The sequence below is a fragment of the Rhinatrema bivittatum genome, chromosome 6 (genome assembly GCF_901001135.1).
Source record: "Rhinatrema bivittatum chromosome 6, aRhiBiv1.1, whole genome shotgun sequence".
Taxonomy (NCBI): Eukaryota; Metazoa; Chordata; class Amphibia; order Gymnophiona; family Rhinatrematidae; genus Rhinatrema; species Rhinatrema bivittatum.
In genome coordinates, this window is record NC_042620.1 from 21,550,902 (window position 1) to 21,622,990 (window position 72,089).

Genomic DNA, 72,089 nt, shown 5'->3' on the forward strand with positions numbered 1-72,089 from the left:
CCAGCAAGCAATCCAGGCTTCAAACTCCACAGCTTCAGCTTCTAGAAATCCCGCACCACTTGCAGCAGAAGAGCACTGGAAAGTTCATTTGCATATTTTACCCAGGAGCCCATGGGAGAGCACGATGGCTGTTTTGCTAGGAAACATGGCAGACAGCACCTGGGCAGGCACGGTTGGTGTCAATTGAGATCAGTTGGCTCGGGTAGGGAATTTATGTTAAGTATGTTTACAATAAAGCTGTAGCCTCTTCATCCACTTTTAGACTTGCTCTCCTTTTGCTGCAAGCGTACGACCCTCAAGTGGACAGGGTGGGTACCGACAATTATAGCGGATGTGGATGTTATTGTGAGGGCTCGTGCCAAGTGCACTACGGCCCTCTTTTAACATCGCGGCCACGGGATCAGGACAGCAACCCATCAATACTGATGGGGGCATGTCATCGGGGTCTGCTTCTGCATTTACAATCCCTCCCCCTGCACGGTGTAGTCCAATGTCATCAACATCCCTGAGGACTCACCTGAACTTGGTCTCGCCAGTTCACCCATGCTGAGGCCAGGAGCTGTGCCGGGTGATGCCACTGCTGCCTCAGGTTGTGTGTCTCCCCCTTCATGTGATGTTCACTTTGGGCTTGCCACCGATGTTGATGGCGGTGATGCCAATGCATGTGCTGCCATGTCTTGTGTGCTTGCCGCTGCTTGCTTGCTCTGAGAACTTGCTGACCGGCCATGCAGACCTCCACTTGCAGCACATTCTGCTATTGACTGGCTTACTCCCACATCCGGTGATAGGCAGGGGACCCCGTGCCTGTGCCGCTGTAACATAGCTATCATGACCAGTATAACTCAGGTAGAAGTTTGGATCCCATGGCAGAGGCTGTCCTGGGAGCCCCTGAGCTCAAGGGTGACTTGGCATTTGCAGCTGCATGCAAGGGTTCGGCAGGACCCAGCTTTGTATAGGATTCCAGTAAGGGCTTATTGTGGGGAAGCTACTACAAGGCCCTGACCATGCTGAGCTACCCCCATGGAAATTGCTTGCGGAGTGGTGACTTTGCTGACTGTCCTACTCCCTGCAGCCCTGATATTGCTGGATGCCGGGCTTTTCACTTGGCTATCTGACTCAGCGCCCAGGAGAAGCTCCTCTGAATCCCATACAGAATCTTCTTAATGACCGTGTCGAGTGCGGTCGATCTCCTCCGCTCGAATGCCAGTTTACCTGCAGATTCTTCTTTGCTTTTAAAAGCACGTGTTCTCAGCCTGAGGTTGTGCTGGTAGAGGAAAGACCTCGCATAAAGGGGGACCAGATCATGGGTGTTGTACTGCCTGGGTGTGCCTGAGAAGGCCCCGCCAAAACGAGCTGTTGAGCTGTGCGCACACGGTATCCCCAACGCGGAGGCCAAGAAAGAGGGTTTGATGGTCGGGTAAGCGATTTAAATCTTACCCATGACGAAACCATCATGTGCCCAGGCCCCGTTTGATGATGTCAGACCACGCTGTGCAGGAGGAGTGATGGGAAATGTGGAAGCAGGCCCCGATGTGCATGCTCCCATATCCATGGGCTGCTATCTCAACCCTGCGGCCTCGATGTTAAAAGAGAGTCATGTACACTTGGCATGAGCCCTCACAAAACTGCCCTAACCACAACCTCTGGCAACAAATTCCAGAACTTAAGTGTGTTGAGTGAAAAAGGATTTTCTACGAATAGTTTTAAATGTGCTAAAGGGCGACCAAGATGATAAAGAGGATGGAGCAATTCCCCTTTGAAGAAATCTAAAGAGGTTAGGACTCTTCAGCTTGGAGAAGAGACGGCTGAGGGGAAATATGATATAGGTCTATAACATAATGAGTGGAATGGATTGAGTAAACGTTAATCAGTTGTTTACTCTTTTGAAAAGTACAAAAACCAGGGGACACACAAGGAAGTTATTGGGTAATACATTTAAAACTAATAAGAGAAAATATTTTTTTACTCAATACATTATTTGTTACCCGAGGATGTGGTGAAAGCTATTTAAAAGGTTGGGACAAATTCCTGGAGTAAAAGTCCATTAACAATTATGAAGGGAGAGTTGAAGAAATCTATGCTTATTCTTGGGATAAGCAGCTTGGAATCTGTCTACCCCTTGGGATCCTGCCAAATACTTGTGACCTGGTTTGGCTTCTGTTGGAAACAGGATACTGGGCTTGATGGACCCTTGGTCTGACCCAATACGACAATCCTTATAATCTTATGAGGCTGAGTAAACAGCAAATAAGTGTGAGGGCTTCTATGTCTTATACCCTTCAATACAGCTTTCAAAGATAATTTTATTTATCTTGTACTATTTTGGCTCAAACTTCATTTGAATAAAGGACTATCATAAAAAGAACATAAGGTATTTAGTATTTCTGCCTTATAATGATGAATATTGTATAATTATTGATCCCAGATAGTTCTTATACTCTATTTTAATTTTTCAAATTGCATGGAAAAGTTAGAAACTCAAATACTTCCCTTTTTAAATCTTAATTGCTGCCTGACATGTCATGATATCACATTTCGAGATCCAGATTCTCTGCTTCAGGGACATTTATTCTTTCCTAGCCATTCTTATGTTTAAGACATAGACTAATTCTTCCATCTTGTCTGGCAACTATGAAACCCAAATGGGAAAGTTTAAATTTGCATTTCCACTAATCACATTGATACCTGCATAGACATAGCTGCATCTCATTGGATATAAAATATTGCTGCTCATTTCAAATAACTACCAAGCCAATCTGTGTCAGGCAGGTGTAAACTAAACATGTTTATCAGGGATAAAAATGTACAAAATAGAAATGTTCAGAATAAAATATTCCACTAAGTCTCTACATTTAGACCGAGCAGATGTACTGTTTGCATATGAAAAATCCACTCCTATTCATGTTGGTTCAAACATTTCAATCTATCACTGTCATGCCAAGATAGTCTATTTTATGTCTTGGAAAACATATCCATAGTGAATAAAATGGACCGGTAATGGCGCTTCTTGTTTTTGTGTACTTATGCATTAAATACTAAATGCCCAATGCTCTTTGTCTGACAGTATTTTTTTCCAAATGTAGTTTGAGCCGTAGTAGTAAAAGAGAAAGAAAATGATATATTGAATGTTGTGTTGCATTCATATTTGACTTTTCCTGTTGTACTGGTTATTATGACTTTGCCATGTTGTATAACTTCTAGCTCTGGGAGTGTACATGGGGGTGTGAGTTTGTCAGGGATCCACCCCCCCCCACAGGGTGGGTGTCCTTTGTCTATAATCAATGGTCCGTAACTTTCAGAACGGTGCGCGGGTGCACTTGGGCACACGTTCACCGGCCTGCACCCAGGGAAGCGGCTATTTTATAACTTGTGTACGTATATGTGTGCACTTTTTGAAAGAGCCTTGCCGCGTGCACGTGCGTGCCAAATTTTAAGTGGCTGTGCGCACGTGCACGGAATTTCTGTTTCTACTGCGAAAATCGAGGGATTTTACAAGTGGTGCACGCCAACGCCATTTCTAGATTTACCAGTTCATCCCCAGTTTGCCCAGTTAAGAGAAAGGTCTTTCATAACCCCTGGTTTAATATCCTTCACTTCCCCAGTTATCCTCAGCCCTTAGAACCCTACAGATCTGCCTATTTATCTTTATTTTATAACTTCCACGGATTCCATAGCAGAAGTAAAGTTACACGGCAAGGAGCCACGGACACACACGGGATCGTGTAAGCATTTATGCCCACATATCAACTTCATGCCCCGAAATGCCCATGCCTCACCCAGACTCTGCCCATGCTCCGCCCCTTTTCAAAAAATCCCATGATGCGCGTGCTGTGGCATTTACGCACGCATCTGTGCGGCTTTTTGAAATCTGCTCAGCGCACACGAGCCCGATGTGTTCGCACATCCCCTAATTAATGTGTGCATTGGGCTTTTAAAATTCACCTTTAACTGTTTGGTAAGCACTAGAGTGAATTAGGAGTCATTGATGGAGAGGCAAACATGATCTGCAGCTCGTTCCTAATTCCAAGTTAGGAAACCTAGAGACCTAGCTATGCTGTTTACTCAGGAAGATGGCTATTCTTGGGTCACAGGGATAGAGAAATTGATCCAGGAGGCTGTGCTCATCAACCAGGTACTGTGTTACCCATGAAAAGAGGGAGAAGAGGATTTTGTAATAAAGAGAAGGAAACCTGTTAGGAACGAGAGAAAGTCTCAGTCTCCTGCATCTATGCTTACAATATATAACAAAAAGAACTGTATCTTTTTTGTCCGGTCTACAGAACTTTTAGAGACCTGTTTTCTTATGTTTTTTATACATCTGTACTGTTCCTTCAGTTTGATTTTTTTGGGGGGAATTCAGTAAAATCAATCGGAACAATTCCTATTGTGAGGCTTTTATTGAGAGACTGTTTGTGCAATCCCCTTGTGCCTAGGAGCAGTTCTCCCATCCAGTCGAGAGCCTTATTCCAGGACTGAAGTGAGTCTTCCAGTACTCTGCAGCACCTGAAGGTGGCCCTTGATTTTTACAGGTCACCTTCAGGTGCCCTGTGAAAAGACAGGTACATAAGCAATTCTCCTCCTGTTGGCTGACTCTGAGGGGGCATGAGAAATGGTTTGGGGGTAGAGTTTGGGTGCCAGAACAAAGGGGTGATGGGGTTTGGAGTTTTGTTCTAAGGGGGGGATTTGAAAGGCATAGGGTGTAATGGGGAATTTTGTAGTATGAAAAGGGGGAGACTGATAGGGAGGGAAGCTATTGGAAACTGTAAGTAAGCAGACATGCCTTTCATGAAGTTAGAAACATGATGGCAGAAAAAGACCATATGGCCTATCCAATCTTTCCATCCATCCAATTCATTTAGTGTTATAATTCTCATCACTTCCTTATAGGCCTCTTATTTACTCATGCTTTCTTGAATTCAGATACACCATCTCCACTGGGTGACTATTCCATGCATCACCACGCTCTCTATAAAGAAATATTTCCTAGGATTACTCCTGAATCTACCCCCTTTCACTCTCATCTCATGACCCCTCATTCTAGAGCCTCCTTTCTATTGAAAAAGGCTCACCTCCTGTGCATGGAAACCTTTGAGATATTTGAATGTCTCTATCATATTTCCCTTATCTCACTTTTCCTCTAGGGTGTACATGTGTAGTCTATTCCCCATATGCTTTAGAACGAAGACCACTGACCATTATAGTAGCCCCCTCTGAACTGATTCTACCCTGTTTATAACCTTTTGAAGGTGTGGCCTCCAGAACTATACCCAGTATTCCAAGTGAGGTCTCACCAGGGTCCCATACAGGGGCAATATCACCTCCCTTTTTATGCTGACCATTTCTCTCCCTATGTAGTCAAGCATTTTTCTAGCTTTTACTGTCATTTTATCTGTCTTTTTGGCCACCTTAATATTATCAAATACAATTATCCCCAAATCCTGCTCTTCCTTTATGCTTAGAAGAATTTCACCTCCAATACTGTACCTTTCCCTTGGGTTTTTGTACCCTAAATGAATTACTCTGCATTTTTTAGCATTAATCTTAGCTTCTAGACCTTAGACCATTTCTCGAGCTTTGCTGGATCCCCCTCATGTTTTCCACTCCTTCCTGGCAGTCTACCCTGTTACAGATTTTGGTATAATTGGCAAAAAGAAAAAGCTTTCCCAATAATCCTTCCATTATGTCGCTCACAAAAATGTTAAGAACCCATTCAAGGACTGATCCCTGAGGCACACCACTAGTAACTAGGGATGTGCATTTGTTCAGGATGAATTAGGCAATTTCAACGAAATTGCCTAATTCATCCTGGTTTGGGGACCCTGAAACCCAATTAAATTTTTCCCGAAATTTCGGGAAAAATTTGTTTTCGGGTTAGTGCGCACTAATGGGAGTTAGTGCGCACTAACTCCTGTTAGTGTGTGCTAACGTTAAAATGTTAGCGCGCACTAATGGGAGTTAGTGCGCACTAACCCAAAATTCGAATTTCAAAGGCTCGAAGCGCGGGAAATACGATATTTCCGTTGTGGACTGAAACGAAGCCTGAACCAAAAGGTTCGGGATTTGCACATCCCTACTAGTAACAGCACCCTCCTCAGAGAAAACTCCATTTACCACTACCTTTTGTCGCCTCCCACTCAGTCAATTTCTAACCCAGTCACTCTAGTCCATACAGAGGGTGAACAATTTATTTATAAGTCTTCTTTGTGGAACTGTGCCAAAGGCCTTGCTGAAATCCAAGTACACTCCCTTGATCCAACTCTCTGGTCTCCCAAGCAAAGAAATTGATCAGATTCGTCTGACAAGATATACCCCTGGTAAATCCGACGCCTCGGATCTTCTAATCCATTGGATTCCAAAAATGCACTCTCCTCTATTTTAGTTGTGATTCCATTAATTTGCTCACCACAGATGTCAGACTAACCCACCAGTAGTTCCCAGCCTCCTCCTTACTTCTACTTTTATGAACAGGAACCACATCTGCCATTTTCCGGTCCTCCAGAACTACTACATAATCTAAGGAAGCATTGAAAAGGTCAGCCAATGGACCTGCCAGGACATTTCTAAGTTCCCTTAATACCCTTGGATGTATCCCACATGGCCTCATCGCCTTATCTAAACAAAGTAAACTTAGCTCCTCTCGAACACACTATTCTGAAAATCTTATTTGTGTTTATTTTAGGTGGTCCTGCTCCAGGCCCTTCCACAGTGAACACTGAACAGAAATATTTGTTAAGCAGTTTTGATTTTTGCTCATCACAGAAACATAATCATAGAAATGAAAGCAGGAAAGGAGCAAACAGTCCATCCAGTCTGCCCAACAAGCTTATGATAGTATCTGCCGCGTCGTACAGGTCACCATGAAAGTCAGGGTACCTGTTGGTTGCTGTCTGAGCCCAATTTCCCGTTTCCTCTTGCCATTGAAGCAGAGAGCAATGTTGGAGTTGTATCAAAAGTATTAGACTTACTAGTTAAGTGTAGTAACAGCCGCATCAGCAAGTTATCCTCATGCTTATTTGTTTTTCCAGACCATAAAATTCAATGTCCTCGTTGGTTGCTGTCTGAAGCCAATTCCTCTTTCCCCCTGCCGTTGAAGCAGACAGGAATGATGGTCTTGCATTAACAGTATGCAGGCTTATTAGTTAAGGGTAGTAACCGCCACACCAGCAAGTTACTCCCATGCCCCTTTGAATTCTTTCACTATTTTCATCTTCACCACCTCCTCTGGAAGGGCATTCCAGGCACCCACCACCCTCTCTGTGAAGAAATATTTCCTGACATTGGTTCAGAGTTGTCCTCCCTGGAGCTTCATTTTGTGACCCCTAGATCTACTGATTTTTTTCTATTGAAAAAGGTTTGTTGATTGTGCATCATTAAATACTTTCAGGTATCTGAAGGTCGGTATTAGCCTTGGCATATTCCCCCCTTCACATTTGAGTCTCACAAGGCCACTTTTGTACTTCCTTCTACCACTTACATATTTAAAAAAAAAAAAAAAAGGCTTGTCCCCCTGTTTACCGGATTTGCTATTTTTTCTTCTAGCATTTCCGACTTTTCCCAGCTTCTCTTAATTTTTCCAGATGTTATCACCTGTCTTCTTTCTGCGATCTCTTGTGGTTTATGAATGCTAACCTGTTCTCCCTTACCTTTTCAGCTACTTCTTTTGAAATCCGTAATGGTCTCTTTTTCCTCTTCCCTTTCTTTACATTTTCCTAACAAAAAGATGAGTTAACCCTTATGATATCTCCTTTTAGTTTTGCCCATTACCCTTCTACTTCCCCTAGATTTTCCCACCCAGCTAACGACTCCCCATTTTGAGTTTGGACAGCAGAACTACCAGGTGGAGCTCTACAAAGCAGAGGGCTGTGGTTATCATTCTGGGTCATGTAGTTTTGGAGATGAGTGACCTGGGGAGTCAGGTGGGGGTAATTTAGAATTGGAAAGCAAAGAGAAAAAAAGGCAGATAGTAAGCAGAGATGGGAGGAAGAAGCAGAGGCTAGGATGGCACTGAAGAGAGACATCAGCTCCTGAAGTGGATAGCCTGAGAGTAGATATGCAAGTAGGGCATTAGCATTTACATACCAGGACATTAAAGAGTTTAAACAATTTGCCAGGTCATAGAAGCAGGGCTTGCTATGTAATTACATGTCTTTATATAGACGCTGTTTAAATCCTTGTGTATTTGCCTGGAGTGCCCTGATGATGCCAGATATAATAGGGGTTGTCAGGTGTACATAATGAACAGTTTGAGTGTAAATAAAGAAACCATACCTATGGTTCTCACCTTTCCCTAACAGCAAAGACAAGATGGTTCACAGTCAGCATAGGAAAAAACTGGTAAAAATGGATAAATGCAGACTCTGCAGAGCAGAACTGGAAACGGTTACACATCTCATCACTGAACGTGAGGTGCTGATGTCAGAAGGCCTCTGTACAGAAAGGCACAACAAGGTGACACGGCTGATTCATTGGAACCGGCGTAAGCATTATAACATGGATGTACCAGACAAACCCTGGGAGCACAACCTTAACAGAACACAAGAGAATAAAGAGGTTGTGAATCAGCTGGGACATTCCTATTCTCAGGGACAGGAAGTCTGATGGTAGAAAACCAGATATTGTGGTGAAGGATGAAAACACAAGAACGGCATTGCTGATAGAGGTGTTACTAGCTAGGGACAATTCTGTGGATCGTATGGAGAAAGCAAAGATCCTTAAATACCAAAAGATGCAATCAGAGATCAAGAAAATGTGGCAGAAAGATACAGAAATAGTGCCAATGATATAGGGACTAGTGCTGACCTTATTAAGAAGAATTTCCAGGCACACCTTGATAGGTTGCCTTTAAAAATTACACCCTAGGAACTCCAGAGCAGAAGAAGGCTCTCTCTGGCCCAGTGCAAGTACCAAGAAGGGTATTAGCAGTAACCTTGAAAGTTTGGTATCATTCCCAACATGCCCTGGTTTATGAACAAGGTTCATTCTTGTCAAGGGATGTGCAAAACAAACCCGTTTGGAGAAACTGCCCCCAGAAAGCTTATTGTGAAGCTACCGCACAGGTAGCCTCGTGGTATCATGAAGAATTGGAAGGGGGGATCGGATGTCTTTGTAATAGCAGAGGGGCCTTGGGGCTACCAAGGTTAGCGACCTCAAAATACCAGGATTAGTGACCTCGAAGGGGGTCCTGGACATGGATAGCAGTTCTTGTGCATGACTTTTATATGATACGTTATTATAAATTGATATGATACGTTATTATACATTTTAAAATGCTACACAGTATTTTATTTTGTATACCTGTGTACAGATTTATTATGGTTTGTATGATTTGGTTTATTGTAAACTACTTGGATCTACTGTGGAAAGATGGCACAGGAAGATGGTAAGTAAACTAAACTAAACTAAGTGAGAGCGTGAGAACTGTGCCGTGCAGCCTTGGAGCTCTAGCACTTAACTACAGCCCGGAAACATTTCACATTCCAAGAGAGCGAGCTGACTTTAGATTCTCCTACCGCTTGCTTAGTAAACAGCATGGGAAAGGATACTTTGGAGGGTATAATTCTGAAATGAGCTGGAGGGCACCCATGCTTCGGAAAATCTCCCTTTTAAAATTTGGGTTAAGCCAAAACCTTTTAGTGCCAAAATACCGCACGGACTCGCAAAGGACTTGCGGGTAAGAGAGCATGGGGGGGGAGGTCTCAAAATGAAATCCCCACGCATGCTTCCCTTTCCCCATGTCCCATCTTTTATCCAGATAGTCAAAAGTCTGCACCTTGTAATGCGCACTCATGGGGGGGGGAGGTAATTTTCAAATGTGGCCATCTCGCGCATTCTGTATATGCAAGCACGTTACATTCTGCTTATGTACTAAATACCAATCAATTTTAATCGCATTAGGAGCTTAGTAAATCCCACCTTAATTAATGCACATACTAATGATTAATATATAGGCGCCTGTGATATCAGCTAAGATTTTGGAATGCTAGCGTGCATCAGAAACATCAGCTGGAAAACAAATTCTGACCTTCTAAACCTCATATAATTGTCGGACGATGCATGTAATCATACGTGAAGCTGTCTGCGATGCCATCATAATGAGGGATTATCCCTGAAATGACTGTGCATGTGTTCCTTTTGAGGACTTTCCCTCAGTGCCTTTGTCTGGGCTGATCTCAACCTGATAAAGTCCCACCTGCAGGCAAATAACGTGCACACAAGAGGTGAGGATGATGACGATCACGACCGTTGATTGCTGCCGTGCAATCTTCTAGCTGCTGGCGGTGGTGGTGATCGGAGTGACTGCTTCTGCCTATTCAAAAGCAACACGCAAACCTCATCATCAGCGTTACCAGCCGAACTCACACAGGGTCCCTATGTATCTGCCATGAGGGCACCTTCCCAGATCCAGCACCACTCGAAGTGGAAAGAGTGGCGGAGAAATTGAGGCAGAGGAGAACTGGGTTTTTTTTATACTTCTCAATTAAGAATTTTAGAGCTTATGAAAGATGTTGGACCTTCACCACAAAAGCAATCTTTTTAAATTCCGAGGCCAATCTCCAGGGTAGAGCAGAGCAGCAGAGATAGCCGGCTATGTTTTAGCCTCTATCTCAGGCTAACTTTCAGCTGCAACCTAGCTGGCAAGACGGCAACTGGAAACAGGCTGAACGCTAGCCAGCTAAAGCATAGTTTTGAGTGGCGTGGCCTTGCAGTTAGAGCAGCAGGCTATAATAAACCAGGGGTCAAATCCCACTGCCATTCCTGGTGACCTTTGCCAGATCACTTCACCCTCTATTGCCTAAGGTATAAACTTAGAGGTGAATTTTAAAAGCTGGGCATGCAGCACAATTGGGAGATACGCATGCACGCAGGACATGTGCGGTGTCCACCTGACTGTAAAAGCCGCCTGCATGCATGCGCATCTCCCGATACGGGAATACCACACTTGGGCATGGTGCACGCAGGACATGTGCGGTGTCCACCTGACTGTAAAAGCCTGCCTGCATGCATGTGCATCTCCCGATACGGGAATACCACACTTGGGCATGGTGCACGCAGGACATGTGCGGTGTCCACCTGACTGTAAAAGCCTTCCTGCATGCATGCGCATCTCCCGATACGGGAATACCACACTTGGGCATGGTGCACGCAGGACATGTGCGGTGTCCACCTGACTGTAAAAGCCTGCCTGCATGCATGCGCATCTCCCGATACGGGAATACCACACTTGGGCATGGTGCACGCAGGACATGTGCGTGTCCACCTGACTGTAAAAGCCGCCTGCATGCATGCGCATCTCCCGATACGGGAATACCACACTTGGGCATGGTGCACGCAGGACATGTGCGTGTCCACCTGACTGTAAAAGCCGCCTGCATGCATGCGCATCTCCCGATACGGGAATACCACACTTGGGCATGGTGCAGGCAGGACATGTGCGTGTCCACCTGACTGTAAAAGCCTGCCTGCATGCATGCGCATCTCCCGATACGGGAATACCACACTTGGGCATGGTGCAGGCAGGACATGTGCGTGTCCACCTGACTGTAAAAGCCGCCTGCATGCATGCGCATCTCCCGATACGGGAATACCACACTTGGGCATGGTGCAGGCAGGACATGTGCGTGTCCACCTGACTGTAAAAGCCTGCCTGCATGCATGCGCATCTCCCGATACGGGAATACCACACTTGGGCATGGTGCACGCAGGACATGTGCGTGTCCACCTGACTGTAAAGCCTGCCTGCATGCATGCGCATCTCCCGATACGGGAATACCACACTTGGGCATGGCGCAGGCAGGACATGTGCGGTGTCCACCTGACTGTAAAAGCCTGCCTGCATGCATGCGCATCTCCCGATACGGGAATACCACACTTGGGCATGGCGCAGGCAGGACATGTGCGTGTCCACCTGACTGTAAAAGCCTGCCTGCATGCATGCGCATCTCCCGATACGGGAATACCACACTTGGGCATGGTGCAGGCTGGACATGTGCGGTGTCCACCTGACTGTAAAAGCCTGCCTGCATGCATGCGCATCTCCCGATACGGGAATACCACACTTGGGCATGGTGCACGCAGGACATGTGCGTGTCCACCTGACTGTAAAAGCCTGCCTGCATGCATGCGCATCTCCCGATACGGGAATACCACACTTGGGCATGGCGCAGGCAGGACATGTGCGTGTCCACCTGACTGTAAAAGCCTGCCTGCATGCATGCGCATCTCCCGATACGGGAATACCACACTTGGGCATGGTGCAGGCAGGACATGTGCGGTGTCCACCTGACTGTAAAAGCCTGCCTGCATGCATGCGCATCTCCCGATACGGGAATACCACACTTGGGCATGGTGCACGCAGGACATGTGCGTGTCCACCTGACTGTAAAAGCCTGCCTGCATGCATGCGCAGCTCCCGATACGGGAATACCACACTTGGGCATGGCGCAGGCAGGACATGTGCGTGTCCACCTGACTGTAAAAGCCTGCCTGCATGCATGCGCATCTCCCGATACGGGAATACCACACTTGGGCATGGTGCAGGCAGGACATGTGCGGTGTCCACCTGACTGTAAAAGCCTGCCTGCATGCATGCGCATCTCCCGATACGGGAATACCACACTTGGGCATGGTGCACGCAGGACATGTGCGTGTCCACCTGACTGTAAAAGCCTGCCTGCATGCATGCGCATCTCCCGATACGGGAATACCACACTTGGGCATGGCGCAGGCAGGGCATGTGCGTGTCCACCTGACTGTAAAAGCCTGCCTGCATGCATGCGCATCTCCCGATACGAGAATACCACACTTGGGCATGGTGCAGGCAGGACATGTGCGGTGTCCACCTGACTGTAAAAGCCTGCCTGCATGCATGCGCATCTCCCGATACGGGAATACCACACTTGGGCATGGTGCACGCAGGACATGTGCGTGTCCACCTGACTGTAAAAGCCTGCCTGCATGCATGCGCATCTCCCGATACGGGAATACCACACTTGGGCATGGTGCACGCAGGACATGTGCGTGTCCACCTGACTGTAAAAGCCTGCCTGCATGCATGCGCATCTCCCGATACGGGAATACCACACTTGGGCATGGTGCAGGCAGGACATGTGCGGTGTCCACCTGACTGTAAAAGCCTGCCTGCATGCATGCGCATCTCCCGATACGGGAATACCACACTTGGGCATGGTGCACGCAGGACATGTGCGTGTCCACCTGACTGTAAAAGCCTGCCTGCATGCATGCGCATCTCCCGATACGGGAATACCACACTTGGGCATGGCGCAGGCAGGACATGTGCGTGTCCACCTGACTGTAAAAGCCTGCCTGCATGCATGCGCATCTCCCGATACGGGAATACCACACTTGGGCATGGTGCAGGCAGGACATGTGCGGTGTCCACCTGACTGTAAAAGCCTGCCTGCATGCATGCGCATCTCCGATACGGGAATACCACACTTGGGCATGGTGCACGCAGGACATGTGCGTTGTCCACCTGACTGTAAAAGCCTGCCTGCATGCATGCGCATCTCCCGATACGGGAATACCACACTTGGGCATGGTGCACGCAGGACATGTGCGTGTCCACCTGACTGTAAAAGCCTGCCTGCATGCATGCGCATCTCCCGATACGGGAATACCACACTTGGGCATGGTGCAGGCAGGACATGTGCGGTGTCCACCTGACTGTAAAAGCCTGCCTGCATGCATGCGCATCTCCCGATACGGGAATACCACACTTGGGCATGGTGCACGCAGGACATGTGCGTGTCCACCTGACTGTAAAAGCCGCCTGCATGCATGCGCATCTCCCGATACGGGAATACCACACTTGGGCATGGTGCAGGCAGGACATGTGCGGTGTCCACCTGACTGTAAAAGCCTGCCTGCATGCATGCGCATCTCCCGATACGGGAATACCACACTTGGGCATGGCGCAGGCAGGGCATGGGTGTTTCAGGATGGGGGCCAAGAGAAGTGCACACCAGTGCTTATGCACCTGGGCGTGCACCCAGGTCCAGTGCCATCTCCCTGAATGGTTTAAGGGGTCTGATGTAACTGGGGAGAGTGCAAGCTAATGAGCCAAATGGGGTTTGGAGAGCCTAGCTCTAGAGTGGGTGAACTGGTGTACGAACATCGTGCATGGATGTGCGCCTGTTATAAACCCCCCACCACTTGCGAGGCTCGTATGCAAGCCTTATGCAGCTGTGCACGCTCGCGTGCAAAGCCGGGTGCTCACGTACTCACGCCCAGGCTATTCCATAACATAAAAGTGCCAAGTCTCTGAGCTAAAGCAGACATTCAGGTGTATATGTATGTCCTTTGAAAGTTAGCATCCCTGACTATAAGCCATCTGGGGATTGGGAAATATCTATAGTTCCTGAATGCAATCCACTTTGATGTGCCTGAGAATAAAGCAGAAAATGAAAAATAAATAGTTAAGTCTGCAATAGCTGTACCTAGTTTTGGCCAGCTAACTCGCAACCCCAACCTAATCAGACCTCCGCTAATGAAGATTTTTCAGTTGCTAAGTGTAACTTCCTAATGGAACTAGGAACATTTTCACCCCAGGGCTTTACAGGTTAATTTTCAAAAGTTGTGCATGTAAAAAAATAGCAAATATGCGACTGTATCATATTTTAGAAACCTCAAAATAAGTGCATAAACCAGGGTCCATGAGAAAATTTGTGCCTATGAAAAGGGGAGTGGGCCAGGGGCATTCAAGGGAGGGAACAACATTTTGTACAGGTAAGCTGCTATTTTAAAAGAAATTTTAATGCATATAAATTTGGCAGCTTCCTTGCATATATTTACTCCTGCTCAATATCTGGATTGATCGTTAAAAGGGAAAAAAAAAAATGGCTGGGTGAGGGGTCTGGGTGAAATGGGGGGACTAAGGGTTGAAGAGCCAGGAGGGTCTTTATGAGCTGCAGATGGACTGGGCGAACTGGTAGGCTGATTGGTAAAACTGGTTGGTTCATTGCCACGCACAGGTTGAAAAAAATCCTCTGACCTTCACGTGTAAAAACCGGTTTACGAGGGGTAAAGATGGAAATATATGCGTGCATATCATATCTGCACACTTAAGTGGCTAAATTCCAGTTTATTCTGCTCGGCTTTTGCCACTACTTAAGACAAATTCAGATTTATCTGGATAAACAGTGGCACTTATAGGGCTAAGTAGCAGCAGGTACTACTTACTTACAGATCGATACTGTAACGTGCGGTTGAAGATTTCCCGTCCGTAACTCGCTGTGGGCGCACAATTCGGACGCGTAAGGCGATCCTGCGATACAGTCTCCAGTTTCCAGTCTGAAAAAGTCAGCTAAGGCCTAGATTCATCATTTTGCTATAAAATTTGCCCGTCATAAAAAAAAACAACCCAAAAAACCGCATGTTAAACTTATTGCTGTCATGATATGCATTCTTGCCCAGCAGAGACAAGGTCCCTCTGGCTATATTCGTATCCATGCGCCTTGCAGTTAATTTTCAAAGGGAAACGACTCGTAACACGGGCAAGTGAAAAACCATCCCCTTAAGGCACCTGGATTACTTTTAAAGTAGGCAGAACATCTTCAAGTGTTTCTTCTGAATACAGCCAGGGAGAACATTAGCGTAACCTGGCTGCCGTCTTTATGCGTTCTCGTTGGACAAATAGTGAAAGCAGCCCCTGATTTGTACAGTCTAACAAAGTTCGGGGTTGCTGAGTAAAACTTCGGCTTGTTTGGTTTTTTTTTATGGCCACGTCAGCAGTGCCTGAGGATCCTTTTTTTTGCTTATTTATTTATTTAATTTTATTGAGAAGATAACGAGGAGTCCAAAGCCAACGTGACTAGCTGTGGAGCTGGGAGGACCCCCGCAAGGGGCGCCTCGCACTGGCAGACGGGAAGGAGCTGACGCAGGGCCACCTCTGACCTCAAGGTCACCATTTAGAATTGGAGCCAGTGTGGAGGGTCAGCTCTCTCCATTATTCTTCCTTAGCGCACTGTCTCAGGCACTTTCCTGTCCTCGATAAGATTTGTTCTTTTTCTTCTCAGTTCCTCTTCTCCTTCCCCTTTCTTGAGGACTTTGCATTATTAATGTTTTTAATTAATAGCTTTCTTTTTAGCTTATTTCCCCTGTAATTGGCAGATAAGAAGAGGGGGAGGGGTTTGCTTTTCTTTTTTCCAGCTGGTTTTTTTTTTTTTAATGTATAACTCTCTGAATATAATGTAACTCGGTTCGGTAGTGCCAGGAAGCCCTGAGAGCCCGTGTGAAATGAGTCGGCCGTCCCAGTGGACCCCCAGGGCACACTGCTGTAAGCCCAGTCTCGCGAGCCCGGGACTGGCTGGCACCCTTGCTGGCCACCTCAAGCAGCAGAGAAGCTAAGGTGCCCGGTGCAGACAGAGGGGCTGATTTTTTTTACCCTTTCGCCCTCGCTGGCGGTCCCTCCGGAACGGAGCTGGAGGCACGGTTAGCTGGATGCCAGCATCCCATGCTGTGTGAAAATGGGGGGACTCTGCCTTCCCTTACGCTCAACTCTGGCAACTTTTGCTAGCACAAATTCACTAGAAAAATACTACAAAATGACAGGATAGATGGAATGTTGTTGGGCAATGTTGCTTTTCTGTTCTTCTATCATCCTGCTTGGGAGTCTGCACATGAGACTTGTAAAGTCCTTGCTAATGCAAATGTTCCATCTCGGATGAAGTCAAACTGCTCAGGGTAGTAATAAATATCACATTTTGAATGCAGCAGCACTAATCATTAACAGTGTACTTTGAAAGTTGCAGGCGTAGCAATTCAGAATCGCACCGTTCTTTCACCTCCAGGCTTCCTCGACTGTTCTGCTTTTCTCTGCCTCTTAACATGCTGTACAATGGCTTCAGAGCTAGGAAGAGAAGAGAAAGACCTTCTAATTGGAGGGGGTAGGGTTGCCCCCTGGCTCCAGAGTTTCAGGGCAGGTTGATCCAGACCTGGCTTTACTCCACTGCATTGTTCTGATTTCCCTAAGAAAAGCAAGACTATAAGTACCTGCATGCAGGGGGGGGGGGGGGGGTAAAACCAGGACTGGATCAAACTGTCCTGAAAATCTGGAGCCATCTGGCAACCTTGGCGAGGAGGCCATTGAAAGTGACTTACTCCGGGGAAACGAGGAGGGTGGACCGGGGTGGGGGAACACTAGAACCTGGGAGCTCTGAAGCACGAGCCCATTCCTCGATACATCTCCCAATGCCGGTTTTTCTTTCTCTCTCTCTCTCTCTACCACCATCATGTTTCATCAAAGCATTGTGGAGCAGCCTTTAAAAAAAGGGAAACTTGATCTTTCTTATCCTAGATTAGAACATCATTGGGAAGGTCACTCCGCAGGCTTTAGCCCACCTTCACTTTCCATTAAAACGAGCTTACTGGCTCTTTCTAGCTGCAAAAAGCCAGGGCTTTCTTTTCTTTCGCTGCTGCCTGCTGTCCATTCTGGCAAAGGTCTCCGCAGAGCACCGTGCATGACGCGGACAGACTGGAAAAGCTCTGCCTGTTCAGGCACCTGATGCTTTTGCGGGGAAAACATACTAGAAATATTTTTGTATAAATTGGTCGAGCTATGCTGCTAATTCCTCTCTACAGGCAACAACCCTTCAAGAAAAAAAATTGCGACCCTGCCAATGCGCGTTTGGATTTCAAGGAAATAAGCTCCGCGCTGTGATGCACGCACGGAGACAATTTTCATGGCCATTGGCCCTCCTCTTGTCTTGCAATAAGGGGTGAGCTGGCTTCCACTGCAGGCCGACTTTTGGCCATGGGAAAGAAAGAGGCATTCCTGAGGGCAAGTTTGGGTCAAGAGAGTACAACAGCCCACGTTCATTTGATTTTCTAGTGTCCAAATGCTATTTTGCCTAAGGGGGTGTGTGCGGGAAAAAAAAATGTTCGTTTTTTAAAATGTTTTCCTTTTCATAGAAATGACGGCAGAAGAAGACCAAACGGCCCATCCAGTCTGCCCAGCAAGCCACGCAGTTCATACATTTTTTTTATTTTTTCCCACCCTTTTTCTCCCTCCCACCCATCACTATTGGCTTCCACCATGCAGAGAGCAGCGCCGTATCCGCATCCCAGTGAACGTCCAGCTCAATCAGGGGTAGCAACTGCCGCAACAAGTGGCCACACCCCTGCCCCATACTCTTACCCACCCCTGCTTTGTTTGTTTGTTTCTTTTTTTTGTTTTTTGGGGGTTTTTTTTGGAGATGGCAGCCCTCCGTGAAGGTGGAACACCAACTACTGGCCACTGGCATCCCGCTCCGTGAAGGTGGAACACCAACTACTGGCCACTGGCATCCCGCTCCGTGAATGCCTCTGTGGCTACTGCCGCTCCGTGCAGTGTTTTGCTGCCTCCTCTTTATTCACGTCCTCTAGACTTGATGGATCCACAGTGTTTATCCCACGCCCCTTTGAAGTCCTTCACAGTTTTAGACTTCACCACTTCCTCCGGAAGGGCATTCCAGGCATCCACCACCCTTTCCGTGAAGAAATACTTCCTGACATTGGTTCTTAGTCTTCCTCCCTGGAGCCTCAGCTCGTGACCTCTGGTTCTGCTGATTTTTTTCCAACGGAAAAAGTTTGTCGTTGTCTTTGGATCATTAAAGTTTTTTAAGTATCTGAAAGTCTGAATCATATCACCCCTGCTCCTCCTTTCCTCCAGGGTGTACATATTTAGATTCTTCAATCTCTCGTTCGGTGTTTCTTTCATTTCTTGGAAAGAAAATAAGCAACAACGATTGAAAAAAACAAAAACAAAGCAAAAAGAAACAAATGGCCTTCCCTCCTCTCAACACCAAAAATTTCGCACCACCTCGAACTTTTAAAAACTGAACACCCCCAGGCCTTCCCTACCCCCATCCCTGAATGTTTCTCATCCCACCTGTGGGAGTTTAGTAGTCCAGTTCAAGCAGGAGTGAGCCGCAGTTGCTGGTGCCCTGCCGGGTCCGGTTGCAAAATGCCATCAGTCTCGGGGCCCGCCGAGGCAGGGAAAGGGCCGTGAGTGGGGAAGGCCGATTTTAAAATACCGGACAGCGAAGATGTTTTTTTTTTTTTTCTTTTCCGAAATGAAAGCACACAAAAATGAACTTGCATCCCAAATGTTGCCTCTGCCTCGCCTCCCTCACAAATATATCGGGGCTAATTAAGATGGGCAACTTTTAAACCGGTGCACATTGGCGCGTGTGTTGGCCCGCTCCCAGGGACGCGGCCATCTCATAACTTGCATGCACATGGGCACACGTTATAAAATAGGCTGCCCGCGTGCACATGTGAGCCCGATTTTAAGTGAGCGCGCGCCTGTGCGTGCAAATGCTGCCTTCTAACACCTACCGCAAAAGTGAGGGGATTTGAAAAGGGACGTGTGCCAAGGCCATTGCAGTAAAACCAGTTCGTCCCCGGTTTTGCCCAGTTAGCAGCGGAGTTTGCCAAACTCCCCTAGTTTAAATGTCTTTCCTCACACCCCCCCCCCCCCCCCCCCCAATTAGCCCTACCTGTTTAAAAGCAGAAATAAAGTTACCTGGCAGGGGATCTGGGGGTGCGCCCAGGCGTGTATTTTTCATGTACATCTCTGGTTCCCGACCCATACCCCAACCCTTTCTGAAAACGTTTGAGATGTGCACGCTACGGGTCATACGCGTGTATCCATGCGGCTTTTATAATCCTCTCCATGCGCTCAAGCTCGACTTGTGTGCGTTTCTCCCGGTTTTGGCATGTGCCAGGCTTTTAAAATTCAACTTTAAATGCACAAGCAGTTTTAGTGGATAGAGAGGGCCATTTTCAAAAGCTTTTATGTGGATAACTCAGATGTTATCCGGCTAAATGAAGATTTAGGGACTTACCAGGCTAAATTCTAGCTGGCTTATAAAAGCTACCTGGCTAGAACTTAGGGGCATTCTGGGGGTGTAGCTGGGAGGAGTTGAGTTAAACCGGCTAAATTACAGCTGGATTTACTGAGCCTCAATAGGTAAGGTGATATCGCAAGTTAAACACCATGTAATGTGTGTTAAATAATGAGAGTAGTATAATGGGTACACACTTTTTGCCTTAACCACTACTTTTGACATTTTGACCTTCAACTCTGCTTTGCCGCTTCTACTCACCAGCATGGCTGCTTCTATAACACACAAATTTGACCTTCCTCTCTGCTCAATTGCCTCTATTCACCACCTACATTCTTTCTGCCTTAACCTCTACTTTCGACCTTTTGACCTTCGACTCTGCTCTGCTGCTCCTACTCAACAACATGGCTGCTTTCATCACATAAATTTGACCTTCATCTCTGCTCTATTACCTTTATTCACCATCATAGAAACTGCCTTGACCTAGTCCTTTAACTGCTGTCTCTGAGTTCTCCATCTCAGTTCTTTCCTTTTAGGGCAATCATCTGATAACTTTCACACTTAAATACCCTTCCCCACAGCCTCCTCCAATCACCATATCAAATCAGTCAAATCACTCAAATCAGTCAAATCACTCAAATCAGCTCATAGCTGGGTAACGGAGACTGACCTTGTGCAAAACCCTCCTTTACCAAGCTGTGAGCATTTTTTTGAAAGACAGCAAAGAAGGTTTAATTTGTGAAAAGTATAAAATATAATGTAATTCAGTGATAAAGTATTTGATTTTAACTTAAATGTATTCAATTGTTTATTTATTTTAATGATACCAGATGCATTACCTCCCAGTTTTTCTTAGGGATTGTAGTTAAAGCTAATTTTATAGATACATTTCTTGGGCTATTTTAAATTTAGAGATTCAGAACTACAAATTATTCATAGCTTCATTCATTACCGTTAAGTTTTTTTTATTTCAAATACGGATATATATTTTGGATTTTGATACCCAAAATATAGAATTCCTAGACTGTCTTTTGGTCTAGTTTCAAAGTGGAGATTATTCTCAAATTGTCTTTATAGATGTTACTTTTTGCAAATCACATTTAAGTATTGCAATTATTTTGATTTTTTTTTTTCTGTTTTTGTGCTTTTTCACTGATGACAGATGGGGCGAAAAAGAGCTAAAAATAATTACTTTTTGTATCTAATTTTTCCTTAAAATTGAGAATGTTTTTGAAAGAAAATGAGACTGGCTTTTGAAGGTGTTTTCTGAGAAAACCAGACTAAAGAATAGTTACAGTAATAAGATCAGATTGTGTAGATAGTCACTGTATGAATTGTAATTACTACTCCAGATTCAGTCTAATACACTTTTAAAATAAGAATCATTGCTAAATCAAACATTTAAAACGTATACATTTGTAGAAGCAATCCATACTGAAGAAAAAAACGAAGGGGTAGATGTTTAAAAAGAACGCGCGCACGTGTCCATGTGCGCACACTATTATAACATGCACATGCTGGTGCACGCATGTTATCCCGGTCAGCGCGCACAAGGGGGGGGGGTTATAATTTAGCAAAATTTGTGCGGCGACGCATCTTCGGGCTTCCCGACTTCCCTCCTTTCCTCCCAGTCTGCTCCAATTAAGGAGCGGACTGGGAGGGAACTTCCCTACCCCCTACACTAACTTCCCTTCCCCTTCCCCTATCCTACACTCCCCCTATTCTAGCCCCACCCCCATTTTTTTTAACTTACGTTTTGCTCCTGCAAAGGAGCAAGATCAAGTGCGCGCCGGCGCAGCGGCAAATGGCCGCTGTTACGGGCACCTCTAGCCCCGCCCCTGGACCATCCCCACTGCCAAGGCCCGGCTCTTGTGCGCGTAACAGGGGATACGCGTGTGGCTGGGCCCCTTTTAAAATGCACGCAGCACGCGTGTAACCCCTGTCTTTTATGCGTACAAGCCATTAAAAATCCGGCCTTAAGTGTGCACACCATCACACAAATAAACACTAGTCTAGCTAGCTAAAAAAGACATAAAATATACAGAAGAGGAGAGATACACAAGAACAAATTTACTCAGCATAAAATAAAGAGAAAATGCTATACTTACCTCTGAGTATTACACACTGAGGGTAAAGTATATACTAAGTTCTCTCTGTATATGTAATCACATCGACATAAGAGAACTCATGAATCTATACACATCATATTTATATAATTATCATTCTTTATTTATTATTATTCATTTATTATTCATTCTTTATTCTTTATTAATCGTATGAATAAAGAATGATAATTATATAAATATGATGTGTATAGATTCATGAGTTCTCTTATGTCGATGTGAATACTTACCTCTGAACCATTCTCTGAAGAAAATTGAAACACCTATAAGAAAACACAAAGAATCAGTTTCTACAAATAAAACTTAGTATGCTTACCAACATAGTTTTATAGATAAAAAAAGAAAAAATATGTACTTACCTGATGGTACACTTTTTCAGTCTTTTTAAAATAAAATTGAAATTGAATCTTGCTTTAATTTGTTATAGTTTACTGTTTCAATGCTAATTTATAGTATTTTACACTTGTTACCAGCTTATAATTAATTAATACATTTTAAATCAGAAAATCTTTAAAAATCACTTCATCTCATTTATTCTTTTAACCCTGCCTTCCCGCTCAACCCCCTGGGAGATTAAATCAAGTGACTTTTGGAATCCTCTCTTATTTTATACTCTGGGATCCATGAGCGTCCATGTGCGCTCGCTTCCTGGCGCGCACATGGACGCACCAATTTTATAAACATGCGCGCACATGAGCACAGGATTTTATTATCCACACATGCATGTGCGGGCAGCGCGCGCAAGGGGGGGGGGGGCTATTTTATAAGATTATATATGATACGGTGATGCAATCGGGCCTCCCCAAGTTCCCTCCAAATAAGGAGCAGACTGAGAGGGAACTTCCTACCCTCCTACCCAAACTCCCTCCCTCTTCCCCTCTTCCCTCCTCTCCTCCCTGCCCCCTAAACCGTTTCTCCTACATTTCGTTATTTTTGTTTTGTTGCTTACTGCTCCGTTGGAGCAGAAGCAACTTGCGCATGCGGCCAACTGCCGGCGCACGCTTCCCCGGCACAGTGGCAAATGGCCCGCTATATCGGCTGCCTACCTTTTGCCTGCCCTGACCTTGGCCTGATCGTGGCTTTCTACGCGACTTCATCTGACTGCTCCTTATAGGACCCTCGCCTAAGACCTGCCAGTCCCTAGAACCCAAGGACTCAACCTGCGAGGAATAGGGCTAGTATAGGTGAAGTCCTAGTCTTAGTCCTTGTAAGAGTGCATCCACCAGCTGTCAGTGTGGACCTAGTGGGTTCACCTATTAGGCTATGTCAACCATGCCACAGCCCAAGGGCTCACATCCGTATCACAAGGCAATAGAAATAAGGCTCCCAGTAGGGAATGGGGTCCCCCTAATCAGCAATGGTTCTCCCTTCCCAAGATTAGAAAAATACCCGAGGTCAGAGACTCTCTCCCAGTTCTTTAGGTTTCAGGGCAGAGACCCCTATGAGGGTCTCTAAATGGAATCCTTTGCAGTTATGTACTCTGTACTGAGATGTTAACTAAATCTTTCTGGGTAAAAGGCCCAAAAATAAACACTACAGGGAAAACTCCTGTCTCCCTACCCACAGGCAGAAGGAATGAGCAAAACCAAAAAGGCAAAATACACTCAAAAAATACACAAACAGCTTCACTGGCACAGAGTCACTACTCTCCAACCACAGGGCCTCATTTGGAATCAGCAGGTCTTCTCTCTTCCAACCCATCCCAGGGCAGGGGATTTCCCACCGTGAGCCAGGATTAGGGGTTCTAGAAAAATCTCAAAATTAAAAGCTAAAAAATCTTTAAACAATCCAAAAAACACTTTGAGACACCTTACTAGCCAGGGTTTGGACTAGAGAGGTGCAGTCTCACTTCCTATAGGTGTGTAAGGCCCAGCCACGCTGGAAACAGGGAAACCAACAAAAGATCTTTCTCCTTCAAAAGCTGAACTAAAATGCCATACTGATCTCTAATCCCACCTGCCCTTGAACAGGCAGGAGCCCTCCACTGCAGGAACCACACAGAGAGGTGCTGTTGTAAAATGATAATCTCCAGTTCTAACATACATACAAGCCTTCAACTAGAGCACCTACTTGTGGAGATCCCAAGGGGGTCTCTACTCACTATTAACGCTCGTTAATCACCATCTTTGGCATTTAATATCCGTTATTGCATTAAGGCTTTACCCTAGACTCCAAACTAATCCTAAAAAAAACACATCAACGCAGTAATAAAAGAGGACCCAGCTCTAGACTGGGTGGTGGACGAATTGGTGAAACTGGACATGATGCGAACGCGTGCCTGTTATAAAATCCCCTCCATCACACAGCTCAAACCCGACTTACACTCCTGGGTGTGCACAAGCTTAAAATTGGGCGCGAATATACGCATGCCTAGACTATTTTATAACATGCACATATATATATATATATATGTGCCTGCGAGCCCATTTTAAAGTTACCCTCCCTGTGTGTTTGTCCGGATCGGTTTGGCACTTTGAAAATCCTGTCAGTCTGACCACCCTCTGACATGACCGGATAACTTTTTAGCCGGCTGGAAAATGATCCAGCTCTATGAAGGACAGTTAGAGGGCATTCCAGGGAGGGTTGGTCTGTTAACCAGATAACGCCGATTTTTTTTTTTTTTTTTCATCGTTACCCAGCTAATGTAGCTGAATATCTTTTGGACAGCCGGATAGACTTTAAAAATAGCCAGGAATATTCAGCTGCACTGCTGAACATCCCAGCTAAATTAGCCAACATCTGAATGTGGACCCCATTATGGATATTCGGAAAGCCAGGCAGGATAGTGATGCCTCCAGGAATAGGATTAAGGACAGGTTAATTTTCAGGAAGCCAGCCAGTGGCAGAGATATTCAAGTACAATTATCCGAGTAACTTTAGTCAAATATTCAGCGAGACAAGTCTAAAACTGAATATACTGTGATTTTTTTCTAGTTTACTAATGCCAGTTCACAATAAATTTCTGACAGAAGTATTTCAAAGCCCCTAATTCTGGCAATTCAATTCCTAACTAGCGTAATTTTATGCAAGCAGAGCCCTAGGGCCCAATTCAAAGGGATCCCATGAAACGCCATCAATGTATATCAGACAGGTGGGAGCAGACACTTTCAGAAATATGAGTGAAAGAGAAATTGAGCAAGATCAAATGGCATGAAATGAAGGGAGTGCAGATGAATTTTTATCACCTCTATCTCACTTTGTGATGGAATTACAAATTGCATTCCTTTCCTTTTGAACATTTAATTATCCTGCGAAACAGAGAAACAACATTAGCTAAAATGATGAAACCAAAAGAATAATCTGGGTGGCCAGGATATGATTCATTATATGTAAAGGGAGAGCTGTGTCATTCATTATTACAGTTCTGATCCACTAAAGGACATTGAGAAGAGTCTGGTACTGAGGAAAGAATGCACTACAGCTTGCATGAAATTTCTAATTATAATAACATTCATTTCTTACACGCTTCACCACCAAAGGTGTCTAAGGTGTGCAACAAATTATAATACATAGAAATATAATACATAATACATAGAAATATAATACATAATACATAGAAATATAATACATAATACATAGAAATATAATACATAGCAAACCCTCCATCCTTCTATATGCAATAGAAACCAGGATTCTCAAAATAATGTGCTCACTCTGTTGCGCCAGGAGGTGGACCATTGGCCTAGTGCTGGATTGGTAGGCTCCCTGTCGGACCCAGAGAGCGCCTGCCTCCAGGAGGCGGAGCAAAGGAGGAGACAGAGGCTAATTGGAGCTTCGCCACTAGCAACTCTAGGTACCCCCGGGTTGAGCCCTTGGGTACCCGGGCAGCCTGGTCTTAGGTGGGCCTCGCAGGATCTCCTTGATAAGAAGTTCAGGGGTGTGCCCACCATGATCAAGGATGCACGGTTAATACTAGGCCGGAAGTCCTGGATGCCTGAGAAGGCCAGAAGAGAGTCTCTGAATGTATAGCAAGGATCAAGGCCAGATTCAAGGAAGCCTGGTCAGCCAATGCAAGGGTCAGAGCCAGTAATCAGTCTGTGGATAGTCAGGCAAAGCAGAGGTCAGTTACAAGTAGTTAGTCCATGGGTAGTCAGCCAACGCAGAGGTCAAGTTTCAGGAGGCAGTCAGACGTGGTCGAGTTCAGGCAGAGGTCAGTTCCAGGCAGCGTGCAGACGAGGTCGTAGAGGCAGGCAGCGATCAAACATAGTCAAGGGAAGCCAAGGTCAGTTCCGAGAAGACAGTTCGAAAGGTACTACCTGGGGAGGAGACAGAAGGACGCTGAAACAGGAGGACGCTGGGATAGAAAGATGCTGGAACAGGACTGGAACGAGACTGGAACACAGACTGGAACGCAGAGGCAAACTAGAAATCACAAGGATCGACCCGATTGCCAAGGCAAGGAAGTCAGTGCAGGAGCTTCCTGATATAGGTCCCTCAATCAGGGCGCTCCGCAGAGCTCGGACCCTGGCCATGCTTGCCACCACTGCAGGAGAGGATGACCCAGGAACCCCGGAGGAGCTGGAGAGGTGAGCAGGTCCATGCACGGGCCGAGTGCGGACGGGACGCGCAACACACTCTACCCTCAACTTCACCCGAAAATACAATAAAACCAAACGAATCATCCCAAAAGGTAAACCCACCCCGCCTCAAACTAAAGGCTAACTACAATTACTAAATGACACATTATCCAATCCAATTATGCTATGCATAATAGGGATGTGAATTGTTTTTCAACGATTAAAATTATCGTCCGATAATTTTAATATCGTCTTAAATCGTTATAGAACACAATACAATAGAAATTCTAACGATTTATCGTTAAAAATCGTTAAATCGTGTTAGTGCGCACTAACAGAAAATGATACAAATTGACACTTTCCAGGTCAGTAAAGGTCAGTTAGGAATGAATATGTATTCCTATTGGCTGGCTGCCCTCTTATCTATTGATGTTACCAAGGTTCCCACTGAGGTGATGGTTGGGGGGGATGGGAAATGGAAATGGAAACTCAGGAACACAACAGAAAATGATACAAATTATTGACACTATCCAGGTCAGTAAAGGTCAGTTAGGAATGAATATGTATTCCTATTGGCTGGCTGCCCTCTTATCTATTGATGTTACCAAGGTTCCAACTGAGGTGATGGTTGGGGGGATGGGAAATGGAAACTGTTTGTAGTTGACAAAAAAAGTAATGTGATCAGTCAATATGACTAGAACTTGTGCCCTATTCCTGATACCAGGGGTGTTGTGATCTTCCTGCACTCAGTGCCCTATCCCTGATACCAGGGGTGTTGTGATCTTCCTGCACTCAGTGCCCTATCCCTGATACCAGGGGTGTTGTGACCTTCCTGCACACAGTGCCCTAACCCTGACACCAGGGGTGTTGTGATCTTCCTGCACACAGTGCCCTATCCCTATTAATACCAGGAGTGTTGTGATCCTCCTGCACACAGTGCCCTAACCCTGATACCAGGGGGTGTTGTGATCTTCCTGCACACAGTGCCCTACCCTGATACCAGGGGTGTTGTGATCTTCCTGCACACAGTGCCCTAACCCTGATACCAGGGGTGTTGTGATCTTCCTGCACACAGTGCCCTAACCCTGACACCAGGGGTGTTGTGATCTTCCTGCACACAGTGCCCTATCCCTATTAATACCAGGAGTGTTGTGATCTTCCTGCACACAGTGCCCTAACCCTGATACCAGGGGTGTTGTGATCTTCCTGCATGCAGTGCCCTATCCCGCCTGCATTACTAGTGAGAGGCTGGCTTCACAGACAGGAGGGAGCTGCCTGACCCTCACTCCTGACTTCCCCCAAGTACCAGCCAGTGAATGGTGTGTGGGTGAGGGGGGGGGGGAGGATGGTGAAGTCTGAGACAGCTCCCTCCCTGCATTACTAGTGAGAGGCTGACTTCACAGACAGGGGGAAGCTTCCTGACCCTCACTCCTCCCCTCCCCCATGTCCCAGCCAGTGAATGGTGTGTGGGTGAGGGGGGGGGGAGGGTGGTGAAGGCTGAGACAGCTCCCTCCCTGCATTACTAGTGAGAGGCTGGCTTCACAGACAGGGGGAGCTGCCTGACCCTCACTCCTCCGGGGTGTTGTGATCTTCCTGCACACAGTGCCCTATCCCTGATACCAGGGGTGTTGTGATCTTCCTGCACGCAGTGCCCTATCTCTTAATACCAGGAGTGTTGTGATCTTCCTGCACACAGTGCCCTATCCCTAATACCAGGGGTGATGTGATCTTCCTGCACACAGTGCCCTATTCCTGATACCGGGATGTGTGCAAGAAGATCACAACACCCCCGGTATCAGGAATAGGGCACTGTGTGCAGGAAGATCACAACACTCCTGGTATTAATAGGGATAGGGCACTGTGTGCAAGAAGATCACAACACCCCCGGTAACCGGGATAGGGCACTGCATGCAGGAAGATCACAACACCCCCAGTATCAGGAATAGGGCACAGTGTGCAGGAAGATCACAACACTCCTGGTATCAGGGATAGGGCACTGTGTGCAGGAAGATCACAACACCCCTGGTATTAGGGATAGGGCACTGTGTGCAGGAAGATCACAACACCCCTGGTATCAGGGATAGGGCACTGTGTGCAGGAAGATCACAACACCCCGGAGGAGTGAGGGTCAGGCAGCTCCCCCCTGTCTGTGAAGCCAGCCTCTCACTAGTAATGCAGGGAAGGAGCTGTTTCAGCCTCACCATCCTCCCCCCTCCCCTCACCCACACACCATTCACTGGCTGGGACATGGGGGGAAGTCAGGAGTGAGGGTCAGGCAGCTCCCCCTGTCTGTGAAGCCAGCCTCTCACTAGTAATGCAGGCGGGATAGGGCACTGCATGCAGGAAGATCACAACACCCCTGGTGTCAGGGTTAGGGCACTGTATGCAGGAAGATTACAACACTCCTGGTATTAATAGGGATAGGGCACTGTGTGCAGGAAGATCACAACACTCCTGGTATTAATAGGGATAGGGCACTGTGTGCAGGAAGATCACAACACCCCTGGTATCAGGGTTAGGGCACTATGTGCAGGAAGATCACAACACTCCTGGTATTAATAGGGATAGGGCACTATGTGCAGGAAGATCACAACACTCCTGGTATTAATAGGGATAGGGCACTGTGTGCAGGAAGATCACAACACCCCTGGTATCAGGGTTAGGGCACTGTGTGCAGGAAGATCACAACACTCCTGGTATTAATAGGGATAGGGCACTGTGTGCAGGAAGATCACAACACCCCTGGTGTCAGGGTTAGGGCACTGTGTGCAGGAAGATCACAACACCCCTGGTGTCAGGGTTAGGGCACTGTGTGCAGGAAGATCACAACACTCCTGGTATTAATAGGGATAGGGCACTGTGTGCAGGAAGATCTCAACACCCCTGGTGTCAGGGTTAGGGCACTGTGTGCAGGAAGATCACAACACTCCTGGTATTAATAGGGATAGGGCACTGTGTGCAGGAAGATCACAACACTCCTGGTATTAATAGGGATAGGGCACTGTGTACAGGAAGATCACAACACTCCTGGTATTAATAGGGATAGGGCACTGTGTACAGGAAGATCACAACACCCCTGGTATCAGGGTTAGGGCACAAGTTCTAGTCACATTGACTGATCACATTACTTTTTTTGTCAAGCTACCAACTGTTTCCATTTCCCATCCCCCATATATTGTCAGTGAGAACCTTGGTAACATGAATAAATAAGAGGGCAGCCAATAGGAATACATATTCATTCCTAAACTGACCTTAACTGACCTGAAAAGTGTCAAATTGTTTCATTTTCTGTTAGTGCGCACTAATTGGAAAAAACGATTTTTAACGATTTTTTAACTAAAAAATCGTGCCAAACACGATTTTCTTCTCCTGCCAGATGATTTCAATCGTTAAGACGATAGGGGTCACGATTCACATCCCTAATGCATAATTCTCTGTTTAACTTTATCATCACCTGGGCCTATACATTGTTCTATTAACTCACCTTAATCACAGTTGGGCAAGATTTGCCAAATGACTATGTTAGAAAGCCACCGTTAAAAATGTCATACTCTCGTCTGGAATGCAGATCTTTAGGCAACATTACCCAAACATGGTGCCACGCAGGAGAATACTCTGTTTCAGGTACTGCATAATCTCTCTTCTTTAATTGAAGAGATTTCTAATCGTGTCTCAACACAAAACCTCAAGAGTCCTCTCAAGGGCATATCTAGTCAATTGTTTGTAGAGGTATGTTGAATGTAAGAACCAAAATATGCATTTTCAAAATGTTACATACGTAAAAATGAGCATATACACATACAAGTATCCTCTTCATGAGTATTCTGTATTTTGAAAATTTCATACATTCACATGTATATCCACTTTCATGCTAAACTACGCATACAAAAAACAGGGGTGAGATGGGGATTTCCGGGGCGGTGTCAACCTTTACATGCAAAAGATGCTATTTTACAAGACCCTTATCTAAGTACATTTGTGCACGCGCTCATGTAAGTTTTAACTTGCTAATTATCTGGGGTAAGTAATACTAAATGGGTTTATTGTGTACTAGTGGTTGAGCGGGAGGTCTGGATGAATTAGGTTGAGTTCAGTGGCCAGGGTGTGAGTGAAATTACCAGTTTTACCAATTTAGTCAACCCGTACACCCAGTCCTTCTCCAGATCATCAGGACGCCTCCTTGTTCTTCAGCCTGAACTCCTCCAGTTCACCCAGACCTCCCACCCAGTCAGCACCTTGCCAGAAAATTAGCAGCTGTAAAAATATACCACTAAGTTGGAAAATCTGCGTGCATAAGTGTTGGTCCTGTCCTACCTTTTGTGCATGCATTTATGTGCATATGAATGTGAGAATACACACATATTTTTACTTTTATAAAACCCAAAGTATGTGAGTAGAGGTAAAAGTACATGCAGGGAACGATACGTTTAAAATGAGCACGTGGGCGTCCATACATACATGTATGCGCGCGTGAGCGGACTTAACGCTGAAATTTTAAGTTGCACGTGGATGATTTAAAATACACCTACCGCGCATAGGTTCGCTGCTAACTTTAAGCCATTACTAGAGCAAACATATTTCACGAATCTTCCTTGGGACTTTGTCACCTTTAATGCGCGCATGCAAGTGAATTTTAAAACATGCTCACGTGAAAGACATTCCCTGTTTTACCAATTAGTCCAGCAGTTTGCCCAGTCCATCTCGAGGTCTTCCAGACTCCTCTGCCTCTTCAGCTCCTCTCACTCCTCCCAGTTCACCCAGGCCTATACAGAGATTTATGCAGGCTTACGCCACATCAAGAGCCGAAGTAAACAAGCACGGCTAACATGCCGCAGGATTTAAAATATGGATTTAAGCATGTAACTGCTGGGCCTGCCTGACACGCCCTAACGTCGCCCCTTCATTTTTACTCGCGCCCACGTATATACCTGCGTAATTTGCGGCTTTTAAAATACGCATTGCTCACATGTGGCTCATATAATCCAGTGCATGGGCCTTTTAACGTGACCGGCATTTTTAAAATTCATCCCATAGCGTTTTGAAAATTCACCTTTTAAAATATACTTGCGTGCCGTAAAACCTATCGACAATTCAGTGGCATATATTGTAGCAATTTTCAAAAGCTCACTTAAACATTTACGTGCATAAAACCCAATTTTCGGACGGTAACTTTGAAATAGGCGTGCGGACAAACATATACGCATGTGCTTCGGCGCAAGCCCCGAGAGGCGGCAGTTTTACAACATACGCACACATATGCATGCTTGTTATAAAATAGCCTGGGAGCGTGTGTGTCTGTGTGTGCGCAGCCAGTTTTGGAAGTGGGGGAGCACAGCTGCGCAAAGCTGGCTAGGAGGCACGCAAGCGGGGGAATCTTATAACAGGAGCGCGTCCATGCCTTGACCAGTTTCACCAGTTCTCCCAGTCTAGCGCTCAGTCCTCCAAACCTCCCTGGTTCTTTAGCCTGCACGCCCACCAGTTATCCCAGACCCCTTAAACCCCTCAGGGATGCCAGTATATATAGATATAGATATAGATAGATAGATAGATAAATAGATAGATATAAACATGTTTTTTTTAACTTACACCTTCTCCATAGAAGAAGTAAGGATCCACGGCACTGGACCTGGCCATTCCTAGATATGTGCATGCACATCTCTTGTCCCCGCCCTGGAATGTCCATGGCCTGCCCACACTACACCCACATCATGTCCCTTTCTTCTCTGATTCAAAAAGTGTGCACAGCGGCAGATGCGTGCGCAACCCCCCACGCTCGTGCCCCACGTGCATGCATATCGCCCCAGTATGGGGTGCACATCACTTTTAAAGTTCACCTTGAAGTGCACACATCCTTTGAAAAGTACCCCATGTGTCCTATGTACAAAGGTTTCCTCCCGTTTTGCACCCATAAGAAAGCTGCTTAATACATAGGGCCCCTGGGCTCTTTGGAAAGGCTCATTGTAAGCTCCGAATTTCAATAAGAAGCTGAAATGATTCCCTGCGACTTTGCCACAAATTGAATTTGTGTGCACTCTGGAGTTCTGGCTTTATCAAACCATTTCCTTCCATAAGCTTTGATTTAGTAATAAAAGTTGAAGAATAAAAGTTGAACCCACAAATTTAGCTAATAAAATGTCATCTCTTTTAAATAACACATTTATGGTATTTCTAAGGCTGGTTAAGCTTAACTTCAATAATAATAATTTAAAAAAAAAAGATGTTATTTAGAAGCTGAAGATATTAGTTGGATTAAACCAAAAGGTTCTTTTAAATTACTTTTCTAGAGAGAAAATCCACACGTTAAGGTTCTTGGAGTGCCCTGTGTGTGACTGCTCTGTAGCATCCATTTCATTTCTGCTTGAATTCTTAAGGGGAAACAGAATACAAAGCATAGGACGGCTTCCTGTTTTGAGGCTGATAGGACCATAGCCAGAGAGAATATTAGTGGGGTGAGGGGAATATTTTTTCCCATTTTGCTATTTGCTTTAATTTGGTGGTGGGGGGTTTTCATTTTCTTTCATTTATTTTTTTCATTTCAGTGATAATCACCAGCCAAATCGACTATTGCAGCTCTCTGCTTATTAACGGGCATCTCACGATTCCCTCTCTACAGCACCCGCAGCTTCTACGGAATACGGCTGCTAGGATCTTGGAAGGGGCCAAAGCGAACGAGCACATAACCCCCATACTATACCAGATGAACCGTCTCCCAGTCGAAAGCAGGATGCAATTCCAGACCCTCCGCTTCCTCTACAAGCGCCTGAGTAAACCAGCCTCAAATTGTTTCCCCCTACAATCCCTCTAGAGAACTCTGATCCCCCCCCCAAATGGTTCCACTTTTCCTCCCTTCCTCCAGGTTTGGCTAGAGCTAGACTATCCTGCCTGAGACTTTGGGCCTTCAGTGGTTGTGCTCCAATAAATCTGGAACCTAGCTCCTGCTACCCCTGTGCCTCGAGTCATCAGCTGACGACTCTATGTTATACACCCTGGCCTCCATTGTAAATGTGGTTCAACTGTGATTGTAAAGGAGCTTCAACCAAGGTACTGTAACTGATAGTTAAAACTGGTTTTGTAGTCTACCTTGAGGCCACTCATGAAAAAAGGCGGAATATCAAATGTCCATGAATAGATAGCAATGTATGTTGAATATTAGCATTCATTTAGCATGCGCTAAATGAGGTGAATTTTAAGACCCGCATGCATGCATGTTATAAAATTGGCTGTACGCAGGTACATGTGCGCTCGATTTAATATAGATGCGCACATGTGCAGCATCAGCCGCATAAGTGTGGGGGAAGGAGTTTTCTCCTTGTTATCTGTTATATGTTATATGTACGGGCACTGCCCAATGGTTTTTTGTTCACTGTGAACCGATACGATGTGCGAACGGATATCGGTATAAAAGAAATGTTAAATAAATAAATAAATAAATAAATAAATAAATAAAAATAAAGCGTGCGCACCGTGGCTACTTACCCTTTTCCCAGTTCGTTCCCAGTTCGCCCAGTGTAGGGCCAGGACTTCCTAACTCCCCCCACTAGTTTTAAAGTCTCCCTTTAGCCCTGTTATACCCGACCCTTAAAACCTCGCTGACTAGTCCTGATTTTTTTTATTTTTTGACTTACACGCCAGCGACAGCAGAAGTAAAGTTGCGCGTTGGGGACCCCTGCAGGCACTTCTGCATGTTAAGTATTTACCTGCACATCTCCTGGTCTTTCCCCAGCATTCCCACGCCCTGCCTAGACCATGCCCCTTATCTGAGCTTTTGGATTTGTCCACGTACCGGGAGATACACACGAACACAGGCACCTCTTAAAATGCGCACGGCGCGTGCTGCTCGACACACGCGCATATCTTTGCATGCTATTCACCTCACTTAAATGTGGGCGGGGCCCGTTGTCCACGCAGCATTCAGCACTTATCACACAGTAAATGGATCAACGTGTCTTTGCAAATGAGCCCCTAAGTTTGCGCCTAACGAGTGGCAGTGGGATTTGAACCTTGGCTGCCCTGGTTCTCAGATTGATGCTCTAACCACTGGGCATTTTCTGACCTTGCCTTGTTTATTTTATTTTACTAACACTGTGACAGTGTTAATTTACAAAAAGAAAAAAGCAAAACTCTTCATTTTTCTTTCATTAAAATTTCCCATTTTGTGTCAGACAAGTGCACATCCCTAGTCTCGTAACGATGCTCGGATTGTGCTGGCTGCCAGACAGTAACTCTAAGCATACTGCTTGAATTATTTGTCAGCTCTGACACCACTTATTGAATACGAATTTTCCAAAGGAAATAAGGTGTATGAGCTTTCAAAACCATGCTGGTCCTGTCCTCACAACTTTACACTGCTTCATTCTACTGGAAAATTTCCTCAGTTGGCCTCATATGCGTTTTCAAATTTGACCCATAATGACTTTTATTACTTATAAATAAACATTGCTTATTATTCACTTATGAATAAATGCTGTATTAGGAAAAGAAGATTTTAGAGAGAGACGGGCTTATCTAGAATTATCTTTCTAATATAGTAAGTGATGGGACCATCAAAGCTTCCTAAATTGGTTCATTAAGGGAGATAGTGAGTGAACATGAAATGTCTAAGGGCTTGATCTTCTTCAGCATCTGTGTGCTTAAGCATAGAGAGTACACGCTGCAGCCCATACATTTTCTGGAGCCTACCTTGAAAGCTTAGAGGTGGAAAACATTTATGTTGAAAATCTACAAAAACTCTCAAAAGGTTCCTTTTGTGTTTATTAGGGATGTGCAGGCAAAAAGTGTTTGTTGCGTACGTGGGGGGTCAATTCCTTTTCATGCGAACGTATGGAGAATTCAATAAGTTGTCGATCTGTAAATACGTTACTACTAAATTAACTACAACCCTCCACCCTCCCGATCGCCGTCATAGTGAGGGCAAAGGCGATCGGCGCCATTTTGAGTATTGGCGGGACGGCGATTTTGAGTCTCAAAATGGCGCCGATCGCCGTCATAGTGAGGGCAAAGGCGATCGGTGCCATTTTGAGTATTGGGATCGGATGGACGGTGTGAAAGGAGGTCGCTCCCGGACCCCCGCTGGACTTTTGGCAAGTCTTGTGGGGGTCAGGAGGCCCCCCCAAGCTGGCCAAAAGTCCCTGTGGGTCCAACAGGGGTCCTGGAGCGACCTGCCGTCCGACGCCAGGACTCAAAATGGCGCCGATAGCCTTTGCCCATACTATGTCACAGGGGCTACAGGTGCCATTGGTCAGCCCCTGTCACATGGTAGGAGCACAAGATGGCGCCGATGGCCATGTGACAGGGGCTGACCAATGGCACTGGTAGCCCCTGTGACAAAGCCTATCGGCGCCATTATGAAACTAGCACCAAGGGTCTGAGTGAGTTCCTGGACCCCACCGCTGGACCACCAGGGAGTTTTGGTAAGTCTTGGGGGGGTCAGGAGGGTGGGGGGTTTTAAATTTTTATTTTATTTGAATTCCAGGCAGTATTTCCTCCCTTCTTTGCTGCCACAAATTAATCCTTTGCAGAGTGCTTCTATGTGCCTGGATTCCACATCTCATCTGATCCTTTCTATAACCTTACTAAATCACAGCATCTGGAATCTAATTCTATCATTTCGAAACCGTTTTACTCGTCTTTGTACATTTTTAAAGAAATAGAGGATACCCACAGCTTACCTTCTTCAGAAACAATTAGTTACAGCAAATGATTTCTGTTCTTAGCCAAATTACTACCTAGCTTACAGGCTTCCTCCTTTCGTTTAGTTAATTACTCACTGATGATTGCAGAAGTGTTTAAATTTGCATTCAGCTTCATAAAGTATCATGCATCTAAGGCTGCCAACTGTCCAAAATTATCCTAGAATCTCCCAGGATTAAAGGTTCATCTCCAGGACTGTGCATGCTTTTTTTTTTTTTTTTTTAACAGAAGAGAAAACATGCAGAGGCAGTGTTTCAGGAATGCTCCTTCGCAACACAGATTGGCAGAAGGAGGTGAAGGGGTTTTTAACATTACATACTGATTACATGCTATGCCTCTGTCTGTTTTCTCCACTTGTTGCAACATGCTGAAACTTTTGTGTCATGACTATTGAAAATTTGCTAGAAAAGACACAGGACTGTTTCAGAATAAAACCTGAGGATAACTTTCAAACAAGCGTGCATGGCGGCATATATGCATGTATGTGGTCATACACATATATTTGCTATAGTATTTTATAATACGCGCATATTTTATGTGTGCGTTTAATAAAATATGTGTAATTCTACCATGCAACATACACACATAAGTAGACTTATGCTTGAATACATGCGATGCATTAAAACCACATATATAAATGGATTGAATGCGCTCACTTTAAGCATCTCTTTTAAATATATAAGTGTGTATACTTTACATGTGAAAGTAAACTAGGGCTTAACTTGCATAAGTCTCGATTTAGATGTGTAATTCGGCACATTTTTAAAACATGCATGCGTTGAGGAAGTTAACCATTTACCAATTGATTTACCAGTTCGCCCAGTCCTTCTCCAGGTCATCGAAACCCTACTGGTTCTTCAGTCTGGACTTCCCTCAGTCCACCCAGACCTCCCACCCAGTCAGTACCACACAATAAATAAGTTTAATATCACTTAAGTCAGATAATTATCAGATGTAAAAATGCATGGGTAAGATGGAAAATGTATGTGTGTAAGTGTCTTTTAAAATAGCAACTTATGCACATAACTGTTAGATCTGCACTGGAATGCTTCTAGGCTGCACCATTTTCACATGCATGTAAGTGAACATATACACGTACTTTTACGTTTATAAAATACAGAATACTCTAGTATTTGCTATATTTTATGCACTCAGTGTTTTGAATGTGTACCTTTAAGCTTGTACTTGAGGCAATGGAGGGTGACGTTTGGTGAAGTTTTCTGTGCTACGGGGAACTTTTCCCCTAGGACAAGCAGGATGAAGTCCTCACAGATGGGTGACATCATCACTAACATCCTGCTGTCCTAGGAGAATATCTGTTACAGGTAAGCAACTCTGCTTTCTTCTACCTCTGCAATCACTAGGGTAAATAAGATATTAAGCTCATAAGAACATGCCTTACTGGGTCAGACCGAGGGCCCATCAAGCCCAGTATCCTGTTTCATCGAAAAACTGCAGGGAGTGGCAATTGCTACCCTTAAGAGAAACATGCGGTGACCTGCATGGCTCAACCGATACTATCATAAGAAACTTGCTGAGCAGACCAGATGGACCATTTGGTCCTTTTCTGCTGTCATTACTATATTAGTATGTTACTATCCTGTAGGCCCACTCCTATCTCCAAACATCTATTGAACAGTCTTTTAGCAGACCCACCAGAACCTCTCTGAGCTCAAGCCTCACCATCGGATCCCCAATGAAAAATGAACTGAAGAACAAAACACATTTTTTACTCCTGCACATCCCTAGATGTTAAGTTATCCAGCCTTGTGTGGCCAGAAAATGCTCTAAACTACTTAATCAGAGATCTTCCAAGAAAACGTTTTTAGTATCACAGTAACTTTAAAAAATAAATATTTGTAGGCCAAAGGCCCAATTACAAATACCCCCCCCCCCCAATATGTATAGATTGACCCTGCTGGAACAAGCTACCTCAACACCCTAAACCCTGTTGAAATTTTGGGGGGGCATCACAGATTTCCCTCAGCTCCTTCTTTCCCATTTTTTAAAAATAAATGCTTCACTGACACCCCCTCCCCACCCATTCATACAATACCATGTAAACCCCCACCCCACACACACCCCCTCAAAGGAACATAATGGTAGAAAGGGACTTTATGGCCCATCCAGTCTGCCCATCCGACCAAATAATTTAGCATAATAATTCTCATCTCTTCCTTAGAGATCTCCCGTATTTATTCCATAGTAATGACGGCAGAAAAAGACCAAAATGGTCCATCCAGTCTGCCCAGCAAGCTTCCCAAGGTAGTAACTGCATGCTTTCTTGAATTCAGATACTGTTTTTGTCTCCACCCAGGGGGCGGATTGGCCTATTGGGGGATTGGGCTTCCCCTGGTGGGTCGGTCGCTCCCATCACGTGATTTTTTTTTTTACTACCCAGCCAAAGACAAGAAGAGGGTCTGCTGGCGCTGCGGCCCGAAGAGAAACCTGCGGGCATGGCCGGTGGAAGCACTAGGCCTGGGCCGCCACGAGCAGTGGTATCCCGAGGGGAGCCAATGCCCCCCCGGGCGCAGGGAGGCTCATGCAGCGCAGCGACAGGGAGATCGGCAGGGCCGTGGTGAGGCTCACGTCACCAGGGCCCGAAGAAAAAGATCGCGTTTAAATGCGCTGATGCTCCTCCTTCTTCCTGCCTGTGTGGCCCTGGAACTAAATGTTGCCGGAGCCACATGGGCAGGAAGGAGGAGGAGCATCAGCGCGTGCAGAAGAGGAGCAGCGCTTACGGGCTGAGAAGAGGAAGAGGCCTAGTAGCAGGGCCGCCGCGGCCCGAGAAGATCAGGGCCTCGGCAGAGCCCTCCTGCGGCGACCCGCGAAGAGAAGGCCCAGAGGTGAGAGAAAGGCTGAGGGTCTGTAGAGGGTGTGTGTGTGTATGAGATGAGTTGAGAGATTGTGTGTGGGAGTGAGGACCTGAATGTTTGCAGAGACAGCATGTGAGAGCCTCTGTGTGTGTGAGGGAGTCAGCATGTGACAGTGAGAGCCTGTGCTTGAGCAAGACAGCATGTGGGAGTGGAGAGAGCCTGTGTGTGTAAGAGTCAGACAGCATGTGACAGTGAGAGCTGTGTGTGTGTGAGAGAAGATAGAGAAAAGACAATATAAATGAATTGGCAAAAGCATTGGCGAGGCTCCCACTTCCCACCAGCAGAAGCGAGGTTCTGCGGAAGAAGAGGCCAGCAGCAGATGAAGTGCTGCCGGAGAAGGAAAGCCCCTGTGGTGGTGCCACTGGTGTTTCCCCCGGAGCTGGCAGCAGAAGAAGAGATTCTGCTGTGCAGCCAGCTGTGGAAGAAGAAGGCCAAAATGTGTGTGAGAGAGCGAGAGACTGGCTTGGTGAGACTGAGTTCCAGTGTATGAGATGGTGTGTGTGTGTTTATGAGGGTGGGTGTATGAGTGTGTGTGTGTATGAGAGGGTGTATGCCTGTGTGTATATGAATGGGTGCCTGTGTACATGTGCATGTGTGTATGTATGTATGTGTGTGTTTATATATGAGAGAGTGCCTGTGTGCATATGTGTGTGTGTGAGAGAGAGGGAAGCTGTGTGCTTGGGGGTAAGAGACAGAGGAAGCGTGTGTGTGTATGTGTGTGTGTGTGTATGTGTGTGTATGAAAGGCTGCCTGTGTGGGTGAGGTGAGAGACAGAGGGTGTGTGTGTGTGTGTAGTGTGTATGACAGACAGAGGAATCATGTGTGAGAGATACAGAGGAAGTGGAGTGTGTTAGTGTGTGAGAGAGAGAGATGGAGAGATGGAGGAAACGTATGTGTCTGTCTCACACATATGTATACAAGCTCTCTCTATCTCTCAACAATCTTGCATGTGTGTGTGAGAAACAAGGAGAATATTTTGTCTATGTGTGTGTGCTTGTGTACCCCCAGTCCACGACAATCCCTGAGAAAGAGAAAAAATAAGAAAGGGAAGGTGGGAAAAAAAAGCCTGTGACCAACCAATTAGAAAACTAAGATGAGACAGTAAAGGTAAAAAAAAAAATTACTTTTTAGTGATTGGCACATGTAATCTTTGGGAATGTGCAAGAATAGCACTTTATGCAGATCTCACAATGTACGAGATCAGCATGGAGAAAGTGGAAGCCCACGGGGCCTGCACAGAGGAGGCAGCAGAATGGGCTTCAGAGTCAGTAGCAGCAATCGGCGCCTCCCCAATAGCCACGCGGCAGCAGTGACAGTGGCAGCAGAGGAATGAGAGAGGCTCCAAGGTTGCTGGCAAAAGAAAGAGAGGTGGATCTGCCTTTAGTGTGCATGTGTATGAATGGGAGTCTGCCTGGGGGTGTATGTGTGTGAATGCATGGGTGCCTGCCTGGGGGTGTGTCTGTGTATGAGAATGTATGGGTGTCTTCCTGGGGTTTGTATGTGTGAGAATAGGTGCCTGCCTGTGTGTGGTGTATGTGTGTGTGTGAGAATGAATTGGTGCCTGCCTGGGGGTCTGAGTGTGTGAGAATGAATGTGTGCATGCCTGGGGGATGGGGAGGGAGTGGTGTGAAAATGAATGGGAGCCTGCCTGGGGGTCAGTTTCAGTGTGTGAGAATGACTGGGAACTTGCCTGGGTGTGTGTGTTTGTGTGGGAATGACTGGGAACTTGCCTGGGTGTGTGTGTTTGTGTGAGAATGATTGGGAACTTGCCTGGGTGTGTGTGTTTGTGTGAGAGTGATTGGGAACTTGCGTGGGTGTGTGTGTTTGTGTGTATGTGAGGGAGCCAGAGAGAGTGAGAGCATGAGTGTGTATGAGAAAATCCAGGGGAGTAAGAGTTTGTGTGTGGGGTGTGTGTGGAGGGGGAGAGAGTGTCTTAGAGCCTGAGATTGTGTCTGTGTCTGTGAGAGCGAGAAGTTATGGTGGGTATAAGAGCATGAATGTGTATGTATGTGACAGTATATGTGTGAGAGAGAATGGACATGTGAGTATGTGTGAGAGAGAGGGGATAACCTCCCAATCCTGGACAATATCAGGGTGACTGGAAATCAAGAGCTCCCACGTATGGACAGCAGGGGCTTTTTAAAATCCTTATTAGTTTTAATTATTGAATATTATTTATTGGTGTTATATACAAATTTTTGAAAATTTCTCTGGGTTAAATTACTGGAGGTTCTATTCATCAGCAGTTTTGAAATATATACAAATATATATAAAAATATACAAATATAAACAAAAGTACGTCGTATTTTAATAGATACGCACGTAGCTGCACGTATCTTTTAAAATCCGGGGTCGGTGCGCGCAAGGCTGCGCAAAATCGGCAGCCTGCACGTGCTGAGCCGTGCAGCCTGTCTCCGTTCCCTCTGAGGCCGCTCCGAGATCGGAACGGCCTTGGAGGGAACTTTCCTTCCACCCCCCCCCCCCGCACCTTCCCCTCCCTTCCCCTACCGAACCCACCCCCCCAGCCCTATCTAAACCCCCCCACCTTTGTTGGGAAAGTTACGCCTGCCCGAGGCAGGTGTAACTTGCGCGTGCCAGGCCGGCCGCCAGCGCATGATTCCCTGGCCCGGGAGCAGTTTCAGAGGCCTCGGCCACACCCCTGAAACTCCCCGGGCTGTAACCATGCCCACGGCCCCGCCCCTGGATGATGCGCCGCCGCAACATGCCCCCGGCATGTCCCTCAGGAAAGCCCCGGGACTTACGCGCGTCCGGGGCTTGCGCGCGTCACCAAGCCTATTCAACATAGGCTCGGCGTGCGCAGGGGGAGCTTGGGGCAAGTTTTCGGGGGGGTACGCACATATCTTACGTGCGTACCCCTTTGAAAATCTGCCCCTATGTCACCACATACACTCACACACACATTCAGTGTATGTATGTGCGGTGAAGTGTACTGCTGAATGACTCCTTTCTCACATACAAACAAATGTTAGAAAGTTAACAAATTCAAAGTTAACATCAATCAAGGATGGCAGCCTTTTCAGTATACTAACCTCTCTGCACTGCACTAGACAGACAGACAGACAGATACAAATAGAGATGTGAATCGTATGATCGATCGTCTTAACGATCGATTTCGGCTGGGAGGGGGAGGGAATCGGATCGTTGCCGTTTGGGTTTTTTAAAAATCGTGAAAATCGAAAACTGGCACACTAAAACATCCCTAAAACCCACCCCGACCCTTTAAAATAAATCCCCCACCCAAAATGCCTTAAATTACCTGGGGTCCATTGGGGGGGAGGGCGGGAAAACCGGCACACTAAAACAACCCTAAAACCCTCCCCGACCCTTTAAAATAAATCCCCCACCCTCCCGAACCCCCCCAAAATGCCTTAAATTACCTGGGGTCCAGAGGAAGGGTCCCGGTGTGATCTTTTAGTCTCGGACCTCCGGTGCTTGTAGAAATGGCGCCGGCGCTACCTTTGCCTTGTCATATGACAGGTCAAAGGTAGCGCCGGCGCCATTTTGTTTTTTGTCCCCTGAGGTCAGGAGCGTAGGGGGCCTCCTGACCCCCACAAGACTTGCCAAATGTCCAGCGGGGGTCCGGAACGACCTCCTGCAGTCGAATCATGTTGTCTATGGCCGGCGCCATTTTGCGCAAAATGGCGCCGGCCGTAGACAACACGATTCGACTGCAGGAGGTCATTCCGGACCCCCACTGGACTTTTGGCAAGTCTTGTGGGGGTCAGGAGGCCCCCCCAAGCTGGCCAAAAGTCCCTGGGGGTCCAGCGGGGGTCCGGGAGCGATCTCCTGCCGCGAATCGTTTTTCCGTACGGAAAAACCAAAGGTAGCGCCTGCACCATTTCTACAAGCACCGGAGATCCGAGAGTGGAAGATCACAGCGGGACCCTTCCTCTGGACCCCAGGTAATTTAAGGCATTTTGGGGGGGTTTGGGAGGGTGGGGGATTTATTTTAAAGGGTCGGGGTGGGTTTTAGTGTTTTTTTAGTGTGCCGGTTTTTTCGCCCTCCCCCTTCCCCCGATTTACGATTTTTTGACGATAAATCGGGGGAATTGTTATTGTATCTCGGCTCTAACGATTTTTGACGATTTAAAATATATCAGACGATATTTTAAATCGTCAAAAAACGATTCACATCCCTAGAAACAAACGCACTGCATCAATCTTCACACTCCTAGCCTCCATGAACAGTGCCACCACCTCTGATTTTCAGATATAGTGAGTGAGACCATGTCAGCAGAGATTAGGAACAGCCCTTTACCAAGGCCAAAGCCAAGGTTTTAAAAGATTTTTGTTTTTGAACTCTCAGGGAATTTCTCAAAATCAAATCCTTCTCTACCAACTGCTGGAAAGGAAATGGGGACTTTTCTTGCACATTCTCACATCGTTCCGTTAGAGGTCACATGACCCAGATGGCAGCTATTGGCTAGTTAAAAAGAGGCTGCACTATGATTTGTTCTCTATCTGGTCTCCTTGCCAAATTGCCTTGCCTCAGCTCCCAGGAGGCTGTGATATCATACAAGCAAAAGTCGGTTGCTATAGTTAACTGCACTTATTTATTCAATGTTCACTGCTTACAGTACAGCCCAAGACTTGAATGGGAAAAATAAACAAATGAGAAACATTTTTGTTTAAGTTTGTGGGACCCTTCCATTCATTTCAGGGGCCCACAAATGAAACAAAAATGGAATCATTCATTGTATTTTACCCATTCATGCACATCCCTTCTCATTAGGGCTTGCAAGTTTGGATTTTCATGCCCAGAATTTGAGTATTTGTACTTACAGCCTTCCAGATATTTCTCCTTCCTTGATTCCCCCTGCATATTTTTAAAACTGCCTGCTTTGTTGTTCCTTTCCTTTACAAGCAGCCTCGTAACACGCACTCATTTGTGCTTTTCACCATTACTAAGCTGACATTCTGTTTTAATCAGCATCTGTCCACCAACCCATTTGTCTGGTTTAAAATTTTAACAGTGTGCAATATGAAGCGTCAGTTAAAGGTGAATTTTAAAAGCCCGGCTCACACATCAATTAGGGGGACTCTCAAAGAAGTCAGGCTCGCGCGCCGAACGTATCTTAAAAAGAGCTCAGGGACGCTCATACAATCTGCTGCGCGTAAGTCTGGAAAAAGTTTCCCAAAAAGGGCAGGGCATGGGCGTGGCCTGCGCAGGGCGTGGGCATTTCATGGTCTTGCCTAAAAGATGAGCGCGTAAAATACTCATGCGCCCTAGTGCGCGCCGAGGTCCCCTGCTGCGTAACTTTACCCCTGCAATGGATGACGCGCAAGTTGTAAAATAAAAGGATTAAGCCATTTCTGAGGGGGTTGAAAGGGTCTGGGGTAACTGGGGGGGAGTGCAGAATACCAAACTACGGACGGGGGGGGGGGTTGTAGGACCTAGCGGTTAACTGGGTGAACTGGTGGACAAACTGGTAAAGTGTCAATGGCGCGGGCACGCGCCTCTTTTAAAATCCTCCGATTTGCGTGGTAGAAGTGGGATCTGTGTGCCCACTTACAATTTGGCAGCCACGTGTGGGCACGCACAGCCCGGTTATTGTTTTATAACATGCCTGCAAGTTATTAAAATGGCCACATCCTGGGCATGAGACAAGGTGTGTGCGCCAACGCGCGCCTGCGAGCCGGTTTGAGAGTTGCCGTCCCTGGACCTTCATTCCTCTCAGAGGCAGAACATTCCCGCGATATAATCCTGCACCTATTATGTGGTAAAAGATGCTTGCGGGTAATTATTTTATAATTTTATGTATTTGTTTAGAGAAGATACAAGTTTAAAAACCTTCCTTTTCTAACTGGCTCTTGACACCTCTTTAGAAATATAGTTGTTCAAAAGCTAGGCTAGAGAACAGAGACCCACTCATCCACTTGAGAAACCAATTCTAGGCCCACCTCTTATTTAGAGTTTATATAAGAAAATATTCAGCTGGGGAAGGTGGGTTTATAAGTTAAAAGGGAGAAGCACCAGAGCAATGTGGCGATATTCCAGTTTCCAGAAATAGGCTTTTTACTTTTTTCTTTTATGATTTTTTTTTTTTTTTTTTGCCAGCTATTTCCTGAAGACAAAGGCTAAAATCTATGCCTACTGCTTCAAAGAGTTTTTGTTTTGAAATCCAAACAAACAAACCCCCCTCCACTGATAATTTTTTCTTTAAAAAAAATGCAATAAATCTTAGCCACCTACATCTTCACATATGCTAAGTAGAAAGCGCTTACTCTGTTCCTTCAAGAAGCACCAGAACAAAGTGAAACCATTCGGCTACAGTTCTTTGAAGGCATAAATAAGCATGTGGGTAAGGATGAGGTGGTCGATATAATAAAGTATATCTGGATTTTCAGAAAGCATTAGATAAAGTCCCTCATGATAGGCTCCTGAAAAAAATGTAAACTGCCTTGAGCTAAAATTGGAAAGGCAGTCCAAAAAATAAATTAAATAAAAATTGTAAAAAGTAATGCGATGAGAGACAATTCCCTGCTATGGTAACTGATTAAATGATAAAAAATAAAGAAGAGGAATGAATGTTCAGTTTTCCCAATGGAGAGAGGGGAAAAGTGAACATGCCCCAGAGTTGTACAATGAAACCAGTGGAGGTGAATTTTTTAAGGTGTCACGTGCATAAAATTAGCATGTGTGTGTGTGTGCACATAGCTTGTACTCGTGTACACGCTATTTTATAAATGTCAAAATTATGTATGTATTTTTGGTTTCGTGTGCACATTTACATATGCAGAAAAGGGACGGTCTTGGGATGTTCTGGGATGGGGCTAAGAGTTACGCACGTTAGTTGGCTGCTATTTTGTAAGTGACTTATACAAGTACTTTATACACAATTTTAAACTTCCTAATTATGTCACACATTTGATATCAGACTCATCTGTTGTCTGCTGTTGGTTAGGAAGGAGGTCTGGGTGAACTTGGGTGGGGGAGTTCAGGGTTAAGAACTAGGAGGGTCTCGAGAAGGATTGAGTGAACTGGTGGAGGTATTGGCAAACAGGTGTTTTCCATTACACATGCATGTTTTAAAATATAACTACTTCTGTGTGTAAATCAGAATTTTAAGTGCGCAGGTTATTTTTTTTTTCACACATAAAATATACTTTTTTAAAATATTCCATCTTTCATGACTGGTCAACCACTCCAAAGCAGATTACGATCAGGATAAGAAAAATATACGCTTTCAATGCAATGCTGGTATTCACGTGTAACCAAACATACGTGTGTATGTTGCAGTATAGACATATGGACATGCATGAAATTTATAATCCACGTATACCTGATATGCGCAGGTTATAAAATATTGTAGTAGGTTTCTGCATGGCCATATACACGCATATATGAGGCCTCATGGAGTTGTTTGATAGTTACCCTCCCAATGTTTAAGATATTCATTAATGATCTGGAAAAGGGAGCAATGAGTGAGGTGATAACAATTGCAGATTGTACAAAATTATTCAAAGTAGTTAAAACAATAGAAGACCCTGAGGGATTGCAAAAGGACTGGGAAATTAGGTATCTAAATGGTGGAAGAAATTTAATGTGGACAAGTGTAAAACGATCCACCTAGAAAAAAGTAATCATAGGACTTCCAGGGATGACGTCATCTGCTGCAGAAGCTTGAGGAGCAAGCTCTGCGGCCCCTCTCCCCAAATCCCCTATCATCTCTGGGAAAATATAGCCCCCATGCTCCCGATTGCAGCCGACCATGGTCCCCTTACCTGGAGAGCCGAAACGCCATGTTTGCGAGCCAGTTTCGGTGCCAGGGACGTGGTATGCGCCATTGTCGCGCCAGCACCACCACGAAGCGACAAAGCCATGCAGCTAAGATGGCGACCGGGGCCAACAACCCAAAACAGCTGGCGTCCATCTCTGAGGACGTGCTGCTTCAGATCTCGTTGAGAATCTCCGCGGCTCTCGATGGAAGATTAATTAAGATATAAAACAGTGCTTTCGACTTGCCTCGGCTATGCAAATGGAGAGGTTAGCCGTTCTTACGAACTCTCGCCCGGATGATAAACCCTATTGTGAATATTGGTCCGCCTGTTTCTCTTTACTACCCCAGGATGTACAAAACTACTTGATAGCGACTGGATACCAAACAGCCTGGCGATGACTTCTGTCACCGATTGCTGCACCTTTTCCTTTTTTCTGGTAGCAGCTTGGACACTACTGGTGCACTTTATGTATGGGGCCTGCAATGGTCTCCATTATCTGGACTCCCGAGGGGGGGAGGGGTTACAGAGAATGGTACTTTGAGTGGGGTGTCGATTGTTTGAGGCATGTGATGGTTATGAATGAGGGTGGGAATGTGTGATTGCTGCCGAAGTTTGTTACAGTTCTAGAAAAGAGAAAATGAAGGGTGCGTGCGGGACGTGGCAACTGAGTGCTGGTTGTCGTTGTAAAGTTGTTGTTATTGCCTTCATTGTTCACTCGGTGCTCCTGACTTGCATGTCCTGGAAATAAAAATGATTTTGACAAAAAAAAAAAAAGAAAAAAAGAATCGTACCGATATGCGCACAATGCCGGGTTTTGTATCAAGCTAGCACACAGGAAGGACCTCAGAGTCAGTGTGGACTATAGACTGAAGTCATCAGTTCAGTGCGCAGTGGCAGTCAATAGGGGGTGATTTCAGTACTGTGCGGGCAGGTGCAGAGTCTATGAGTACATTTTCATCGTAGATTTAGCACCAGTTCTCCAAAGATAAAGTACAAGTGCACTTGCTCTCTGAAAATTGCCCAAGGAAAATGAATCCACAGAGATTTGCACCCTGCTTTTTCTGTGGGTACTTTTTTTCAGCCAAAACAAAACACATGGAGGTCCATATTCAAAGAATATCCAGCTAAGAAAGTTAGCTGCAACTTGCCTTTTGTAGGACGATTCTCACAGAGGACACACTCCTAAATTCAAATGGATCACCCTGGAAGGGCCTTGCCACACACCCTAATGACAATTCTCTGTGTTTCTTCCTGGAACAGTGGCGTACTAAGGGAGGGCGAGGGGGGGGAGCAGTTTACCTTGGGTGACAACAGGGGGAGGGGTGCCATTGCCGCTAGCATAAAGGAAGGTCCCGCGGAGGCTTGGAGAAGTGACGTGCTGGCGAGGTTCCCACTTCCCACCAGCAGAAGCGAGGTTCTGCGGATGAAGAGGCCAGCAGCAAATGAAGAAAAAGCCCTGCGGTGCTGCCGGAGAAGGAAAGGCCCTGTGGTGCCGCTGGTGTTTCCCCCGGAGCTGGCAGCAGAAGAAGAGATTCTGCTGTGCAGCCAACTGTGGAAGAAGAAGGCCAAAATGTGTGTGAGAGAGCGAGAGACTGGCTTGGTGAGAGTGAGTTCCAGTGTATGAGATGGTGTGTGTGTGTGTTTATGAGGGTGGGTGTATGAGTGTGTGTGTGTATGAGAGGGTGTATGCCTGTGTGTATATGAATGGGTGCCTGTGTACATGTGCGTGTGTGTATGTATGTATGTGTGTGTTTATATATGAGAGAGTGCCTGTGTGCATATGTGTGTGTGTGAGAGAGAGGGAAGCTGTGTGCTTGGGGGTAAGAGACAGAGGAAGCGTGTGTGTGTGTGTATGTGTGTGTATGAAAGGGTGCCTGTGTGGGTGAGGTGAGAGACAGAGGGTGTGTGTGTGTGTGTGTGTGTGTGTGTAGTGTGTATGACAGACAGAGGAATCATGTGTGAGAGATACAGAGGAAGTGGAGTGTGTGAGTGTGTGAGAGAGAGAGATGGAGAGATGGAGGAAACGTGTGTGTCTGTCTCACACATATGTATACAAGCTCTCTCTATCTCTCAACAATCTTGCATGTGTGTGTGAGAAACAAGGAGAATATTTTGTCTATGTGTGTGTGCTTGTGTACCCCCAGTCCACGACAATCCCTGAGAAAGAGACAGACGCGATAGTCTGTCACTCATCTCAGGCGGAAGCCACATCCGAAAGGAAATTGGGGAGGCTGGCACTAAACGAGAAGCTTCAGGCACCAGAGAGGCCAATAAAGACAGGGCACAGGAACTGATTCTCAGAGAAGCCCAACACCTGAAGTAGTCAAATTGCTACTGGAGCAAGAGGAAAAGTTTGCTAATATTGAGGATATGTTTGCTGGGAATCAGATCCATGATCCCTCGGTGAAAGGGCTCCAGAACTGGGAAAAGAATTGGGAGCTAAGAAGTTCCAGGAAAGCAAAAGAAGTTGTGAGACAACCTGAAGAGGAACCACAACAGCAGCACTCAAGAGAAGCCAGAAAAGGCCGACCAAGGGGAACCTGGGACTTGGAACCTCAGAGGAGCTCAAACAAAGGGCTATGGCTGGTGGCACAGTGGGTGGTGGTCGTAATGCTGTCTAGGGTGACCCTCGTAAGTGGGGGTGAACAGGACCGTACGACCTTGCACCCAGGTCTAGTGGGCAAGAGAGCAGATGAGGGGGTCTGGCGATATGACCCACGGCTCCAAGCAGAAGGGGGGTATGTGAGAGTGCACCCCTACTGTTCCCCTATGAGTCCGTGCAGGACCAGGCTAGATGCCTGCTCCACTTTAAATCCAGATTAAATTTAAATCCAGATTAAATTTAAATCCAGATTAAATCCAGATTAAATTTGAACTCCCCAAAGAATTCCACAAAGAATTTTTCAAACCAACTTCAACTCCTTGGCAGTCCAAAAATTCAATACCCAGCCCTATGCCTATGATTTACTACCTCTGCCTACATTAGGCTCCGTATCATGTACTTTTATGTTATTAACCCCATATATTTATTTCCAAGTTATTTCTACCTGTTCTTTGTAAGACATTTACTTGTCACTGTTATTGTTCAGAATGTAAACCGAATTGATCAGTAATTCTGTTATTGGAAAGTCGGTATAGAAAAGTTCTAAATAAATAAATAAATAAATCCCCTAAAGGGAGAATGTTCCATGAGCAAGACCCGGCTGGGCAGGAGGAGCTCAGAGGGCATGGCCAGCTAGAGGGGAATAAGTTGCTGAGCCCAGCTGAGATCGAGAGGCCCCTTGTGTCTCCAGGAGTAGGAGCTCCTCACCCTTTCTCTGGGAGAACAGAGTAGGAGTACTAAGAAGGTAGGCAGTCTGGTGTATACATTGTCTTCTGTGTGCGTGAATTAAGTGATATTGCATGACATATAGGTTGGAGTTAGCGAGCTTCCTGCTCCAGCTCACAAGAAACTGTTCATCCATCCTCACATCATTCCTTAATAAAGTCTTGTGGTTGAAGTGTTAGGTAGTTAGGAATAAAGGTCAATAAACACGTTTTAGGTGGTACCTTTTAATTAAACGAACAATACATTCTGACTAGCTTCTCCATTCCTATGCTCCCTTCATCAGCTACGGTAGGGCAGAAGGAAATGAGGATGATGTTGTCCAAGTACTGTACATACACAAATTGTTGGTTAAGTTACAGCATCAGGGTTTGTTTTCAAAGCTGTCAAGAGCTGTAAAGGATCTGGAGGGGAGAGAATCAGCTTTCTGTTTTTCCATAGGATAGAGCTATGGGCCTATGTCCATGAGTGCCTATCCCTGCTGTAGAGCCTGTTGGGATACAGAAATGGGGGTTTGCCATGCTCTCCATATGTGTTCAAATATTTTTGTGCTGTGATGCTTTTTGTGCATTGTGAGGTAAACGTCTGACTCTCCATATTTTTAAAATAGCATTATACACATATGCATGTGATTTTTATGCACGGAACCCCTTTGAAAATTCATTCCTTAGGCTGTTTCATGTATCCACCATGCTTTCCATGAAGAAATATTTGCCAATTGCCAATGCTCCTGAGTTTACTCTCCCTGGAGGTTCGGCTGGTGATCTTTCACTCTAGAACATTCTTTCCTTTGAAAAGGTTTGTTTCATGTTTACTGTTTATACCTTTGGGGTATATGAATCTCCCTTTCTTATCTTTCCTATCCTCTAGGCTATATGTATTAAATGCGCTGCATTGATTTTATAATCTATATTTATTTTGAAGAATGATATATATCTATTGCAGTTCTTTTTAAAACCAGATGCATGCAAGAAATTCATTTCTTCAGAAGGCTCATGAGTTACACTACATTAAACATTATTTTACAGCCATATATGAAGGACAGGCCATTCCCTTTCTCCTTGTATGATAAAGTCATTCATATTGAAAAGACGAACAGAAAGCATTACAGTACTGGAGCTTATAGGGTCACTATATTTGCTATATAAACCATCACTGCAGACAGCAAGTATTTCAAAAAGACTGCTGTCAGATTAATGGAATTTACAAGAGGCTGCATTCATGGCAAAAATGCTTGACTCTTTTGACTTGGCTGTAAAGAAAACAGTCAGTGCACTGATATAGAATATTCCAACTTTTTTGTGGGCCTGTACATTTTAATTCAATTCACTTAGGAGTTGCTTTCCAAATTCTCATTTGCCAACCTATAAATATTGATCAGTTATGATCTGTGAGGTTTTATAGCCCATTATCTCAGCTTTCTCATTATTTATTTCAGTGATGTCATTTCAGCAACCTAAGCAGACACTAGTACAAGGCCATGAATGAAATTACAAGACTGCAGGTCAATTAATACTCCCTCACAGAATGCACAGAACAAGACAAGCAAAAGACAGTGCGGCTTGTTTTTTTTTCAATTTGAAAAGTTCTGTGAAAGTTTAAGTAGGGCTTTATGTCAGATCTTTATAAAAATTCACATCATGTTTTAATATAATGATTAATGTATGGGTTAGTCTCCTGTTCTAGCTATACCTTCCTATGACACCCCAAGGCTAGCCCTGCTCTGTGACTGAAAGCACAATACGGCTGCTGGTCATATAGTCAGAGGGGCTACCTGACCAGCGTGCTCAGCGTGGGTTCAAGATGAAGGGTTGGGCCAGCCAGGGTGACCAGTGGTCGCAAGGGGGGTGGGGGGAGGAGGGAAGGAGCCTGGCAGCAGGGTTTAAAGGGACCAAGCTATCCCAAGCCCAGGTGTGAATGAGGAGAGCAATCGAGAGGGCCACTGCTTCCAGAAGATGAGGCCTATAAGGCAGACATGCAGAATTACTGATCCTCTTTGTGCTGTGATATCCTATTGAGCAAAATGATCTATCCAGGGCATTAAAGGAGAAAAATAATGACCGTGACAAGAAGTCAAAAATGCCAAAAATATACCTGATAAGCCTGATTGACAAACTAAAGAGTAGTAAATCACCTGGACTGGATGGTATATACCCCAAGGTTCTGAAAGAACTAAAAAATTAGGGATGTGAATCGTTTTTTGACGATTTAAAATATCGTTCGATATATTTTAAATCGTCAAAAATCGTTAGAGCCGCAACACAATAACAATTCCCCCGATTTATCGTCAAAAAATCGTAAATCGGGGGAAGGGGGAGGGGAAGGGGGAGGGCGGGAAAACCGGCACACTAAAACAACCCTAAAACCCACCCCGACCCTTTAAAATAAATCCCCCACCCTCCCAAACCCCCCCCAAAATGCCTTAAATTATCTGGGGTCCAGAGGAAGGGTCCCGGTGTGATCTTTCCCTCTCGGACCTCCTTGCGTTGTAGAAATGGCGCCGGCACTACCTTTGACCACAGGTCAAAGGTAGCGCCGGCGCCATTTTGTTTTTTTGTCCCCCGACGTCAGGAGATTAGGACATCACTCCCGGACCCCCAGGGACTTTTGGCCAGCTTGGGGGGGCCTCCTGACCCCCACAAGACTTGCCAAAAGTCCAGCGGGGGTCCAGAACGATCTCCTACCGCGAATCGTTTTTCCGTACGGAAAAACGATTCGACTGCAGGAGGTCGTTCCGGACCCCCGCTGGACCCCCAGGGACTTTTGGCCAGCTTGGGGGGCCTCCTGACCCCCACAAGACTTGCTAAAAGTCCAGCGGGGGTCCGGAACGACCTCCTGCAGTCGAATCGTGTTGCCGTATGGCCGGCGCCATTTTGCGCCGGCCATACGGCCCAACTCACTGGTACGGCCCAACTCACTGGTACGGCCGGGTCCTCAGCCGCAACTCCTCGATGGGGCATCCGGGACGCCTTCCCTGACCAGGCCTCTGACGTCGAATGACGCAGGTGCGGGCGGGCCTCCAGGTGCTCGCCCCGCCTCTCAAAGGCTCCCGGGACCAGGAAGTGTCCCAGCCCCGGGAAGTGACGTCTGAGGCAGCCTCTTTTTAAGCCTGGGCCCTGCCTGCTGGCTTTGCCTTGCAACAGGTCTTCTCTGAGTACAGCTGCCTTGGTGCCTCCCTGTCTCTTGTTGTCTGATCCGGATTTTCCTTGGACTCTGCCTGCTTGCCTGCCGCCTCTCTCTGACCCAGATTGCCCTTGGACTCTTCCTGCCTGCCTGCCTGCCGCCTGTCTCTGACCCGGATTGCCTTTGCCTGCCTGCCAGTGCCTGCCACCTGCCTCCGACCACGGGTCGCGGTTTCCACACCTTTGATTCCGCCTGCCGACGGTGAGGGCCTGCGGGTCACCTCGCTGGTGGTTCCACCTCACGTCGGCCTAGAGTCCACACTCCGGCTGGCAACAGCCAACACTCTCTCTAGCTAAACAAAGGGCTCAACCAGATCCCTCTGCTGACGTGACCGGAGGGTCCGTCACATAGCGGTAGAAGTTTTGTACCTTAGGATGACACTATCACTCTCAAACCCCTTTCATGAACAGATCCTTTTCTGCTATCTTCTGCACTGTATTGTAAAGCGTCAGCATGGATGCTAAAGAGTTATTTGTTAAGGGGAGAAAAATTTTTTACCTGCAGGATTTTACCAGAAATGTTCCTAAGAATTCTCTGAATTTTCTCTTGATGAATGGATGGGCAGACTTGATGGGTCATTCGGTCTTTTTCTGCCGCCATGTTTCTATATGATTCTAATTCTCTACTTAGAGTACAGTTACTATAGATATAGTTGCTCCCACATATGTACTAAGGATTTGAATTCATTTGAAATTACCCCAACATTGAGTTAGAAAAGTGTGAAATGAACTTGTACAACAAGCGAGCATTCACTTGAAGATTTGTATTTCTCATATATCACCTAAATGCAGACTTTAGACAGAAAAACTGCATTTATAGCAAGGCTTATTCATAACCCCCATGTACTTCATATGCATCGGGTCACGTTTAATCCTAAAGTCCTGCCAAGGCTATCTTATTTTTTAAAACTTTTAGTAATTGCAAGTAAAAAATTAACATAAGGAAGAGAAACCAATTACTTCCCTCTGCACGTTAACCATTTTTCATGTTCGTTTTGTGAAGCAAGGAGCCCGACATAATGCCGTGATTCGCTTGCTGCTGCTTCAGGGGCGTCTGGCTGAAGCTGTCACATTCGTTTTTGGCAATTTAAACCAGGTCGGCACGCGCTTCTGCAGACTCGACCACCACAGTTGGATAAACGAATGGCGACGCTCACAAAAGGGTGAATTTTAAAAGCCTGACACGAACCGAGATTAGGAGATGCATGAATATGCTGGGCCAGCGCACGCCGAGCGGATTTTGAAAGCCGGCCGGATATGCGCGCGTACCTGCCGCTGCATGCACAAACGAAAAGTTCAAAAAAAAAAGTGGAGGGACGTGGGTGTGGTCTGGGCAAAGCATGGGCGTTGCAGGATTTAAACATGAAATTGGCGTGTGAATACTTATGCGCACTGGCACGTGCCGGGGTCCCCTGTCGCGTAACTTTATTTCTCCTATGGACGATGTGAAAGTTGTACAACAAAACATTCTAGGGAGATCAGTAGGGTTTTAGGGGTCGGGACTAAAAAGGGGAGAAGGGAGGCTATTAAACCAGGGGGGTTTGGAAGTCCTCTCCCTTAACTGGGCGAACTGGGAACAAACTAGGAAAATGGGCAATGGCACTGGCACACGGGCCTTTTAATATTTATTTATTTATTTATTTATTTATTGTTTTTGTTATACCGAGTTTCATGATAGGCATCACATCAACCCGGTTTACAAATAACAAGGAGTGTAAAGCATAACGTAACGTAAAAAACAATATTTTCAATAAGAACCTTGAACTTTAAATACAGTGAATCAGAAAAAGGGAGAGGGAAAGTTACAAAAAACAAGGAAAATAAACTTGGGATGGAAGGGGAGAAATTGAACAGCACAATATTTACATTTCAGCCTATTGATACATTAGAATAGCAAGTGAAAAAATAAGACTATGAAACGGTACATAGGTAATCAAATGAATAAATATGACACAGTTGTGAATGGTAATAGTATGATAAATATATATATATTTATATAATATCATATCATAATATCATATTATATAATATCATATTATATAATATTATATAATATTATATAATATCATTATATAATAATATTATATAATATCATATATAATATCATATTATATAATATAATATCCCACCACTTACACAGTAGAAGTGCCATTTCCACGTGCAGGATGATGAGTACAATTTTTAATTGAAATACTCGGATAAGAAACATTCCCTTCGTATCCATAAGTCATAGTTTTAATTGTATTTGTATTGTTGTTGTTTTTATACCTTTTATTTTGCTTTATACAAATTATGTATGTTTTAACTGCTTAGATCTACTATAGTCTGTATAGACGGTATACAAAATTGTTAAATAAATAAATAAATAAACAACCCTATGTAGTAATTTTGCATCAGTATTAGGAACATGGTCAGATGTGTTCATTAATGGAGTGATTGGATTGGATGTGGAAGATTTTCTTGAAATAGGAATTTGCATAATTTTATTGTTTTATTATGTTTTATATTTTATGTATTTTATTTTGTTGTACATTGCTTTGGGCATTTTTAACAGTAATAAATACATGGAAATAAATAAATACAGGCACGCATCCTCTTAAAATTGAGCGCACATGTGTGCGCGGTCAGGCATTTTATAACATGCGCAAATACATGCGTATGTTATAAAATGGCTGTGTTCTTGGGCACGGGATGATGAGTGCACGAACATGCGCACACCACGTCGGATTAAAAATTACCGTCCCTGGGGGTAATTTTCAAAAAGATTTACATACATAAATGTAACTACTATTGTAGCAAATTTCAAAATACTTTTTATCCCGCGTATAATGCAGTTACACGGGTAATTCTATGGACAATTCAATGGCAAATACTGTATCTATTTTCAAAAGCCTACTTACTTGGCTAAAGTGCATTTACACATGTAAATCCCAATTTTATGCATATAAATGCCTTTAAAAATCAGGCCCTTTGAGTCTTACTTTATTCTGAATAGTGCGCACTATTTCCAAATACTGCGAGCCATCTCCGAAACCTAAAAAATAAAAAAAAAAATATTGGGAAAAACATAAATGACATAGGAATTTGCCCCCAAACGGCAGAAAATGGCACGACTCCAAATTTTCTGGCCTGCACACCCCTATTATCAGGAAAAACATCACCCCTGGTGTCATCATGGCCTAACAGTTCATAAAAGGCTGAATCGTCAGTTAGAGAGAAGGTAGCAGAAAGAAAAACCACTAGTCAATTTACGATTATGTAACGCTAGTATATACTTGTTGCGTTTCTGCTTACTGACGGTGGTCGGGTTGGGCCTGGTCGCGGTGCTTTGCTCTTGGCGCGCATGGGACTCACTACAGCTTCACTCGCGGCGTGTCTATGAGAAACGCGCCAGTCCTCGGGCTGAAGGTAAGAGTTTTATTTCTGGGATCGACTGGTGGTTTGGATGCTGCTGGGCGCGCGACCAAGGCTGCGCGGCTGATTTAAGTTCCTTCGGTTGTCTTCCTCGAGCTCAGGTTTCCCCTGACGACGAGTTTCCGCACGGTTAGTTTGTTTTTAAATTTAAAGGGCCAGTGTTTTTTTTATCTCGAGGGCTTATTCAATGACATTTATTTGTTTGTTTGTTTTTAATTTTTATATACCGATGTTCCTGTATAGAATACATATCGCACCGGTTTACAGAGAACTGAACTGTTGCCTCAGGGGCGGATACATTGAAACAATGGTTGAAACTGAAACTTACAGAGAACCCAGTGGAATGCAATTCAAAACATGATTAGCAAAAAGAAGTACAATTCAAAGCATATACAGTTCAAAACATATTTACAGTGGGATTGGTGGACCAGCGTCTGTAATGCTCTATTCATCGGCTCTTAGCTATCAGGGAACGCTTGACATCACAGTGCAGGGACAATATAAGGATAGTCCTTGCACTGCACTAGTGCCTTGGCAATGTTTTTTTTTTTTAAGTGCCAGGTTCTTTTATTTCTTAGTCTCCTGTGAAGCCTGAAGTTTTGGTTTTCCTGAGATTTCTTTGTTTTTCTTGTGTTATTATTTATTTATTTATTTATTTTTGGTTTTTTTATATACCGATCTTCTTACATAGTATGCAAATCAAATCGGTTTACAGAGAACAATTAAACTTGCTTGATAGCATTACATATAATTAATGTTATTAGTTATTTTTCTGTGTTTTATTATTCAAGTTGTTATGATATCAGTGATTTTTGAATAATAAAACTTGTGATTATTTTGCTGACATCCTTTGGTCTTCAGTGACTACCAAGAATTTCACCATCGGTCTTGAGCTGAGCCCGGATCTCAATCTGATACCCCAAGTAAGTCCCAGCTGACCCCAGCACCCGAGGACTCAACCTAAGGGGAATGTGGGTTGGTAGTGGTGAAGTTAGCGGGATTCAGTTTTATCCAGTCTCGCCTACTGAAGGAAGGCTTCCATTTCACAGACTGGAACATCTTTCTTCAGTCCAAGGGTCCACGTCAGTACAGCTAAGAACAATACTATTATAAACTTGAAATTATGCAAGGAAGAAAAAGACTAGCTTGCAAAAAAAAAAAAAAAAATTACAGCAGGCTGAAATCTGTCCATGACAATTATTTAAATTTATTACAGAGCTTTCAGAGGGAAACTCTGACCAGACAGCACTGGAGACAGATGTTTTGACTACTGAAAAGCTTGCTGACTATTTTCAAACCCAGGCAGCAAAGAATTAATTCTTTGTTTTGCCGAATCACAATATCCTCTCTTGGGGATGTACATTTTCCAAACTTAATACAACTTCAGAAGCAGGGATAAGAAAAATGTATGTAAGATATGGGTCCCTCTACTTCTGCAGTAGCTCCTATGCTAGTTCAATTAATAAAACTGCTGGAGCTAGGATTTGCCCCATATTTTTCTTGTAAATGCCAGCCTGAAGTCATCATTCAGCTCATAGCTTAAAAAAAAGAGACTTGATCCCTGTGTTCTTATCAATTATAGGTCAATTTCAAATGTGCCTTTACTATCAAAGCTTTTAGGAAAAAAATTGTTTACTTTCATATAACAGGCAATTTATCTAAAACTAATGCCCTTCATCCGAGACAGTCTGGGTTCAGGTCAGATTTCAGAACAGACTCATCACTGGTTACATTAACAAATGAAATTCGAGCAAAGGCTGGTACTGGATACAGTGCTCTTGTTCTATCACTCAGTATGAGTGCTGAATTTGATTCAACGAAATAGTTGCAGTGTAACATTTGGCTGGTTACAGGATGGTCCCGCAATTGGCTGCACTCGCCCTGCCCACCCACCAACCTGCCCGAAGTCAAAGCTGCACTCCTTTCGTGGCAGGCACGCCGCCAACACTGGCCATTCTCTAAGGCGCACACATGCACCCCTACATGCCTCTAATAGGCTCCATAATGGGAAATTGGCAGCTTCGCGCTATGTTGATGTCAGCACAGGCTGGGGATTTAAATCCCAGATGCGATCCCATACTCTGCCTTAGCAACAGGTCCTCCTGCTCTGCAGTGCATGTGGCTTCATCTTTGTGCCTTATTCATGCCTTTGCCTTGCTGTGCCCTGTTCCTTGTCTTGTCCGTACCTTGCCTGTCTTCCTTTCTTGTCTGGTCCGTCCTGTCCTGCCTGGTCCCCTGGTGTCTGTCTTGTCCTGACTTCCTGATTCTGACCCCTGCCTTGGATTCTGACTTCGCTCTTGTTTGCAGCCTACCCTGACCCTTGTCCTCGACCCGGACACTGTGTGCTCCTTGCCTGCCTCGACCCTTGGACTGAACTTGACCATGGTCTGCATGCTACCTGCCCTGACCACTATCACCACCTGGACTCTCTCTATCCGCACCTTGAGGAACTCTCGCCTAAATCCTGCTGGCCCTCCTGAAAATCAAATGGGGCTGGTACAAATGAAGCTCCAGCTCCTGTCCCAGGAAATGCATGGCGTCCACCAGCCGCTGGTGTGGGCCTAGTGGGCTTGCCTACTAAGACTGCGACAGCCACACCAACAACCTAAGGAGTCACTGACCATGACGTGTGGTGGCTATAGGAATTGGGGATTTGAAGGAGTGGTCCTGAAATGGTTTCATTCCTATTTCACATTCAAACCCCTTCTTTTTGGGTTCCCTACTTTGACCTTCATTTTATCTAACCTACACTTTGCACCGTTAGTCACTTTGATTCAGGAACGTACTAGTATTAGCTGGTATTTACATGCAGATGATATCCAGCTTCATGCTTTTAATGATCCAACAAACTCCGATAATTGGTCTTTAGTAAATAATTGTATATCTTCCATTGCTAATTGGCTAAAGGATTATGAATGAATACTGAATCTGACAAAGACAGATGTTTATTTATTTATTTATTTATTTAGTTAGTTAGCATTTTTATATACCGACTTTCCAATAACAGAATTACTGATCAACTCGGTTTACATTATAACAGAACAATCACATTTACAAGTAAATGTCTTACAATGAACAGGTAGATATAACTTAGATAGGTATATATGGGGTTAACCAGTACAAGATACATTGCCTAATGTAGGCATAAGTAAAGATACAGTTGTTGCGTGGATAGGTAAAGCCAATCAGCTGTTGAAAAGTTTCCCAACTATTTCTGGGGTGGAAATTCATCCCAAACCTTAGCCTTATCCTTCCTGGGGTTCAACATGAATGATCAAGAGTACAATACTTTCTGATCTAGTTTTTATATTATCTTAGATTCTTACATCAAATGAGATAAGAAACATAGGGAATCTTTGGTGCCTGCATTTTTTCTTTCTTGCTTAGATTATTGTAACATCCTATATCAGGGATGCACTATGAGAATATTTAGATGCTTCCAAGTGATTCAAAATATGGATGTACCACACCAACATTTTTGGTTAAGTTTGTTTTTCATTTCAGGGATGGGGACGGAGAGGTCATTTTTCAGTTCATATAATTTTTTTTTTCAGTTCTGTTCATTTGCTGAATAAAAAAACAAAGCAAAACGAAACAAAAACAACATTAAACTGAAAATAGTCCCAAAAGCCCAAAACAAAATTAGCTGTTTTTTTTAATAAAAGGCCTCCCTCAATTCTGGAATCGCCTTCTTGCCCTGCTAAAATTGAATCTGGGGCCAGGGCCTGCCCAACTTGGCTTCCCTGAGTCAAGGCAGGGCTTTCCCAGGTCCCTGCGATCCCCCAGTCCCACTAGTACAATAAAAGCGAGCCCGGGGTCCGCGCCTTCCTGGGCATCCCTGAGTCTCTGCTATCCCCATTAAAATCTGAGCTCCCTCCTTGGCCTCTTCCCTTGGACCTTTGTAAAATCCTCAAGGGCAGGAGTGAAGCACACTTCCTCTTCCCCTAGCTACAGGTACTTTCCAAAATGGCACCATTCTCCTGGAGGATGATGCCAAAGTGACATCACTCCTGTGCCTGCCTCTGGCGCGTCTGGCACTATTTTGGTGTATAATCTGTGCGAATGTGAATTCTCTGTGGTCACAGCAGTTATAGCCTCATGAGATATGAGGTATCAGGAGAGTACGATTTATTTATTTATTTATTTATTTATTTAGAGGATTTTATATACCGATGAACGTTGGGAACATCTCATCGGTTTACAAGAAACAACGTGTAGCAACTGCGCTTTACAGAGAAACTTGAACCAAAAATACAATAAAGAACGAGAACATAATATTTAAAAAATGTTGGGGATAAAGTGGCCAGAGTGGGCAGAGTCACATGGAAATCCAGGTTTTCAGGAGCTATCTGAAGGTCATGAGGTCAGGTACCAACCATATATCGGGAAGTGCAATCTCCACTTGTAGGGCACAGCGCAGCTGACATTCATTTTTCCCGGTGTTAGCAAGCTTCATTTCTTGAGGGATGGGGGTCTTCAAGCAGGGATGGTATCTGCATAGACAGGACAGGAGGCACTGTGGTACTTGCTTACACAACACTTTAAAGGCGATAGGGAACAGTCTGAACCTGGATCTGCAGTGGATTAGGAGCCAGTGCAAGCAGCCAGTATAGGTGAGATGTGGGCTCTCAGGCTGCAGTTCGCCTCGAGATGGGCAGCTGAGTACTGTACAAGCTGAAGCGTTGAGGTTTATTTTTGTGGGAGCCGATGTACAGGGTTACTAGAGATGTGCAGGGTCAAGATTTTCAATTTGAGGAGGGTTCATTTTTCAATTTGTTAAATGTTTGTTCGTTTTTTGGTTCAGTTCATTTGCCAAACCAAGAGAACACATTAATTAAAAAAAGCACTACAAAACAAACAAAATAAATCAAAATGGACCGCCTTGAGGCCCTCTGACCCCCTCCCCCCTTTTTACAAGCCTTGGGGCCTGAGTTAGGCCTATCCGTGTCTATTCCATCCTCCTTGTCCTGGTCAAAATGCCCATGAGTTCTGGACTACCTGGCTGGACTTAGCCAGGCCCCTTGGATCCCCCTTGCTGTCTCTTACATCATTGCCAGGGCAGGGGACCTCCCTGGCCCCACGTACATCTTCTATGGGGGGGCCAGCATGTTGCAAAGGAGCAATCCTCACTCATTCCTGTCCCATCTTTGTATATTTAAAAATGGCAATGCTGACCCTCCCGAGCAGTGACAAAGTGATGTCCAACCAGGTAGGCCCGTGTCTGTGGGCATTTTTACCAGGGTGAAATGGGTTGGAAGGGCCCAGCTGAGCCAGACTGGGGCTAGAGGCTTGTAAAAAGGTGAGAAGAACTTTGGAGGACCTCCAAGAGGTCTTTTTTTATTTGTTGCCCTCACAAAAATGAAAATATCCAGGTATTGTCATTAAAGGCCATTTTTTTTCATTCCATTTCAAACAAATGCACATCCCTAGGAGTTGCAATAGTATAAGCCAGAAAAAATGTAGGTATAGACTAGGTCGGTGGGGGATAGAAATGGAAATAACTGGTGGATGTAACATAGTTACTGGCTATGAAATGCTGCATTTAAGTGTTGTTAGGCTTAGTATTTGTGAGTTTTATGTTATGATATATTGTTGTAATTGTATGCTTTTATTTTGTACATCGCTTTGGGCAATAATTTTTATCTACAAAGTGATTAATAAATGAAAATAAATAAACAAATAAACAGTTGGCAGAAAGCTGCATTGATCACAGTTAAGATTTGGTCTTTTAGTTTTAGGGAATGTAGACCATGATGTCAAAGCTCTTCACTTTGGATATGGGTTCTAGCGGCGTGTCATTGAAGAGAAGTATAGGATATGGTGCTTGGATGGAGAGCTTGTTGACCCAGAGGATTTCATTTTTTGATGGTTCAGCATAACCTTATTCTGGGCTTACCATTCTGAGATTTTGACTAGGCAGTTGCTTCCTGTTGTAGTAATTCCCGATGGCTTGTGCCAAGGGGGTTCACCAGTTGGACATCATCAGAATGCATGAACTAGGTGATGTTAAGGGAGGAGGAATAGCCTAGTGGTTAGAGCAGTGGGCTATACCTACAGTACCTGAATGTAAACCGATGTGATATCTCAGATCGAATATCGGTATATAAAATAAATAAATAAATGTTGAGGCTATGAAGTAGCAGGGTAAGGGGGAGAACACACATATTGAAGAGGATGGGAGAGAGTATGGAGCCTTGAGAGACACCACAATTTAACCACATGAGGGGTGGGATGGGGTGGGGTGGAAGGGGTCGGGTATAGGTCATCTTCCAGCTGCAGAATCTGTTTTCACTCTAGCAGGAAAGATTCAAACCAGCTGTAGGTTTGGTTACTGATCTCTGAGCCAATTAAGTGGTCAAGACAAATACTGTGGCTGAGGGTGTCTAATGTAGCTGTATAGTTTAACATGATTTCGCAAAGAGTCATGGCCTCTATCAAGGTCTTGTCACTGGCCATCGAGGATTGCTAGCAGGACGGTTTCAGTGCTGTATCTGGGCTCCAATGTAGATTGGAAGGGGTCTAGGATGTTCTTTCCTGCTAGGAATTCTACACATAGGGCATGGACCACATGGTCAATCACTTTGCCAACAAATGGTAAGTTGGAGATAGGCCTATAGCTGTTGAGTTATAGCAGGTTCAAAGATGGGTTTTTGAGTAGAGGTCTTAATCGTGCTATTTTCAGGCATTGAGGGAAAACACCCTATGATAATGTAGAGTTGGTGAGGTCTCCTAAGGGACCCAGAAGGCTGCCTAAGGCTCCTTGTAACAGAGAGGAAGGACAAGGGTGCAGGGGACAAGACATTACTCTGATGTTTTCTGAGAAGGAGGGAACAGTCAGGGCTCAGAGGGTAAAACCTTAAAGGTGAATTTTAAGTCCCTCACATGGGTGCACAATCACATGTGTGGGCGTATGCTGGCTTGCACCAATGGATGTGGCCATTTTATAACACGTGCGCACATATGCGCGTATGTTATAAAATCAGCTGTACATGTGTACATGTGCGCTCAATTTTACACAGACGTGCACATGTGCACGCAAATGCCATGCCTACTGCGTAAGTGGGGAGGATTTTATAAGGGGTGTGCACTGAAGCTATTTACCCTTTTCCCAGTTTGTTCCCAGTTCGCTCAGTGTAGAGATGGGACTTCCTAAACCCACCTAGATTTAAAGGCTCCTTTCTCCCCTGTTAAAACCCCACTGACTAGCCCTATTTTTTTTTACTTTGACGCCAGCAATATCAGAAATAAAGTTCCGCGGAGGGGACCCTCAGCATCCTCTTGTGAGCATAAGTACTTATGCGCACATCTCTTGGTCTTCCCCACCACGCCCACACCATACCCATGCCATGCCCAGACCCTGCCCAGACCACACCCACACCCTGCCCCTTTTTTGCAAATATTTGATTTGTGCGTACACTTGGTGCGCATAGGGCTTTAAATTCCGCCAGTTAGGGAGGTTGTCTAATCCTGAATGTGCAGTGCGGTTCAAGTGTCCTACCCAAAGGATTCAACAACTAGTTTTGGGATGGTCAGAATGAATTCAAAAGTGGGTAATGAAAGTCCTGAAGCAAAAAGGCAATTATATAGCTGGGGCTCTGACAGGCTGTGATGATAGAATTAAGAAGCAGCTAGGTCTGTTGGGCAAGCTGCAAGTGCACTAATAACTGGAAGTCCTAATGGAGAAGTGGGCATTCATTGCTGGGTCTATCTGGCAGACTACACAGGGACCTAAGAAGCTGAATGATCAGACAATCATTACGATTGTATTGGTAGCTATTCAGATTACTACAAAGCTTTGTAGATAGACATGGGAAGGGAGGGATGCTGGAGGGAAACTAAGCGGGGGGTCTTCTATGCTCATCTGCCCAAGATGGTAGAGTTCAAAGTAGGAAGATTACCAAAACTGTCCATCTTACAAATGGTTATGTTTCAAGGCTGGCAGGTGGGATAGACTGGGATAACAGGGCAAACTCGATGGGCTGGTTGCCTTTTTTCTGCTGTGTTACTATTTTATTTGGCATTTTTGGGTACCACATATTCATTTAAGATGATCTGTAGGTAAACATGAATTCCAGTATAAAGCAGCTTAGCTTTGGTGATCCTGTCTCAGCAAATACCTCAGCAGAAAACAAAACTTAATATATTGCTTCTTGGTCATCAATGTATATGGTCAGGTGAAATTTATTATTGCAAATTATTGTGGTTCTACAATATTCTTTTACATTTCTAAATGCATTTATTTTAGAGGTTCATCCAAGGCACTGATCTGAAGCAAGCTCATATAAATATTTATTGTAGGGGTTGGCATACAAATTAATATTATAGAACATTAATTTCATTGCTAGAAGGGGAGTTAATTTCACTACTGCATGATGATCCATCACTCATCTGAGGCAATGCAGTATTTCAAAAATGCCTATAACAACCAACCCAGTTAAATTGTCATTCGTTAAATGTCCTTAAACTGCTTTTGTGCAGCTCTGGTGGATTAGTCGCATTAATGAAAATGCAAGTGACATCACACATATCAGATCTCATCGATCCATATGAGTTACGATGTCACTCGTGTGGTCCCGGCACTCTTCCACACATGACTGCTCTCATGGCTAGAAAAGCAGATGCAAGGAAGAAGCACCATGACATTTGAAAATAATGAATGAATTAAAAAAAAGAAAGAACTGGAAAATGATGGACTGACTCTTAGTAGAGGGTCAATGTTTGAAATGCATCATTCTGAAATAGTGCACCATGCACAGTATGTTTTTTCTTCTTAACCATAACCCTTGACGTCACGGTGGGCCCCAACATCTTTGGAGCTGCATTTGTAGTACTTTTCTCTTGCTTCCTGTTCTTGCCATGATTCAGAGATTAGCGTGCAGCAAGATTCATAGACTGGAGGGTATCCGACAGGGACCATAATGTGAATTCTGCTGTTGCCCCAGAACAGGATGGATAAAAGCAACCCATTTCATATAGGGGCCACCTTTTTAAGTCCATCCCAGCTTAAGCCAGATTTGAACTCTTGACCTAGAGCTGACAGGCTTTACGCTGCTGTAACAAGTCCTTCCTTTGTAGCACATGTACTGGTCCCTTGGTACCTTTGTGCATAAGTGGAACGTTACCGTGTTGGAACCATGTCCAATCCCAGAAAAAGTCATTAAAGGAAAGAGTTTAGAAAGGCACACAATGGTAATCCAAAATGATAAATAGAAAAGAAATACATTTTTTTTGCTTGCAGTAATTTGTTTTACATTTATAATTGCAGGAGATAAACAACAGGGAAATATTGCTTGTAACATGCAGAGACTGATTTGTAGAAATGGATAGTAATGGCTTTCTAGCTAAAGCTATGGTATGTTAATGATCCATTCAATAGGCTATTACCATTCTTACGGTTTTAATAATAATTGCTCATGTTTTGATGGAGTAATCTGTCTGAGCAAATTGTTGAGGAAGACATCTATAAAATATCTATAAAACACAAGTGCTATTTAGCACTACTGGTTATGCAGAATCTCACGATTGTTAATGCATTCTTCAGTTTAAAGCTGGGATTCATCAATATGGGTCTTCAGTTGAAGAAAACTCACAAAAAGTTTAATAGGGTTTGTTTTTTGTAATTTAGAGTTTGGAAAAACAAATCAATAAATGTTTCAGCCTTACTGACAATAAATTAGACCCCAATTCAGATAGTCTGGAGGCACTTAGGAAAGAGATGGAAATATCGAATCCGGAATTAAATATGGTCGAGAATCAATCAGATGCTACTAATGTAGTTTCTAGAGCTTTAATGATGGAACATATTATTTTGCAGAGATGGAAAAACTCTTATTAAGTACATCAAGATAGAGAAATATTAGTGGTAGCCATTTGATTGAAAAAGCAGGGTTTGGGCTAGACAGAGTAGAGGTAGCCTAGGGAAAGGCTACCACAATGATGCAGATTGTGCACGAAAAGTCCTAGGAAATGATTCTTAAGGACTTAAATGGATATATCGGGGAGGAGAGGTAAATATAGATACATTCAAATATCTCAAAGCTTTAAATAAAGCACAAAGAAACCCCAAAACTTTTTCTGTGAAATATATTTAGAAACAGGGAAACACGATGGCAGAAAAAGACCATATGGCCTATGTAGTCTGCTCATCGATACCAACTGCTCAGCTCTACATAGTATTATAGTAGATGATGTTAAGTTATGTTATTCTTATATATCACTTTCTTGAAACAAAACTTCAAATCAAGGTGAAAAGACCAATTGGCTCATTCAATCTGCCCAATTATTTTGGTTCATATTGCTAAGGATAAATCCCAGCAGTAGAAGCTTTACTTTTTGTAGGATGTTACTCCTTTTCTTGGTTTTGTCGTCTTCCTTTTGGGTTCTTCATCATCATTGATAGATCAGCAAACCAGTTCCTCTGTTGAACATAAGAACTTAAGAAAATGCCATACTGGGTCAGACCAAGGGTCCATCAAGCCCAGCATCCTGTTTTCCAACAGTGGCCAATCCAGGCCATAAGAACCTGGCAAGTACCCAAAAACTAAGTCTATTCCATGTAACCATTGCTAATGGCAGTGGCTATTCTCTAAGTGAACTTAATAGCAGGTAATGGACAGCAGGTAATGGACAGCACCAAGCTCTTCACCTCTGTATCTTACTACTAAGCTTTCTAAACAGCTGCAAAATTTGTACGGCTGTTGATCATTCAGTCATTAGGTCTCTCTGGGACCTTGCTGGATAGACTTTTAAGGCTGAAGGAGCAAGAACTATCAGCATCTTCTTCCAACTGGGCAAGGTTGGAATACTTATCCAAGTTAAGCTCCGCTGAATATACAGTTAAAGTTATCTGGCCAGCTCTACCCAAATAACTTTCCCATGTGCCAGCTTGCTCAGGATGGTCCCTATACTTAAAAAAACAACTCTAGTAATGCGTGCACTTTGTAGAAGAAAAAATATGTACCCTTATAGCAAATGCCGGCTTCTGTTTCGCAGCTCATGTGACTGCACTATTTCCACTTGAAGGGTGACTTTTAAGCAGGCGTGCAGCTGCACATATGCGTGCCTTTGCCTCCTCGCAGCCAGGGACACAACAGTGTTATAACATATGCCTGTATAGGCATGCATGGTATAAAAATAGGCTGACCTTGCGCACATATGTGTGCAATTTTAGGCAGTCACTCTTCTGTGCACACAAATGCCGCTACTACCACGTAAGTAGGGAGATTTTTAATACACACACGCACCGAGGACATTACCAGTTTTCTCATTTTGTTTCCAGTTTGGCCAAGTAAGGGATAGGACTTCCAAACCCTCCTAGTTTAATAGCCTCCCTTTTCTCCTGTTGGCCCTGACCCTTAAAACCCCACTGACATGTCTAGATTTGTTTAATTATATTACTTACTCACTATCCATAGCTGAGGTATATTTTAGTGGCAGAGGTCCCCGGTGCACGCTTGTGTGCGTATGTACGCGCTGGTTTTATTGTGAAATCCAGGAATACCCATGCCTTGCCCACATCCCACCCCTTTTAAAAAAACTTTTATTTATGTATTTATTTATTTATTTATTTATTGTTTTTATATACCAACATTCGATCGAGATATCACATCGGTTTACATATAACTAAAACAAATAAGACATAACCTGCTTATTTTACATTGTGACATGGTAACTGTTTGTAACATGGTAACAGGTAGGAACGAACAATTGACTATACATGGTAATTGATGAGAACGAACAATTGACTGTACATATGGCTAACTAAATAGCACGAACTGCTTATTTACATTGTAGGAAGGTAACTGATAACAGCGAGGAAGAGAGATATTTACAGGCATGTTCTAAAGTTGCACTGCGGAGAAGCTAGAAAGGATACTATCTAAGGGAGTCTTTGGAAAAAAGATGTGTAGAGGTTCTTGAGGTAGGGAGGGGAAAGGAGGGTGATAAGGGAGGAAGTGGGTAGGAAGGAGAATGGTGAGGCAGGGTGAGGGGCAGGGCTGTGGGTGGCTGTGGTATGGGAGTTGTTTTCAAGGTGGGGTTGTGTGCGGAGGGGTGAGTTAAGTATCTGGTGGGAAGGCTTTTCTGAAGAGCCAGGTTTTGAGTTGTTTTTTGAATACTTGAGTGGAAGGTTCATTTCTGAGGGTGGGCGGGAGGGTGTTCCAGAGTGCGGGGCCTGCCACGGATATGGCACGTTTGCGGGTTGATGAGCGGTGTGCTGTTTTGGAGTTTGGGACAGCTAGGAGTCCAGTGTCTGAGGACCTGAGGTTTCTATGTGTGGAATGAGGGAGTATGGCATTGTTTAATCAATTCATCTCATTGTTGTTTATTTTCTTGTGGATGAGGGTGAGGGTTTTGTATTGAATTCTTTGGTTGATGGGTAGCCAGTGAAGCTCTTTTAGTGTGGGAGTGATGTGGTTGCATTTTTTTATGTTTGTTATTGACCTTGCGGCGGCGTTTTGTAATAGCTGAAGGGGTCTGATAGTGGCTTCGGGGAGACCAAGAAGTATTGTGTTGCAATAGTCAATTTTTAAAAAGATTATTTTTTGCAGGACTGTTCTGAAATCTTGAGTGTGAAGAAGGGGTTTGAGCTTTTTCAGTGTTTGCAGCTTGTAGAATCCATCTTTGATCATGTTGGAGACGTGGTGCTTGAAGTTGAGTTCTTTGTTGATAGTCACTCCCAGGTTTTTTGTAGATGGTGTGAGTTGCACCCCAATTTATGCGCATAGTGAGAGATATGTGCGTACTCGGGTGTCTTTAAAAATCCACGCTGTGCACGCCGGCCCAATTTGTGTGGTTTTGGCACATTCAGGGCTTTTACACTTCACCTTAATGAGCCTCATTTTCAATAGTCTGCTTAAGTCACTAAGGGGGTCATTTTCTATCCCTATCGCATGCGAAAAGGGACTTTTTACACGCGAAAGGTCCCTTTTTACATACAATAGCTAGATAGGGGCGGAGTCGGGACCGGAAGAGGAGGAGTCGGGGTGGTGTTGCAGCAGATGCCACGGAAACTACGTTGGCGGCGAAAAGGTAAGACCCGTTATCGCCGCCAGTAGCGTGCCCAAGAACGCCATCTTTCATGGTGGCACTATTGGGTGCGAAAGCCGGCAGCGATAACACCGCAGTGGTGCGATCGCTGCCGGCTTTCGCAGGCCCTCCCCCCCCCCCCCGCTTCGCCCCTTGCCCCCCCATTACCGCACGATTCAGAAAACTTTGCGAAGATAGAAAATCCAGCCCCAAATGCAAATGTCTGTGTATGTGAATATATATATATAATAGAAAAATACTTATCTGAAGAGAGGTTATGCTTTTCCACAAAATAATCGTACAAACGTAGGGATGGATTTTCTAAGATCGCACCTCTTATTCAATCCTGCCGTGTCCACCTCGACACTGCCCCGACTCCTCTTCCGGTCCTGACGCCGCCCCGACTCTGCCCCTATTCAGCTATCGCACGCGAAAAGTCCATTTTTGCTTGCGTTAGGGATAGAAAATGACCCCCTTAATGATGCAATGAGCTGTTGGTGAATACCCGACACTGACTCAGTGTTTTGAAACGAACCATTTCTGCATCAGGGGTGTTGTCAGTTGTTTAGAAGAAACCACATTGCTTTGTCAAGCTGAAAAATCCCTGTTTTTGAATGAATACATTTCCAAACAACAGTTGTTTTGCACAATCTTCAAATCCAATATCCTCCATGTCTCAAAGAACAGATACATGCAGTAAGAAAGACGACTATTTGCCTGAATATCTAAAAAGACACAGTGGAGCTGTAGTTCTAGAATCACTTAAAACAATATATTAATCTTTATACCTAACACATGTATTCATTGCAGCGACCGGACAATCTCAACTGGTAGATAAGTACACAAAACAAGTCTTCAAATGCATAAGAACATAAGAAATTGCCATGCTGGGTCAGACCAGGGGTCCATCAAGCCCAGCATCCTGGTTCCAACAGAGGCCAATCCAGGCTACAAGTACCTGGCAATTACCCAAACACAAGAAGATCCCATGCTACTGATGCAATTATTAATAGCAGTGGGAGAACTGGCAGGGATTCAGGGGGAAGTGCTAGAGGGTCTTGGGGAACTGGAAAAGGACTGAGAGGACTGTGGAGATATTGAGAAAGTGCTCACAAATGCTTTATAAATAAATACCTGTCTCTACATTTCATTCTAAGTGCTTATTTGCACAGTGTCACAATAATTCCTTACACAAAATATACACTCATGCATTTTTAAAATGGGAAGAGAAAGTATATATGTTCTTGCATTGGAAGTGTACACACATACTAAACACCCATGGGTACTTTCAGAGCAGAAATGCTTCTGCTGCACACTTTATAAAATTCTAGCATTAATCTTCACGTGTGCAAATATCTCTGAACTTTTGAAACTTTTCCAGCAGTTGAGTGCATAATAATACTTACACATAGAAGTGAATTTGTATGTTCTTACACATGCACTAGAAAGAGGTGTTACAAGTGGGGATCAAGAAACCATTTAATTTCCGAAAGTATGACTATAAATTCTTACGTGCACATTTATACCCATTACGAGTAAGTGTTATTACTCCTGGGGAAATTCTGCGCAAAAAATTCTGCACCAAAAACTTGAAAATTCTGCACGCACATTTTCTGAATTCTGCAAATTCTGCACATTTGTTTGTCAAAATAAAAACAATATTTTTTTGCAAGTTATTCTGCATTTCAGTGCAATCCGGTATTTTCACTAGAGGAGGTAAAGAGGAACAGAAGCCGACGTCAATGGAGGATTCGCGTCTCCACCTGCTCTATGCCAGGGGCAGCAACCCACAGCACTGGACAGCTGAGCAGACAATGACCGCCGTCACTACCTGAATCAGAAAGCTAGCTCCAAGCCTCACATGCAGCAGCAGGAGTCGCATTTAACCAAACATCTCCCGCTGCTGGGGGGTCGGTCTCGTGCAGCAGGAGATGATGTTTGGTTAAACGTAACCTCTGTGGCAGAAGTCAGTCTGCTCAGCTGTCCAGTGCCAGGGCCCACATGTCAAAGGCTTCAGACCTCTGGCTCTGAACCAATGGAAATATGAATCCCCTTTGCCCTCTGCCCCTGTCCCCATTCACCTGCTTTCCCCTCATACCTAGAGCCCCACTAGAAAAAACTGTCTCCCCTCCCCTCCCTCCCGCTTCCGCTCCACCCCCCCTCCCTTTCTCTCCGCTCCCTCCCCCTCCCCCTGGCCACGAGACTCAGCGAGCTTCCCCTCAGGTCTCGAGTCTACCACTCCTCGTCCCCGCGGCTCTCTTCCTCCCTTCTCCTCCCTCCCCCTCCCCCCCCCTCCCTCTCCTCTATCCCGCCCCCTCCTCTTCTCCTCCTCCCCATTCTCCTCACTCC